Genomic DNA, 72,089 nt, shown 5'->3' with positions numbered 1-72,089 from the left:
CAAGACAAAACCAATGGAAAATGAAAAACTGATCAATGATGGCTAGAAGACCGGTGACGTCGACCGCCGAGCACCACCTGAGCAAGGAGGGGCATCGACTTCGGTAGAAGTCGTGACAATTAGCTAACACAACGTGCCATTGGAACACAGGAGTGATGGTTGCTGATAAATGGGGGCTCTGTACGCCTATGTAGATATTCAATTAAAAATCTGCCGTTTCCAGCTACAGTAGTCATTTACAACATTAACAATGTCTACACTATATTTCTGATCAATTTTATTTTATTTTAATTGACAAAAATTTGCTTTTCTTTCAAAAACAAGGATATTTCTCAGTGACCCCAAACTTTTGAATGGTAGTGTACCTATAACTAAAGGTACAATGGACGTACCTTACAGGCTCTCAGCCCCATTGGGCTCTGGTCAAAAGTAGTGCACTATAAAGGGAATAGGGTGCCATTTGGGAAAAATGTACAGGCCTGGCTGTCTGGGAGTAGTCTTCATATTGAACCCTATGGTCATTCTTGTGCTTACATTGGTAATCAGTCAGCAGCTGAGAGAATGCCTCTCTTGGTAATGCAATGATAACCTGTTGTGCTATGCTAGCTAACTCTCTCTCTTGTTGCATTGCAGATAGCGTCTGGGCTAATCCATCCACACTGGTGGTTATTATGACATTCCTTAGATCAGTGTTGAATGAAGAGCAAACACAAAAACATACTAGGTAAAGGGCAGTGTGGGTCATGAGAATGTACTAATCTTATCTGGTTGCTTTTCACTTTTTAAATTTTTTGCCAGAAAGTCTCCTCCCCCTCCATCTCTCCTTTACAACAGAACATTATATGCACACCTCTCTTTATTCCTTCTTTATCTCTCTCTCCCTTTCACACCGCTTCTCTTTTCTAACCATATTCTCTTATCTTCTCGCTTTCATAATATCTTTCATCACTCTCTCTCTCCCCCTCTCTCTCTCTCTCTCTCTCTCTCTCTCTCTCTCTCTCTCTCCCGCCTTGGTTTCGCCTCTCACTGATACCGAGTTCCTTTTCTGCTGCTCCATTCATTCCCAGGTTCCTCCAGTCTAAAGGATCTGTCTGCCTGGCACCCAAACCCTGACTTTGTCCCAAATGGCACCCTATTCATGGTATAGTGCACTACTTTTATCCAGAGCTCTATGGGAACTGTAAAGTAGTGCAGTACATAGGGAATAGGGTGCCATTTAGAACACAAACCCTGACTGAGCTCCGGAGGTGACATCACCACCCAACACCATGTGACCTGCTGTGGGCAAACCCTCCCATGCTGGTTCACACCAGGATTACAGTTCAGCACTCTCTCCATCCTTCTCTCTCTCTCCTTCTCTCTCTTCTTCAGTCTCTCTGTCTCTTTCCATCTCTACATTCTTAGAGAAAAAAGTTCCAAAAGGGTTGTTCGGCTGTCTCCATAGGAGAACACTTTTTGGTTCCAGGTAGGACCCTTTTTGGTTCCAGGCAGAATCCTCTGTGGACAGAAAAGGTTCTACCTGCAACCAAAAAAGGGTTCTTCAAAGGGTTCTCCTATGGGGACAGCCGAAGAACCCTTTAAGGCTCTAGATAGCACCTTTTGTCTCTTGCACCCAGCTCCAATTTAAACTAATTCCTTCTCTTAGGCCCTATTTCTGTTCATGTAAACACAGTACTATAATGTAGCTTTCTACTTCGTTCAGTTCAGTTCTCTGACTGCCATCTCTCTCTCTCTCTCTCTCTCTCTCTCTCTCTCTCTCTCTCTCTCCAACTCTCTCTCTCTCTCTCTCTCTCTCTCTGTGTTTTTGTGTGTGTGTGTGTGTGTGTGTGTGTGTGTGTGTGTGTGTGTGTGTGTGTGTGTGTGTGTGTGTGTGTGTGTGTGTGTGTGTGTGTGTGTGTGTGTGTGTGTGTGTGTGTGTGTGTGTGTGTGTGTGTGTGTGTGTGTGTGAGTCCTCGCTTGGTGTCAGGTAAACTTCTGAAGAGAAAGGTTTAAGGTCTCAATCCTCTTAGCAAGGGCTCTGCTTGAGTCCCAAAATGCACCCTATTCCCTATATAGCGCATTACTTTTGACCAGAGACTATAAGGCAAAGTAGTGCACTATATAGGAATAGGGTGCCATTTGGGATGCATTCTGTCTTTACAGAGCAGTGAGACAAGGCATCGTGTTCATTATCCAGTCTTTGGGCTAGCAGGGTTTTAGAAATCTTGGGGGTGAAGAGAGGAGAGGAGGCCTCTTTGCTCTGTGTGCTGTGCTGTTGGAGGATCAAGGTGCTGTGCTTGGTGGTAGAGCAGCGGTGTGTCGTGCACTGCGCCCTGCCCTGTAGAGGTGCGCTGTTCTTGTGGCCTGTGTGGTGCTTGGTTGGTTGGTGGTTCGGTCGGTATGTGTGTCAGGACAGGAAGGGGAAACTGATCCTCTTAGCAGGCTAGAATTGGCCTGCTCTTAGGAAAGTGTCACAGTCACAGCCCTGCCTGGGGTTCAAAACCCACACAGAGAAAAAGAGAGAGATCAAGCAAGAGAGAGAGAGAGAGAGCAAGAGAGAAAGAAAGAAATAAAGAAAGAGGGGGAGGGAAGGGTAGAGAAAGAAAAAGAAAGAGAGAGTGAGAGAGAGGACTAGAGAACAGGACTCTACTACTTAGCACTCCAGTAGGAGTATGTTGGTTGTTCAGCTGAGAATAGACAGACAGTCAGTGTCTCTGTCGTGATATTCTGCACACTCCAAACACATCTCCAGGCGGGAGCCACATCCAGGGCACTACCCATGCATGTTTGACCGATTAGAGCCACTTGTGGTCTGGACACGGATCTCCTGCTTGGTGCTGCTGATCAGCCCTGGTGGTGTCAACTGTCCAGGTTGTGTCCCAAATGGCACCCTATTGTCTTTATAGTGTATTACTTTTGACCAGGGCCCATCGGGAATAGGCTGCCATTTGGCACCCAGACAGCAAAAACAATGAACTCCAGCACAAACACATCACAACAAATATGGATCTTTCTCCCTCCTTCTCCCTTGTTCTTTCTCCTTCTCATCCCCCCTCCTCTCTTCCTCCCTAAACCTCTCTCAGCACACAACTCAACTGGTAGTCCTAATTGCAGTTGACACATTTATGTTTGAAGATTTTGTTGGACTTTGTGCCTCGCTTTCTCTTTCCATCCCCTTTCTCTCTCTGTCTCTCTCTCTCACTCTTTTTCTTTCTGTCTCTCTTTCTTGCTCTCTCGCCTCTTGCCTCCAAGCGTTTCTCTAACCATTTCTCTAACCATTTACAACACTCGGTGTCAAAGGTAGTCCAAGAAGATCATCAAGGACCTCTAGCCACCTGAGTCACAGTCTGTTCACTCTGCTACCATCTAGCAGACAGAGACAGTACAGGGGGATCAGAGCCGGGACCGAAAGACTGTTGAACAGCTTCTATCTTCAGGCCATCAGACTGTTGAACAGCTTCCATCTCCAGGCCATCAGCCTGTTGAACAGCTGCTATCTCCAGGCCATCAGCCCGTTGAACAGCCATCGCATCGCATCTCCTGTAGTAATAGATAAATATATAGTCCCTCACACAAAACACACACACACCTCATACACACGCTCTTGTACTCACATATACACTCACACACACCCATAAGCCCATACTCACAACCACATACACACACACACACACACAGCCAATGCTGCTGTCCCATGTACATAGAGACATTAAACACTGGACCGTTTCTTTTATACTGTATACTGTATTCTTCAGCTCACTGTAATATATCTACTGCTGTAAATATCATTCATAGTATATATTGGTGTATATACTGATAGATTGCATTTAGATTAATGATAGAGTGCTGTTTGGGTTGTTAACTGGATTCGTTCTGACATTTGTGATTTCTTGTTTCTTGTTTAGATTATTATTTGTGTACTTGTTTGTCATTTTACTCACTGCTAGTAACACAAGTACTTCGCTGCACCAGCTATAACAGCTGCCTGTGTACGCGACCAATAAATTGCTAAATTCCTAAAGAGCCATTATCCCAAACCAATCAATAATGAATGGCTAGTTTCAGGGGACATGTGCAATGTTTCATAAACTTAACTATAATGCCGGCCACTCCTGGGAAGGTTCACCACTGTTTCAAATTTTCTCCATTTGTGGATAATGGCTCTCACCGTGGTTCACTGGAGTCCCAAAGCTTTAGAAATGGCTTTGTAACCCTTTCCAGACTGATAGATGTCAATGACTTTGTTTCTCATCTGTTCCTGAATTTCTTTGGATCGTGGCATGATGTCTTGCTTTTTGAGATCTTTTGGCCTACTTCACTTTGTCAGACAGGTTGTATTTAAGTGATTTCTTGATTCAATAGGTTTGGCAGTAATCAGGCCTGGGTGTGGCTAGTGAAATTGAACTCAGCTTTCCAAAAAATGTGATTAACCACAGTAAATTCATGATTTAACAAGAGGGGCAATTACTTTGTCACATAGTGCCATGATGGTTCGGATAGCTTTTTTCCATTAATACATAAAATTATCACTTAAAAACTGCATTTTGTGTTTACTTGGGTTATATTTGTGTAATATTAACATTTGTTTGATGATCTGAAACATTTAAGTGCGACAAATGTGCAAAAAAATAAGAAATCAGGAAGGGGGCAAATACTTTTTCGCAGCACTGTATGTAGTAATATAAGCCCCAGCGGATATGGCAAGCAGCATGGTGGGTTTGATTCCCACTATACTGTGGCCATGATCTATCATCTGAGGTCTATACCTACTGTGCCACAGAGTACCACAGTTACTAGATCATCAGAGAGAGAGAGATGAACTCCTGCACGTTGGTCCCAGAAACCACGGCTAGGCCAAGGCCATGAGTGACTGTCTGTCTCTGCTGTGGCTAGGCCCAGGCCAGACCCCTGCTGTAATAATGGAACTGTGAATCGGGAAGCAGGTCCAGGTGAAACGTATAATATAACAACAAAACCAGGAACAAGACAATTTCATGTGGCTATAATCCGGTACAGAAGAACAATACCAACTAGTGAGTGAATATAAGAGAGTGACATGTAAAGGGAAGAAATTATGAAGGTAATGTCCAGGTGTGAATCATAATGATTAAAAGGTGAGCGTAATGATGAGTGACAGGTGTGCGTAATGATGAATCCCAGGACCGGTAGTTAGTATTTTGGCGACGTTGTACGCTGGAGAAGAAGAGCAGGAGAAGATGTGACAGTACCCCCACCCCTGACGCGCAGCTCCAGCCACAGGATGACGCCAACCAGAGGGACGACCCCGAGTTCGAGGAGCGGGTTGGTCCGGGCGGCGAAGGTGAAAATCACGGATGATGTTGGGGTCCAGAATGTCCTCCACCACAACCCAACACCACTCCTCTGGGCCATACCCCTCCCAGTCCACCAGATACTGGAGCCGACCCCTACAACGTTGGGAGTCCAGTTGGGATATGACGGCATACGCCAGACCCTCCGGGGGGGTGGAGGTGTGTTGTGGGGGACAGTATCAGCTAGGGGACCAGGAACCACCGGCATGAGAAGGGAGACATGAAAAGAGGGTGAGATACGATAGTGACTGGGTTTTAACCTGTACGTCACCTCGTTGACCCTCCGGAGAACCTTGAATGGCCCCACAAACCGGGGGCTCAGTTCTTTGCAGGGCAGGCAGAGTGGGAGGTTCCTGGTAGAGAGCCAGACACGATGCCCAGGCTGGAACACAGGGGTGTCACTGCAGTGGCGGTCTGCCTGTTCTTACATTTTTACATTTTACATTTACATCATTTAGCAGACGCTCTTATCCAGAGCGACTTAAAAATTGGTGCATTCACCTTATTGTAAAGTAGAACAACCACTTTACAATAGTACATCTATATATTTTTCTTTTTTTGGGGGGGGGGGGGGGGGGTTAGAAGGATTACTTTATCCTATCCCAGGTATTCCTTAAAGAGGTGGGTTTTCAGGTGTCTCCGGAAGGTGGTGATTGACTCCGCTGTCCTGGTGTCGTGAGGGAGCTTGTTCCACCATTGGGGTGCCAGAGCAGCAAACAGTTTTGACTGGGCTGAGCGGGAACTGTGCTTCCGCAGAGGTAGGGGGGCCAGCAGGCCAGAGGTGGATGAACGCAGTGCCCTTGTTTGGGTGTAGGGCCTGATCAGAGCCTGAAGGTACGGAGGTGCCGTTCCCCTCACAGATCCGTAGGCAAGCACCATGGTCTTGGACGGCGCACTGGAGTCCAACGTGTCGCATCGCTCCACACCTCCTCCGCATGCCTGAACTACTCATCTACCGCAGGAGCCGCGGTCTGGCCCGGGGTCCACAGGGCCAGGGCCGGCTGGAAACCCAAAACAGACTGGAAGCGGGTCAACCCAGTGGAGAAGTGACGTAGGGAGTTCTGAGCGTACTCTGCCCAGGGAAGGAATCGTGCCCACTCACCTTGCCGGTCCTGACAGTGACTCCTCAGGAACCTCCCCAGCTCCAGGTTCATCCTCTCCACCTGCCCGTTGGACTGAGGCCGATACCCGGAAGTGAGGCTAACCGTGACCCCTAGCTTCTCCAAAAAGGCCCTCCATACTCGGGATGTGAATTGGGGGCCACGGTCGGAGACGATGTCCTCCGGAAGGCCATAATGCCAGAAGACCTGCTGGAAGAGTGCCTCAGCGTCTTGGAGAGCAGGAAGAGGGATTAATCTACATGACTTGGAAAATCTATCCACTACCACCAGAATGGTGGTGAAACCATCAGAGGGTGGAAGATCAGTTACAAAGTCAATGGATAGATGTGACCAAGGTCGCTGAGACACGGGAAACGGCAAGAGCTTCCCTGCTGGAGCATTCCAGGGGGACTTGGTTTGAGCACATACGGAACAGGAGTTGACATACCGAGTGACATCCTGCACCAAGGTGGGCCACCAGTACTTCTCAGCGATGGAGTGGATGGTGTGAGAAATACATGGATGTCCAGCGATGACAGCTGTGTGAGCCCAGGTCAGCAGCCGATCCCTTATCCCTGTGGGAACGTAGATGCGCTCAGGAGGACAATTCTGGGGTGCGGGCTCCCTCTGAGTCTGGCGGATGTCCACATCTACATCCCAAACCACTGGACCTACGACTCGGGAGGATGGTATTATGGGTGCCCTCTGGACAGGAACCTCTCCCGATAGGTTAGCGTGAAGGCAAACCTGGTGAAGAAAAGTCCCCACCTGGCTTGGAGCGTATTCAGTCTCCTCGCTGTCCGTATGTACTCTAGCTTCCGATGGTTGGTGAGGATGACGAATGGTTCCTTGGTGCCCTCCAGCCAGTGTATCCAGTCTTCTAATGCCAACTTCACCGCCAGAAGCTCCTGATCGCCGACGTCGTAATTCCGCTCTGCGGAGGACAGTTTCTTGGAGTAAAAAAGCACAAGGATACAATTTCAATGGTTTACCCTGTCTTTGTGACAAAACTTCCCCCACACCCACCTCAGATGCGTCTACCTCAACGGCAATTGGTAGCATGGGATCTGGGTGTTTTGCAAGGGGGCGGAGGTGAAACGCCCCTTAAGGAGATGAAAGGCCTCATCGGCTGCTGGAGACCACACCAACCTGTGAGGCCCACCCTTGAGGGAGGTGAGAGGGGCAGCGACGGCGCTGAAGTTCCTGATGAAGCAACGGTAGAAGTTGGCAAACCCCAAAAACCGTTGTAACCCCTTGATGGTGGTTGGGACTGGCCATGACCTTACCGCATCTACCTTCTTGTCCTCCAGCTTCACTCCCTGTGGGCTGATTTGGTAACCCAAGAAGGATACAGCCCTCTGATGGAATTGGCACTTCTCTGCCTTGAGGAACAGGTGATTGGCCAAGAGGCGTTCCAGGACTGCTCGAATGTGGGTGATAGGGATAGGATAAAGTAATCCTTCTAACCCCCCCCCCTTAAAAGATTTAGATGCACTTTTGTAAAGTGGTTGTTCCACTGGATATTATAAGGTGAATGCACCAATTTGTAAGTCGCTCTGGATAAGAGCGTCTGCTAAATGACTTAAATGTAAATGTAATGTGATCTTCCAGGTTGGTCAAGAAGATCAGGATGTCATCAATGTATACAATCACCTGACGTCCGAGCATGTCCCTGAACACCTCGTTGACGAATGCCTGGAACACTGACAGAGCATTGGCTAAGCCAAAGGGCATAACCAAGTACTCGTAGTGACCAGACATTGTGCTGAACATAGTCTTCCACTCATCCCCCTCCCGGATGCAGATGAGATTTTAGGCGCTCCACATTTCCAGTTTGGTGAAGAACTGGGCCCCTCAGTAATCCTCAGTAATCGATACATGGGCGTAATCCTTCCTCCTTCTTGGCCACGAAGAAGAAACCAGCCGATGCAGGAGACGTGGATGTGCAGATGAAACCCTGTTGGAGCGCCTCTTGAATGTAATCCTCCATGGCCTGGGTCTCAGCCATAGACAGAGGGTATGGCATTGGCGCCAAGGGAGGCAGAGTATGATTTTGTGAACTGGTGCACTGGTGACGAAGAAGGGGATGTTCTCCTGGTGATTGGACTCCACAGTGAGGGTGAGTGGTTGAGTGATGTGTGATGGTTCCAGATCCTAATGGCCGACATTCAAAAACTTGAACCAGGAAAGGCGAGGAGAGCGGGTAGATGGTAATGTTGAGGGAGAAAGCAAGGGTCTGATCCATAAAGTTCCCCGCGGCGCAGGAATCCACTAAAGCTGTAGACACAGTACATGAGGGACCGTCAGCCAGAGTGATGGACACCAAAAAGAGTACAGCAGGAAGAGCTGAATCTAGAATACTCACTCCTGGTCCAGGGGATGGAACATCACGTGACCATCCCTCTGCTCTAGTGGATCCCGGATTCTGGACACCGCTGGAGTACCGGACACCGCTGTACCGGACACTGCTGTACCAGACACCGCTGGAGCTTGTGCCCTCCTTGCCGACAGTACAGACATAGCCCCAGCTGTATCCATCTGCGTCGTTCAGCCGCATAAATGCGTGTAATCCCTACCTCCATGGGTTAAGGCTCTGATTCCAAGTGTTCGCCGAAGGAGGGAGAGAAGCGATGAGAATGCCGACACTCCCGGAGAAGGTTATCCAGACGGATGGCCATCGCAATGAGTGCGTCCAGGGTAAGGTTGTCATCACGACAGGCCAGTTTTGTCTGGACCTCCTCGTGCAGACCTCTTCTAAATAGGGTGCGAAGCGCCAGCTCATTCCATCCACTGGAAGCTCCCACTGACCGGAAGATGAGCGCATACTCAGCAGCCATCTGATTCCCCTACTGTAGCTGAAGCAGGCGCTCACCTCTCTCTGCCCTCCGCGGGATGATAAAAAATACATTTAAACAGAGCCATGAACCACTCATAAGAATCTAGCTCCTCCTCTCTCCCAGATGGCTGTAGCCCATTCCGATGCATACCCGGTCAGCAGAGAAATAACCATGCCAACCTTAGACCTCTTGGTGGTGGGGGCTCCCAACTGGTGTGAAAAAATAGATGGAACACTTTAGGAGGAAGCCACGGCATTTGGATGGTGTGCCTTCGTATTTCTCCGAGAGGGACAGGCGGGCATCGGTAACCTGAGCAGGTTGCTGAATAGGCTGTTGTGCTGGCTCGTTGGGTAGACTGGCTATAGAGTATCCTCCACTGCTGGACTGCAATGTCTCTCGGGGTGTTCGAGACGTGGTAGACTGCCGAGAACCTCTTCCATGGCCGTCCCGAGTTGAACCAGCTGAACCAGGAGCAGGAGAAGATGTGACATCTGCAGTGCTACTAAAGGTGCTATCTAGGACTTAAAACGGTCCTTCGGCTCTTCCCATAGGAGAACCCTTTGAAGAACAATGTTTGGTTCCAGGTAGAACCCTTTTGGGTTCCATGAAGAACCCTGTCCACAGAGGGTTTTACATGGAACCAAAAAGAGCTCCTATGGGGACAGCCGAATAACATTTTTGAAACCTTTTTTTCTAACAGTGCCGTGATGAGGTTTCACTAAGTCATTGAGTCAAAGCAGACCCAGGCATCGTCCCTGACATGAATAACTGTGTCTGTCTGCACTGTCAGCACCCAGGCTGAGTTAAGGAGCTGCACGTGATTTCCTTTAAAACCAAAGAGCTGGCAGCAGATGAGTATGCCTGTCATGGGAGGATTTATTTACGCCAAAATCACATCTCAGACATTCCCCTGGTGGGATGGGGAACGCAGGCCAATAAGCTGACGAGTTGTGATAAACACGAAAGTAATTAAAATGAATGAATCATTTAAATGCATTTGTGTTGTTTCATGGGCCATATACAACAAACGAAGCAACAAATGCATTAAGACAATACAAACAGTCTGAAAGAATAGACAGTGTTTTGTTTTCATTCTGTCTTGCTTCATAAGGTTGGTTCAACAGGTTGCTTCAGCAGGTTGGTTCAGCGGCAACAAGCTTCAAAGTTGCTAGGAAATGGGGAGGGGGGTTTCTTTTTACGTGGCCACTTGTGCCCAGGTTAATGAGGCCACATTGTTGACAAAAAAGGCATCCAAAAAAGTTAATGAATCCATACAGCCAAATAATAAATAATAATTTATCAATAATTTATTTCCATACATATACATATGTACTGAACAAAAATATCAATGCAACATACAACAATTTCAAAGATTTTACTCAGTTACAGTTCACATAAGGAAATCAGTCAATTTATGTAAATTCAGTAGGTCCTAATCTGTTGATTTCTTATGAATGGGAATACAGATATGCATATGTTGGTCACAGATACCTTTTTTTTAAAGTAGGGCCGTGGATCAGAAAAGCAGTCAGTATCTGGTGTGACCACCATTTGCCTCATACAGCTCGACATATCTCCTTCTTATATAGTTGATCAGGCTGTTGATTGTGGCCTGTGGAATGTTGTCCCACTTCTCTTAATTGGGTGCAAAGTTGCTGGATATTGTCGAGAACTAGAACAAGCTGTCGCACACGTCGATGGGTGAGTATGCAGGCCATGGAAGAATTGGGGAATTTTCAGCTTCCAGGAATTGTGTACAGATCCTTGTGACATGTGTTGGAATATTTTTTGTTCGGTACAGGCTTCTTTCTTTTCATTCTGTCATTTAGGTTAGTATTGTAGAGTAACTACAATGTTGTTGATCCGTCCTCAGTTTTCTCCTATCACAGCCATTAAACTCTGTAACTGTTTTAAAGTCCCCATTGGCCTCATGGTGAAATCCCTGAGTGGTTTCCTTTCTCTCTGGCAACTGATTTAGGAAGGACGGCTGTATCTTTGTAGTGACTGGGTGTACTGATACACCATCCATAGTGTAATTAATTACTTCACTATCTTCAAATGGATATTGAATGTCTGCCATCTACCAATAGGTGCCCTTCTTTGCAAGGCATTGGAAAACCTCCCTCGTCTTTGTGATTGAATCTGTGTTTGAAATTCACTATTTGAAATTCACTATTCGACTGAGGGACCATACAGAAAATTGCACGTGTTGGGTGCAGAGATGAGGTAGTCATTAAAAAATCAGGTTAGTCCATTCAACTTATTATGTGACTTGTTAAGCAGATTTTTACTTCTGAACTTACGTATTTAGGCTTGCCATAACATAGGTGTTGAATACTTATTGACTTTTCAGCTTTTCATTTTTAATTAATTTGTAAAAAAAAAAAATTAAAACATTATTCCAATTTGACATTATGGGAAAGTGTAGGCCAGTGACACAAAATCTGATTTTAATACATTTTAAATTCAGGCTGTAACACAACATCATTTGGAAAAGGTCAAGTGTTGTGAATACATTCTGAAAGTATTGTACCTAGACCATCTAGTGAGATGTGCCTCTTGTTAAGTAAATCAGGTGTTAAATGAGTTGAAAAGGAGATTGGAGTGCCTCTTTAAGAAGATACATTTTATAAATATGCGGGGTTTAGACTTAACTATGACTTTATGGCTGTGTTAACTATTGACTACCCTAAAACTGGCAAGATGATCCCTCATCATCTGAGCCATGTTGTGCTTTCATTAGGAACCTATCTAATGTCATGGAACTAGGTGTAGCAGTACACTGAACTTATCTGACCATAGTTATGAAGAATAGGCCTGTCAAGATGATGTATGGTCTATAGCAGGGGTATTCAACTCTTACACCACAAGGTCCTGAGCCTGCTGGTTTTCTGTTCTAACTGATAATTAATTGCAGACACTTGATGGTCCAGGTCTAAATCAGTCCCTGATTAGAAGGGAACAATGAGAAAACGCAGTGGAACTGGCTTCAAGGTCCAGAGTTGAGTTTGAGGGGTCTATAGTGTGAGATTCAGACCATGTAACATGTATGTGGTGTTTGTATTGTATGCCACGGTTAACCACTGTAACACTTCTGCATATTGTGCATTATGTTTTGGGAAATAAAGCATGTGGTTGTGTTCCGTAAAGCTTGTGTGAGGAGTGTGTGGTTGTGTCCAAAATGGCACCCTATTCCATATATAGTGCACTAAGGTCAAAAGTAATGCACTATATTATAGGTGAAAGGGCGCCATTTCGCTTTTCCATATAATATAATGCATTACTTTTGACCGTCGTGCACTATATAGGGAAAAGGGTGCCATTTCTGTGTTTTGACAGCAGGAGGATGTGCTGAATGAAACACTCGGAGCTGAGAGGAAGAAGGAATTAAGATACATCTCCAATCTTCGCTCTCCACAAACCTCAAATGATGAAGTGTGTTATGCCTGTGTTATTGAGGACACTGTCACCATAGGAGCAACGGAACGGAGAGCAAGGGAGGGAAAAGAAACAACATGTCCCAAATGGTATCGTATTCCCTATACTGTATAGAAGTCATGCACTATAAAGGGAATAAGGTGCCATTTGAAAAGCATCCACAACGTTGTTTGGTTGTTTTATGTTTCCAATTATTGATTTATGATCAGAATCAGAAATAGAATATTGCTGCTTCGTGAGAATGGTCGACAGCGGAATGCTGAGAATTATTTATTTATATATTTATTTGACATTTTTATGACAGGATTAAACCCCTTGAGATGAGAGATAGAGATCTTGTTTCCGAGGAATTTATAGCGGTACGGCTGACACAGAGAGAAACTGAGACAGACAGAGATAGACTGAGAGAAGGTGAGACTGAGAAAGAATGAGAGGGAGAGGGAGAGAGACAGGGAGAGGGAGAGACTGAGAGAGGGAGAGACTGAGAGAGACAAAGAGAGTGAGAGACTGCCAGACTGAGACAGACAGAGAGACAGACAGAGAGACAGAGAGAGAACGAGAGAGACAGAGAGAGAGAGAGGGAGAGACAGAGAGATGGAGAGACTAAGAGAAGAGAGAGGGAGAGGGAGAAACTGAGAGAGACAGAGATTAGGGAGAGACTGAGATTGAGACAGATTGAGACAGTCTGAGACAGAATGAGTGAAACTCAAACAGACAGAGACAGACTGAGACAGACAGAACGATACAGTGACAGAAAGAAACTAAGACAGAGACAGAGACAGGGAGGGACATACAGACCAACAGAGATATATTGAGATAGAGGGATAGAGGGAGACAGAAACACTGACACAAAGTGAGAGAGACTGGGACATCTGGGCCCTGGTCAGAAGTAGTGCACTATATAGGGAATAGGGTGAGAAGAAGTGTACTATATAGGGAATAGGGTGGGAAGTAGTGCACTATATAGCGAATAGGGTGCCATTTGGGACGCAAACAGTCTTGGCCATGTGCTCCATAAACATCTCTGTATGAGCAGCCAGACCAGGCAGCATGTAATCTAGAGGCTGTATGTATTCACAGCTGGACTAACACAAATGGACAGGACAGCCACCCATACAGGCCTCAGGATAGCAACCTACATGACAATGGCACCCAATGGTACCTACATGACAATGAGCTGCACACGTATGCAAAGACAGGCAGACAGACAGACAGACAGGCAGGCAGGCAGGCAGGCAGGCAGGCAGGCAGGCAGGCAGGCAGACAGACAGAGACAGACAGACAGACAGACAGACAGACAGACAGACAGACAGACAGACAGACAGACAGACAGACAGACAGACAGACAGACAGACAGACAGACAGACAGACAGACAGACAGACAGACAGACAGAAAGCACACAAAAAAACTGACGAAAAGAAAACAAAAAAGGAATATGCCAAGTAACAAGAAAACTAATCTTAGCTGCATATGTTTTCTTGCTATTCTGGGGGTATTTTCTTACCCTGTGCTTGTTTTTCATAATGCAGTCTCAACACTTTTTCTGTTTCTCTGGTGGAAATCGGACAATGGTCAATACTGATTGCTTTATTTTTTCAGGGTTTTACGCCTCTCGCGTTTGTTATTGTAGGACAGGAGGGTATGCAGGACCAGGGAAGCTGCTGAGATGGCACAATCCCACCATTTCTGTCTAATAATTTGAAATCCTGTGAGGTGTGTGTGTGTGTGTGTGTGTGTGTGTGTGTGTGTGTGTGTGTGTGTGTGTGTGTGTGTGTGTGTGTGTGTGTGTGTGTGTGTGTGTGTGTGTGTGTGTGTGTGTGTGTGTGTGTGTGTGTGTGTGTGTGTATACTGTGCAGTCTGCCCTCCATGTGCTCAGGGAGGTGCACTCTCTCTGTGGTCTATCTGTGTACTGGTTTGTGCTTGACATGCTGAGAGGGATGGAGGCAGAGACATGGAACAGTGGAGATACGTTCTATGTTCCAGAACTCAGCAGGTTCCACAACCCAGAACAGTAAAACAATACCTCCCTCTGTGGCTGCACCCCCCACGGCTCACACACACACACACACACACACACACACACACACACACACACACACACACACACACACACACACACACACACACACACACACACACACACACACACACACACACACACACACACACACACACACACACACACACACACACACACACACACAAATGACTATGTTTAAGTGTGTTGAGGAATGAATCCACCTACACACCTGCCCAAAAGAATGTAGACATGGGCGGTGTCTTTAGTGTGTGGGGGGCACCTCCCATGGAGTGCTGTGCTGTGGACCATGGCGAAGTGGCTATCCCTGTGGTGGAGAAGTTAGGGTTGTGTCCCAAATTGCACCCTATTCCCTATAGTGCACTGCATCTGACCAAGGCCTCGTTTCCCAGAGCCTTCGTAGCGTTAAGATAATCGTTAAAACCATCTTTAGTAGCCGAGATGTTTCCCAGAGCCTTCGTAAGTAACGTGGCTCTTAAAAACCTTTGGACATCTACGAGTGATTCAGACCACTCGTAGAGCAGCCGTTAGGCTTCTTTTCAGCCTTACTTCACAATATATCATTATAAAACAATTTAGAAGTGTTTTGTTTGAATGGGTATAATTATATGATGATAAATATTTAATTTGGGTAATGTATAGGATCTAATGTAATATTTGGAATATGCATTTGTAAAACAAATCCAGGTTTTATCCCAAGCTGAAGCTTATCCATACAAATTGGAAACACCTGGAACACTATAAAAGTCAAACCATTGTCAGAGGTCAGCAGAACAACAATAATACAGCATGGCTGCTATTTAGTGAATTTTTGCTCTCTAACATAACCGGCGGCGCCTGCCGCGCAGTGAATATTGTTGGTGAATATTGGTGAAAATTGGTGAATATTATTAATGCATATTATTTGCAACAACCTGAGCCGAGTTACAGACTCACAATGACGGGGCTATCTTTCAAAACTACAGGCTCCCACGAGACGATACTCAGACTTCTCGACCCTTTGTCTCCCTTAATCAGCCGTCCAACCAGATGAAACTTTGAGCTGAGTGCTGAGGTGCAGCTTCTAACAGCCTTGCACTTTTACGCAGTAGGGAGTTCCTCGAGGTCCTTATGGATGGACACCGCCTCATAATGTTTTTTTAAATAAGAAAACTAAATTATGTGCTGTAAAGGGTTGGTTACTGTATATATATGTGGGCTATAATGAAACTATCTGAGGTAATTATATTGTGGTGCAGTGTGTTAGAGCACTGCGGAAGAAAGAAGACAGCTGGTGTTCAAATCTTGAAATCAATGAACATTACATGACGAAAATGGTTAGTTTGTAGATTATGGTGTTATTTATTTTCATTCATAAAAACTACTATGCGAAATGCATAGGTCATGAATGTGGGCTATTAGCGGAATCGATTTCAGCATCAGGGAACTGGACCGCTCCCACAACGGGATCATGTGAAAAAACGAACACTCCCCAACGACGCTGTTAGCTGTCGCACTTACAGGTTCACTCTACGTGCTTGTTTGGGAAACACACTTAACAAGTTGGCTCATAAATAACGATGCATCTGGAATGATCATCGTAATGCTTGAGTTACACTGCAACTGGTAAACGAGGCCCAGAGCCGTATGGGCCCGGGTCAAAAGTACTGCACAATATAGCAAATAGGGGTCAAAAGTAGTGCACAATATAGAACATAGCGTGCCATTTGGGACACATATTGGAAACTGTTTAAAATGGCCAGCAGGAAAACCACTGGTATAGCCAGCAGGAAAACCACTGGTATAGCCAGCAGGAAAACCACTGGTATAGCCAGCAGGAAAACCACTGGTATAGCCAGCAGGAAAATCACTGGTATAGCCAGCAGGAAAACCACTGGTACAGCCAAGGGAAACTGATTCAGACCATATCTAGTGTTCTGTTTATGTGAAAAACTCTAACCCTATGGGACCGGTGTCCCAACCTATATTAACTTTAGTCCTGGACTAAAAACACTTTCAATTATGAATGTAGCATACGTTTTGGCCCAGGATTAGGCATAATCTGTGTCAGGGAAACTAGTCCTATATGTTTCACATTTTACTTGGCTCCTAACTCTAAATTAAATAAGATTATTACCTGCTTTAATCAATTAAAATACAACAAAATAGTAGGCCTATATACTAAACATTGTGTACAAAGTGATAGTTACACAATAAATACTGTAAATTCATCGAATAGGCCTAATCCACCTGTGAATCGGTTCTAAACCGTTATTAATGTCATTCGCGAGCCTGTGTCGTCAACGTCTGCGGTTCCTCTGGATCGGGGCTCTCCGTTTACATTATTCATACGGAGGGTGTGACTTGTTGGCTCTTTTTCCCGCCTGTATAAAACGACAAGTTCGCTTAAAAGAAAATACAGATGGAGAAGTCTAGCCGGTTCGCTGTGACACAGAGAGTCCCCTTAAGCTTACGTGACAACTCGCATACTGTCCCTTTGTGACCAGTTTATCGGCAGAATGCCCGGTCTATGCGTGCTTTGTCTCACTGCGGTGCTCGCTGCATTCACCCGGTTCGCGGAGACCGTGGGACCGGTGGTCCGATGCGAGCCGTGTGACGCCGGGGCTCTTATGGAGTGCAAGCCGCTGCCAAAAGACTGCGCAGAGAGGGTGCGGGAGCCCGGCTGCGGGTGCTGTCTGTCGTGCGCCCTTGCTGAGGGTCAGGCGTGTGGAGTGTACACCGGGCGCTGTGGCTCCGGGCTGATTTGTCAGTTCCAACCCGGGGAGACCCGACCACTGCAAGCCTTGCTAGAGGGAAGGGGAGCGTGCTCCAGCGCCGCGTCCAAAAAACTCAACACCTTTCTGCTCCCCGCGCAGAAACAAGGTAAGCGCCTCACAGTTCTAAATGTCGCTCTTTCTATGAAGGTTCTGAGCTGGGTTGGTCTGTTTCTGTTAGAGAACCACTGTAGTCTTAGGGCTATAGGCTGCGGGTTGATGTTGGTGTGACTCATGCCACCATTTGCGCACGTCATGGGTTACTTAGGCTTACTCATTAAATATCGATGTGGGTTAATTTGTGGCAATCGGCAATAATAAGACACTCGGTGGACTGTGGCTGCCGTGGGGCCGGCTCTCCATGAGCGCCGGACGGTATGCCTCCCTCTAAGTGTCCGGTGCCCGCTACAAATAGCAACAGTGGCCCTGCGGCGGTTCAGAGAGGCTTGACGCTTAATACGATTATGTGCATTACAGTGCACATAAGGGGATAATAAAATGTTGGGTATTATACATTAATGCTATTAGTATCGAATCAATGTTTTTTTATTTGCAGTGTGAGGTTTAAGTATATAGCCAATATGTCAATACGTTTTGCGCATCGTAACCTATTGCCAACATATCCATGGCGCACAGTATATATGGGCCATATAGTAATTAAACAATAGAAAAACGCATTGAAATTCATAATGTTGTGAGCTTTCTTTAGTTGAACAATTTATATACTCTGTCATTGGGTGTGAAATGCACCGTTGGGTTTGAATGGAACCTGCGCAACTATTTTAGCCCGTGGCATTCACTCCATTCAGCCACTCGGCTCGCTAAGGCGCGCGCCACCATATGTCAGATACACACTGTAGTCGTTGTTCTTTTGAGGACGACATGCTGACTCTCAATACCATATACTGTGTGCTCTCTCGCGCTCTGCACACACACGCACGCACACACGCACACACACACACACACACACACACACACACACACACACACACACACACACACACACACCACACACACACACACACACACACACACACACACACACACACACACACACACACACACACACACATCTGGCTGCCCCAACCCAATCGTTAGTGAATGCCACATATGTGTATCTTTAGCTGAAGTAGATGAGCAAAGATTAGCGTTTTGTGAATGACGAATTTGTTATGTCCATAGGCCTACTCTCCTTTCCCAAACGCACAGCTTTGACATCTGGACATGCAAATACGCCTGACACACACACACACACACACACACACACACACACACACACACACACACACACACACACACACACACACACACACACACACACACACACACACACACACACACACACACACACACAAACTAATATGGACCTGGCACACATATCACATCCATGTGAAGCCATACTTCCTCCACCTTGGATTATTAGAGGAAAGAGGGGAAGGCACTGTTTCACTCTGCCCCCTGTGGTGTTGTTGTGTGTTTAGTGGAGGCTGTGACAGCCCACCAGGCGTTGGTGTGTGTTTTCTCCTCCTAGTAATTTGGCTTTGCCACAGTGGTGTGTGGTGAAGCAGTCCACTGTCACATTGTCACACACAAAGGCTATTGTTAGCAAGGTCTGTCACTTTTAAACAGCAGTCTGGCCTGCCAAAAATAGTGCACTCTATTCACTGTAAAACATTTCCTGTGCTTTTCTAAGGTAACTTAGAGGCAGCCAGTCTCCTGTAAGTTATCAAAAGGTACAATATGTTACCGTAACATATTTCACGGTATCCAATACTTTTCCTGTAATAATTTTACTATTGTTTTTATGGTAACTCACAAGAAACTGTCTGCATGTAAGTTGCCGTAAAATAACAGTACAGCGAGTTACTGTAATCCTTTTACGGTAATTGTAATGTATGAATGAATGGATGAATGAAGGAATGAAATTCATTGAGGGAGATGGGGATTGTATTTTACAGTATTTTACCGTATATTGCATGGGATTGGTGCAAGCAGGTTGGCTGCTAATGTGTTTACATATGACATCATATCAATGAATGCCAGTTTGGAAGCCTTTGTCAAGACCTCTAGAAGTACAAGTGATATAAAATTCCACATTTTGGTATTTTATATCACTTGGACTTCTAGAGGCCTTGACAGCAACTACAGGGCAAAACAGACCAAGGACATGGCAAATGCTCAACCATTAAAGGTCTGTGACTAGCTGCCACTCAAATCCGTCCTCTGTACACATTTAAATGATGTGGCACTACTACAACACATACTCACATACAAGGCATGACTCAAAATATGTTAATGAGTCAGAAACAAGAATACTGTGCACCCACTAGTGGTCAAAAGGTTTGTGGTGCCCGAAAAATACAACATTTTCCCACAATGCACCATAATTTACAGCATGCTGCAGTATAATGCATTACTGTATTTTATTGTTGATAAATGTACACATTTACGGTATAAATCACAGTTTTCCTATTACAATGTAATATACTTTACCATTCATTTTGTAAATCATATAAATATTGTACACACCTTGTTTGGTTGGTTCAGTTTAGACCTTGATGTCTCTCAATCCAATTAGTCAGAAGTGTTTGAAAACGTTGCTAGTTGCCAATCCCCCAGTGCTGTTCAGTGTTGACTGCTAGCTATAGGCCATTGTCCTTAACAATTCCAGACCAAACTGACCCCAAAACAGCCTCTAGGCAACCGTACCAGTCTTTATCACATTGTTGTGCACTGTGTTTAGAGTTACTGAGATGCCCTTTGGGCCCTGCTCAAAAGTAATGAACTATATTGTTAAAAGGTTGCCATTTGGGAGGAATTCCAAGAATTTATCAAGGCCTCTCCTCTCTCTTTCTCTCTCCCTCTCTGTCTGTCTCTCTGTCTTTCTCTCTCTCTCTTTCTTTCAATTCAATTACATTTCAATTTAAGGGCTTTATTGGCATGGGAAACATACGTTTACATTGACAAAGCAAGTGAAATAGATAATAAACAAAAGTGAAATAAACAATAAAATGTTTTTAGAGTAAACATTACACTCACAAAAGTTCCAAAAGAATGAAGACATTTCAAATGTCATATTATGTGCAAATAGTTAAAGTACAAAAGGGAAAATAAATAAACATAAATATTGGTTGTATTTACAATGGTGTATGTTCTTCACTGTTTGCCCTTTTCTTTTGGCAACAGGTCACAAATCTTGCTGCTGTGATGGCACACTGAGACATTTCGCCTAACAGTTATGGGAGTTTATCTATGTTTGATTTGTTTTCAAATTCTTTGTGGATCTGTGTGATCTGTGGGAAATATGTGTCTCTAATATGGCCATACATTTGCCATGAGGTTAGGAAGTGCTGCTCAGTTTCCACCTCATTTTGTGGGCAGTGTGCACATAGCCTGTCTTCGCTTGAGCATCAGGTTAGCCTTTCTCAATAGCAAGGCTATGCTCACTGAGTCTGTACATAGTCAAAGCTTTCCTTAAATTTGGGTCAGTCAGAGTGGTCATGTGTTCTGCCACTGTGTACTATCTGGTTAGGGACAAATAGCATTCTAGTTTCTTTGTTGATTCTTTCCAATGTGTCAAGTAATTATCTTTTTGTTGTCTCATGATTTGATTGGGTCTAATTGTGTTTCTGTCCTGGGGCTCTGTGGGGTCTCGCTCTCTCTCTCTATCACTCTCTCTCTCACTCTCTCTCTCGCACTCTCTCTCTCTCTCTCTCGCACTCTCGCACTCTCGCACTCTCGCCACTAAGTTGTTTACCCCGCTGCCATTAGACAAACAGATTTCATAAGATGTTTATCAGAAAAAAGTAATAGGAGAGGTTTTTGCATATAAACATTGATGTTTTTCAGGCATCCTTATGCAGTGCCTTTCGGAAAGTATTCAGACCACTTCCCTTTTTCCACATTTTGTTATGTTACAGCCTTAATCTAAAATGGATTAAATGAAACAAATCCTCATCAATCTACACACAATACCCCATAATGACAAAGCAAAAACAGTTTTTAGAAATATTGTAACTGTATTAAAAATAAAAAACATTAATACCTCATTCACATAAGTATTCAGACCCTTTGCTATTCATTTCAAAATTGAGCTCAGGTACGTCCTGTTTCCATTGATCATCCTTGAGATGTTTCTACAACTTGATTGGAGTCAACCTGTGGTAAATTCAATTGATTGGACTTGATTTGGAAAGGCACACACCTGTCTATATAAGGTCCAACAATTGACAGTGCATGTCAGAGCAAAAACCAAGCCATGAGGTCGAAGGCATTGTCCGTAGAGCTCCGAGACAGGATTGTGTCGAGGCACAGATCTGGGGAAGGGTACCAAAAATGTCTGCAGCATTGAAGGTCCCCAAGAACACAGTGGCCTCCATCCTTCTTAAATGGAAGAAGTTTGGAACCATCAAGACTCTTCCTAGAGCTGGCTGCCCGGTCAAACTGAGCAGTCGGGGGAGAAGAGCCTTGGTCAGAGAGGTGACATAGAACTCGATGGTCACTCTGACAGAGCTCGAGAGTTGTGGAGCTGTGGAGATGGGAGAACCTTCCAGAAGGACAACCAACTCTGCGGCATCCACCAATCAGGCCTTTATGGTAGAGTGGGCAGATGGAAGCCACTCCTCAGTAAAAGGCACATGACAGCCCGCTTGGAGTTTGCCAAAAGGCACCTAAAGACTCTCAGACCATGAGAAACAAGATTCTCTGGTCTGATGAAACCAAGATTGAACTCTTTGTCCTGAATACCAAGCATCACGTCTGGAGGAAACCTGGCAACCTCCCTATGGTGAAGCATGGTGGTGGCAGCATCATGCTGTGGGGATGTTTTTCAGTGGCAGGGATTGGGAGACTAGTCAGGATCAAGGGTAAGATGAACAGAGAAAAGTACAGAGAGATCATTGATGAAAACCTGCTACAGAGCACTCAGGACCTCAGACTGAGGCGAAGGTTCACCTTCCAACAGGACAACGACCCTAAGCACACAGCCAAGACAACACAGGAGTGGCTTCGGGACAAGTCTCTGAATGTCCTTGAGTGGCCTAGCCAGAGCCCAGATTTGATCCCGATCAAACATCTCTGGAGAGATCTAAAAATAGCTGTGCAGTGACGCTCCTCATCAAACCTGACAGAGCTTGAGAGGATCTGCAGAGAAGAATAGGAGAAGCTCTCCAAATACAGGTGTGCCAAGATTGTAGTTTCATACCCAAGAAGACTTTAGGCTGAAAATCACTGCCAGAGATGCTTCAACAAAGTACTCAGTAAAGGGTCAGAATACTTATGTAAATGTGATATTTCAGTTTTTTTATATACGCTTTCAAAATGTAAAAAGAAAAGTGTTTTAACTTTGTCATTATGGGGTATTGTGTGGAGATAAATGAGGAAAAAAATACATTTTAATCCATTTTAGAATAAGGCTCTAAAGTAACAAAGTATAGAAAAAGTCAAGGGGTCTGAATACTTTCCGAATGCAGTGTAAACTGGGCTCTCTCTCCCCTTGGATCCTTTCTACTTATTTCTGGTTTTTAGGAGTTGGTTGAAGTGATTTGTCTGGTTTCAAGGTGAAGGGTGACGATGGAGAAGCTGTATCTATTCTGCAGCCATTTTGTTGTTGTTTTTTATGTTCTTGTTTACGCCAATGATGACATTATTGATGTTTATGTTGTTGTGTGCATAATGTACCCCGTCCCTCCCTGCCCACCACTCCGCAAGACAATATCTGCTTCTACTTAATCCTTACAACGTGTGTGTGTGTGTGTGTGTGTGTGTGTGTAACTGCATGTGTGTGTTCATATAAGTGTATGTCTGTGTTTTTGTGTGTGTGTGTGTGTGTGTGTGTGTGTAACTGCATGTATGTGTTCATATAAGTGTATGTCTGTGTTTTTGTGTGTGTGTGTGTGTGTGTGTGTGTGTGTGTGTCTTTGCCAAGACCAGTTGGATGTGTTCAGCCCACTGCTGGCCTCACGATTCCAGGTTCAAACCCAGTGTTGACATTCTTTCCCTGAGTGCCTTCAGATGGTTATCTGCACAGGGCCTGTGTGCTAATGGCAGCCTATTCCTTATGGGCCCTGGTCAAAAGTTGTATAGGGAATAGGGTGCCATTCGGGATGCAACCATACTGTCCAGCATAGCACACGGCCTCATGTGGCTCTGGTCAATAATAGTGCAGTAGGCAATAGTAGTTCTGGCTGACCCTGATCATATGGTGGATAGTTCGTCCCTTTCCTATATTAGGGAGCGATGTTTAAATCCCCCTCCTCCCCCTCTTCTCCCATCGCCTATCTCCCCTTCTGACCCGGTCAGGTGGTCTGGGCTCTGCTATGTCTTTAACGATTTGTCAAGGAATCTTTGCCAACTACGTGGTCTATAAATATCAGGAGCGAGCGACTGACTTCCTCTCGCTTTCTCTCTCTTTGCTCCCCCCCTCGTCTGTCTGTCTCTCTCTCTTTCTCTCTCTCTCTGCTCCCCCCTCTCCCTGTCTCCCTGTCTGTCTGTCTGTCTGTCTGTCTGTCTGTCTGTCTGTCTGTCTGTCTGTCTGTCTGTCTGTCTGTCTGTCTGTCTGTCTGTCTGTCTGTCTGTCTGTCTGTGTCTGTCTGTCTGTCTGTCTGTCTGTCTGTCTGTCTGTCTGTCTGTCTGTCTGTCTGTCACTCACTCCCTCTGTCTCACTCTCTCTCTCTGCTCCCAAAGCAAGTTAAATGGATAAACAAAAGTGAAATATACAATGAAGAGTGAAGAGTAAACATTACACTCGCACAAGTTCCAAAATAATAGAGACATTTCAAATGTCTTATTATGTTGTATTTACAATGGTGTTTGTTCACCACTGGTCACCCTTTTCTTGTGGCAACAGGCCACAAATCTTGCTGCTGTGATTGCATACGGTGGTATTTCACCCAATAGATATGGGAGTTTATCAAATTTGGATTTTTGTTTTCGAATTCTTTGTGGATCTGTGTAATCTGAGGGAAATATGTGTCTCTAATATGGTCATATATTTGGCAGGAGGTTAGGAAGTGCAGCTCAGTTTCCACCTCATTTTGTGGGCAGTGTGCATATAGCCTGTCTTCTCTTGCGAGCCAGGTCTGCCAACGGCGGCCTCTCTCAATAGCAAGGCTATGCTCACTGAGTCTGTACATAGTCAAAACTTTCCTTAATTTTGGGTCAGTCACAGTGGTCAGGTATTCTGACACTGTGTACTCTCTGTTTAGGGCCAAATAGCATTCTAGGTTGCTCATTTTTTTTGTTAATTCTTTCCAATGTGTCAAGTAATTATCTTTTTGTTTTCTCATGATTTGGTTATGTCTAATTATGTTGCTGTCCTGGGGCTCTGTGGGGTCTGTTTGTGTTTGTGAACAGAGCCCTAGGACCAGCTTGCTTAGGGGACTCTTCTCCAGGTTCATCTCTCTGTAGGTGATGGCTTTGTTATGGAAGGTTTGGGAATCGCTTCCTTTTAGGTGGTAGTAGAGTTTAACAGCTCTTTTCTCTCTCTCTCTCTCTCGCTCTCGCTCTCTCTCTCTCTCTCTCTCTCTCTCTCTCTCTCGCTCTCTCTCTCTCTCTCTCTCTCTCTCTCTCTCTCTCTCTCTCTCTCTCTCTCTCTCTCTCTCTCTCTCTCTCTCTCTCTCTCTCTCTCTCTCTCTCTCACTCTCTCTCTCTCTCTCTCTCTCTCTCTCTCTCTCTCTCTGTCTCTGTCTCTGTCTCTGTCTCTGTCTCTCTGTCTCAGTCTCGGGACCTAGAACAGCTTGCGAGACACTGGTCTCAGTCTCATTCTCAGGTCATTATAGTGTTTAGACTATTTCAGACTCGCGAACTCTGGAATTCTGACAGTATCCAAACACACCATAATCTTGGTAAAGATGTTCCTGAAGCTAACTTAATGGTGTTCCATCTCCTTGCCAATGCATAAACCATCCTCTATGACAATCTAACAACACACACTCATCCTCAAGCTTTTTGGACTTGATTTGAAAACGTTTCTAAACCATGACATCACTTCCTGTTGTTTTGACAGAGAACACAAGCGGGGAGCAGGCCGGGGCAGGGGCTGAACGGCGTGCCAACGGCACCATGACGACGACCACAACGGTGGCGGTGGGCGCGGTAGGTGTGGAAGGCGGAGGTGGTGGACATCGGGGGGCGATAGAAGCCAAACCGCCACTGCACACCAAGCTAGACGTGATCAAGAAGGAGCAGAATAAGAAGAGCCAGAGCTACAAGGTGGAGTCAGTGTCTGGGGGAGTCATCTCCGACATGCACAACTTCTCCCTGGATAACAAAAGGGAGACCGAGTATGTAAGTAATGACTATTTCCAGCACCATGGATAAAGACACTTAACTAATACCTACCACCACCTATCTCTCACATACTGTACAAATGACCTTACCAAACACAGATACACACGCACACACACACGCACACAAGTTCCCACCCCTCCCATCATCTTTACTGAAACACACACTCACACTCACTATATGTCTATCTTGTGGTTTGTTGTATTTTCATCATGTGTTTGTTAACATACATTTATTTACATTTATAGTGTTATTACAGTGATATTGAGATGTAAATACATTTCTAATACATTTACACTGACCTATATATATATATATATATATACATTTACACTGACCTATATATATATATATATATATATATATATATATATATATATATATATATATATAGGTCAGTGTAAATGAATTAGAAATGTATTTACATCTCAATATCACTGTAATAACACACTATATATATATATATATATATATATATATATATATATATATATATATATATATATATATATTATATATATATATATATATAGTGTTAATGCAGGATTTTGCTGTGTTATTACAGTGTTATTACAGGGTTAGTACAGTGTTAGTAAAGTGTTATTACAGAATAATTACAGGGTTAGTACATTCTTAATACAGGGTTAGTATAGCATTATTACAGGGTTAGTACAGTGTTATTACAGTGTTATTAGAGGGTTATTACAGTGTTAGTACAGGGTTAGTATAGTGTTATTACAGTGTTATTACAGGGTTAGTACAGGGTTATTACATGGTTATTACAGGGTTAGTACAGTGTTTATTACAGGGTTATTACAGGGTTAGTACAGTTTTATTATAGGGTTAGTATAGTGTTAGTACAAGGTTAGTACAGTGTTAGTACAGTGTTAGTACAGGGTTATTACAGTGTTAGTACAGGGTTAGTACAGTGTTAGTACAGTTTTATTACAGGGTTATTACAGCGTTAGTACAGGGTTAGTACAGTGTTATTACAGTGTTATTTTAGGGTTAGTACAGTGTTATTACAGGGTTAGTACAGTGTTATTACAGGGTTAGTAGTTTTATTACAGGGTTAGTAGTTTTATTACAGGGTTAGTACAAGGTTATTACAGTGTTAGTACAGGGTTAGTATGGTGTTATTACAGTGTTAGTACAGTGGTATTACAGGGTTAGTACAGTTTTATTACAGGGTTAGTAGTTTTATTACATGGTTAGTAGTTTTGTTACAGGGTTAGTACAGGGTTATTACAGTGTTAGTACAGGGTTAGTATGGTGTTATTACAGTGTTAGTACAGTGTTATTACAGGGTTAGTACAGTGTTATTACAGTGTTAGTACAGTGTTATTACAGGGTTATTGTAAGGTTAATACAGTGTTATTACAGTTTTAGTACAGTGGTTTTACTGGGTTGGTACAGTTTTATTACAGGGTTATTATAGGGTTAGTACAGTGTTATTACAGTGTTATTACAGGGTTATTATAGGGTTATTACAGTGTTATTACAGTGTTAGCACAGGGTTAGTATGGTTTTATTACAATTGTTATTAGAGAGTTAGTACAGAGTTAGTATAGTGTTATTACAGTGTTGTTACAGGGTTGGTACAGTGTCATTACAACTTTATTAGTGTTATTACTGTGTTATTACAGGGTTAGTACAGGGTTAGTACATTTTTATTACAGGATTAGTACAGGGTTAGTACAGTGTTATTACAGGGTTAGTACAGTGGTTAGTACAGTGTCATTACAGTTTTATAAGTGTAATTACTGTGTTTCTACAGGGTTAGTACAGGGTTAGTACAGTGTTAGTACAGGGTTAGTACAGTGTTATTACAGGGTTAGTTCAGGGTTAGTACATGGTTAGTACAGTGTTATTACAGGGTTAGTACAGGGTTAGTACAGTGTTATTACATGTTAGTACAGGGTTAGTACAGTGTTATTTCAGGGTTAGTGCAGGGTTAGTACAGTGTTATTACATGGTTAGTACAGGGTTAGTACAGTGTTATTACAGGGTTAGTGCAGTGTTATTACATGGTTAGTACAGAGTTAGTACAGTGTTATTACATGGTTAGTACAGGGTTAGTACAGTGTTATTACAGGGTTAGTACAGGGTTAGTACAGTGTTATTACAGGGTTAGTACAGGGTTAGTACAGTCGTTAGTAATGTTTTACTGACGTGTTGTGTGCTGTCTGTGTAGGGCCCATGCAGGAGAGAGATGGAAAGCATCCTGAACAGTCTTAAAATCTCCAATGTGCTCAACCCCAGAGGCTTCCGCATCCCTAACTGTGACAAAAAGGGCTTCTACAAGAAAAAACAAGTGAGAACACGCGCACTTACGCACACCTAACAAACCCCATTTGTTGTTCGTAGTGAGTCAGCAGGGTGCATTTATCTGTAACGTTAGCTGTAATACCAGGTTATTATTGATGTTGATAATGTTGTTGATGTTGCTGTTGTCAAGGCAACGTCAAAGAAGGCTGTGGGGGGCCTGGGCGAGATTTCTTTCTGAAGCCTTTTTAGTGAGTGAGTGAGTGTGTGAGTGTGTGTGAGTGTGTGTGTGTGTTGGGGGGGGCTTGTATTACTGTCCTCGTGGGTACCGTAAATCCCCAAAAGTCCCCACAAGGATAGTGAAACAAGTAAAATGCTCCATTGTGGGGACATTTCCCAGGTCCCCACGATGACAAAGGCTTTTTTAGGCTTGAGTGTTAGATTAATAACCTCTTATGGATCCCTTAAGCACGAATCCCGCTCGAATCCCGTTAGCGGGATTGATTTGACAACATCCAATGAAATTGTAGCGCGCCAATATTATGAATATCAATATTCAACCTTCACGAAAATAGAAGTGTAATACATCAAAATAAAACGTAACTTCTTGTTAATTCAACCGCTGTGTCAGATTTCAAAAAGGCTTTACGGCGAAAGCAAACCATGCGATTATCTTAGGACAGCGCCCCGCATACAAACACATGAAAATCATTTTTCAACCAGGCAGGTGCGACACAAAAGTCAGAAATAGCCATATAATAAATGCCTTACCTTTGAAGATCTTTTGCTTTTTGCAATCTCAAATGTCTCAGTGACACAATGAATGGTTGTTTTCTTCGATAAATTCCTTCTTTATATCCCCAAAATGTCAATTTATTTGGCACGTTTGATTCAGAAATACACCGGTTCCAACATGACTACAAAGTATCTAATAAGTTACCTGTAAACTTGGTCCAAACATTTCAAACAACGTTCCTAATCCAACCTCAGGTATCCTAAAATGTAAATAATGGGTTAAAATTTAAGACGGAATAAACTGTTACTAATACGGATAAAAACAACGTGAGGCACGCTCCAGTTCACACGCAACAAAAGACTAAAGCCCTTCAGAGTGACGCCTACAAAGAACAGCCCAACTTCTTCATTTCTCAAAAGAAAAACATCGAACAATTTCTAAAGACTGTTGACATCTAGTGGAAGCCATAGGAACTGCACTCTGGGCCCTAATAAATCACATCTCCCATAGAAAACAATTGGAAAACACAGTGACCCGAAAAAATGTTTTCCCTGGATGGATTGTGCTCGGGGTGTCACCTGCCAAATCAGTTCTGTTATACTCACAGACATTATTCTAACAGTTTTAGAAACTTCAGTGTGTTTTCTATCCACATCTACAAATTATATGCATATCATAGCTTCTGGGCCTGAGTAGCAGGCAGTTTACTTTGGGCACACTTTTCATCCGGACGTGAAAATACTGCCCCCTATCCCAGAGAGGCTTGCAATTAGGGTTAGAGGTAGAATTAGGGTTAGGGGTTAGGTGTTAAGTTTAGGGTTAGGAGTTAGGGTTAGGGGTTAAGGTTTGGGTTATGGTTACATTTTGGGTTAGAGTTAGGGTAAGGGTTAGGTTTAGGATTAGGGGTGAGGGAAAATTGGATTTTCCATGGATATCAATTCTAGGTCCCCACAAGGATAGTAAAACATATTCTGTGTGTGTGTGTGCGTGCGTGCGTGCCTGTGTGTGCGCGTGGTGTGTGTGTGTGTGCTGAGTCAGGATGGTCTCTGAGTCATGGTGGTGTTAATTGACATTTTTTATTTCTCAGAATTGTATCTGTGAATATGCACTACATGACCAAATGTATGTGGACACCTTCTTGTCGAACGTCCCTTTCCAAAATCATGGGCATTAATATGGAGTTCGTCTCCCCTTTGCTGCTGTAACAGCCTCCACTCTTCTGGGAAGGCTTTCCATTATATGTTGGAACATTGCTGAGGGGACTTGCTTCCATTCAACCACAAGAGCGTTAGTGAGGTCAGCACTGATGTTGGGCGTTTAGGCCTGGCTTACAGTTGGCGTTCCAATTCAGTCCAAAGGTATTATATGGGGTTGAGGTCAGGGCTTTGTGCAGGCCAGTCAAGTTCTTCCACACCCATCTCAACAAACCTTTTCTGTATGGACCTCGCTTTGTGCAGGGGGCATTGTCATTATGAAACAGAAAACAACCTTCCCCAATCTGTTGCCACAAAGTTGGAAGCACATAATCGTTTAGAATGTCATTGTATGCTGTAGCGTTAAGATTTCCCTTCACTAAAATTAAGGGGCCTGAACCATGAAAAACATCCCCAGACCATTATTCCTCCTCCACCAAACTTTACAGTTGGCACTATACACTGGGGCAGGTAGTGTACTCCTGGCATCCGCCAAACACAGATTTGTACGTCGAACTGCCAGGTGATGAAGCGTGATTCATCACTCCAGAGAAAGTGTTTCCACTGCTCCAGAGTCTAATAGTGGCAAGCTTCACACCACTCCAGTTGACTCTTGACACCGCACATGGTGATTCTAGGCTTGTGCGGCTGCTTGGCTTTGGAAACCCATTTCATGAAGCGCCTCTGGAAGCAATGTCGGCACAAGAACTGTTAGAGTTCTTGTGCCGACATTGCTTCCAGAGGCAGTTTGGAACCCGGTAGTGAGTCTTGTTTGGAGAGAGTGTAGTTATGTTGGTGCTGTAGCCTACTAGCACTATGGCATGGTTTCTATTTGGTGACCTTTGGCCCACTAAGATGTTCTCTTAGAAACATGTGTCCCTCAGACGACTGGATGCGAGTTTATATAAACCTGTATGTGCTGTGCCAGCTCCTGCCCCACACAGTGTAGGGAGATAGAGTTAGAGGGGTGCAGGGGAGATAGAGTTAGAGGAGTGCAGGGGGGAGATAGAGTTAAAGGGGTGCAGGGGAGATAGAGTTAGAGGGGATCAGGTGGAGATAGAGTTAGAGGGGTGCAGGGGAGATAGAGTTAGAGGGGTGCAGGGAAGATAGAGTTAGAGGGGTGCAGGGGAGATAGAGTTAGAGGGGTGCAGGGGAGATAGAGTTAGAGGGGTGCAGGGGGAGATAGAGTTAGAGGGGTGCAGGGGGAGATAGAGTTAGAGGGGTGCAGGGGGAGATAGAGTTAGAGGGGTGCAGGGGGAGATAGAGTTAGAGGGGTGCAGGGGAGATAGAGTTAGAGGGGTGCAGGGGAGATAGAGTTAGAGGGGATCAGGGGAGATAGAGTTAGAGGGGTGCAGGGGGAGATAGAGTTAAAGGGGAGCAGGGAAGATAGAGTTAGAGGGGATCAGGGGAGATAGAGTTAGAGGGGATCAGGGGAGATAGAGTTAGAGGGGTGCAGGGGGAGATAGAGTTAAAGCGGTGCAGGTGGTAGGGAGATAGAGGTAGGGGTGCCAGGGGTGTTGAGGTAAACCCGTTGAGGTCAATGTTTGCGGTCACAGAAGACTTATGACCGGGAAACACAGTGAATAGGAGACCGTGTGAACCATCTAGGGTGACAATACTAAGCAGAAAGGAGGGTATGGAGAGGAAGAGAGGGGTTAGACAGAGGGGGAAGAGCGGAATTAAACGAGCACAGTCATGAAAGCAAGCTGTTCAAGTCAAGGGTCCCCTAGACTAAAATAATAATCCTGTCTGCAGAGGCTGTGTGTGTGTGTGTGTGTGTGTGTGTGTGTGTGTGTGTGTGTGTGTGTGTGTGTGTGTGTGTGTGTGTGTGTGTGTGTGTGTGTGTGTGTGTGTATAATGTGAGTAGCCCAGAAGATAGACGAGGGGGGAGCCATACCTGAGAAGGCTGCAGTGAAGTCTAAATTTAGTTGCAGTTATATGAATTGGCTCAGTGTACCAATGAAAGCCAAGCATGCCTTACCCTGTCCCACTCACTGACTCACCCCCCCCCCCTTCTCTCTTTCTCTCTACAAGTCATCTCCCCCACTCTCTCTAAACCTCCCTTTCTCTTCCACTCCCGTCTATTCATTCACCTGGTCTTTCCCACCATCTTCCTCCCTTCTCTCCTCCCTTCTCCCTCCTCCCTTCTCTCTTGCCCTTTCAGTCCATCCATCCTCCCACCTGGTCCAACTTTGTTGGGTGGATAAGGAATCTCCTTGTCACGGAGGGTAGGGACAGGCTTCAGTGGGTATGTGTGTTTGGACACACCCCCTATCCTCCCCACTCCGCCTCGCTCCCTCCCTCCCTCCCTCTCTTTCTCTTCCCCTGCATCCATCTATCTCCCCTCTGTGCCCCTCCTCCTGCAATCCCTCCCTCCCTCCCTCCCTTCCTCGCCAGCAGAACCAGGCTATAAGGTCTAACTCATTGAGCATGGCTCAGAATGCGTTCTGGAAGCGTACTCTGTCGCTGGCCACAATGGCTTTATAATAACTGACTACCCCCTCAGGGACAGAAACAGATATTTTCATTCTGTCTCTCCCTGTCCCTGTTTCTCCCTCCTTCTCTCTCTCCCTCCATTTCTCTCTCTCCCTCCATTTCTCTTTCTACCTCCATTTCTCTCTTCCTCAGTTTCTTTTGCTGGGTAATGAATTACAGTCTGTTTGGCCCGACTATCTCTCTCTTTTTTCTTCTCCTCAAATCCATCCTTTTTATTTCTCTCACATACTGCTATCTCTCAATATATAATGTTGCTATGCATCTCTCGCTCTACCACCACTCCAGTTGATTTTCTCTTATGGTCCTATCTTTTTACACTACCTGTTGAATGATTCCCTGTACAGCAGGATGCATGACCACAGTGCTACAGTCCATCTACGGGGCAGCAGAGCAGTCTCTATCACTGTTGAATGTATGCCTGTGCTTGTTTCAGAGTGGCTGCACTTAGCCCTGCTTTATGTAGAAAAGCAATATCCTGCAGCCATGTGTGGGCCAGGAAGGCCCCCCCCCCATACCCCTTGACTTAATCCACATTTTGTTGTGTTACAACCTGAATTCTAAATGGATAAAAACAATTATATTATTTCTTACCCATCTACACACAAAGTGAAAATATGTTGTTAGACATTTTTGCAAATGTATTGAAAATTAAATTTACATAAGTATTCACACCCTTGAGTCAGTACTTTGTAGAAGCACCTTTGGCAGCGAAGAGCTTTCCACACCTGAATTGTACAATATTTGCCCATTATTCCTGTTTAAATTCTTCAAACTCTGTCAAGTTGGTTGTTGATGATTGCTAGACAGCCATTTTCAAGACTTGCTGTAGATTTTCCAACAAATATCAGTCAGAACTGTAACTAGGCCGCTCAGAAACATTCAATGTCATCTTGGTAAGCAACTCCAGTGTAGATTTGCCCTTGTGTTTTAGATTATTGTCCTGCTGAAAGTTGAATTTGTCTCCCAGTGTCTGTTGAAAGCAGACTGAATCAGGCTTTCCTCTAGGATGTTGCCTGTGCTTAGCTCCATTCAGTTTATTTTTATCCTAAAAAACTCCCGATGACAAGCATACCCATAACATGATGCAGCCACCACCGTGCTTGAAAATACAAATACAGTGATGTGTTGTGTTGGATTTTCCCAAAACATAACGCTTTTTATTCAGGACAAAAAGTAAATGTATTTGACAAATTTTTACTTAATTGCCTTGTTACAAACAGGATGCATGTTTTGGAATATTAGTGTTTCCTTCTTTTCACTGTGTCATTTAGGTTAGCATGGTAGAGTAACTACAATGTTGTTTATCCATCCTCAGTTCTCTCATACCACAACCATTAAACTCTGTAACTGTTTTTAAAATCACCATTGGCTCATGGTGAAATCCCTGAGCAGTTTCCTTTCTCTCTGGCAACTGAGTAAGGAAGGACGCCTGTATCTTTGTAGTGACTGGATGTATTGATACACCATTCAAAGCTTAATTAATAACTTCACCATGCTCAAAGGGATATTCAGCTTCTAGCTTGTTTCTCTTCTACCAATCGGTGCCCGATTTTGCGAGGCATTGAAAAACCTCCTTGGTCTTTGTGGTTGAATCTCTGCTTGAAATGCAAAAATCTGATGAAATCTGATTGAGGGACCTTACAGATAGTTGTATGTGTGGGGTTCAGAGATGGGGTAGTCATTCAAAATCATCTAAGGATCGGTGTCCCGCTGGAGGGTGCGCAATTCAAATAAATAATCATAAATATGATGGATTTTAAACATTTAGGTACATATAAGTGTCTTATATTGGCTGAAAGCTTCAATTCTTGTTAATCTAACTGCACTGTTTAAAGTAGCTATTCCAGAAAAAACATGCCATGCGATTGTTTGAAGACGGCGCCCCACATCAAAATATTTTTCCACTGGCACAGGTTTCATACATTCACATATAACGATTAAATATTCACTTACTTTTTAAAAATCTTCCTCTGATTTGTCATCTAAAGGGTCCCAGCTATAACATGTAGTGTCTTTTTATTAGATAAAATCCTTCTTTATATCCCAAAAAGTCAGTTTAGTTGGCGCCATCGTTTTGGGAAATCCACTTGTTCAACTTGCAGAGAAAGGTATCCGAAAATCTACCGATAAACTTTGTTTCAACAAGTCAAAATACATTTCTATCTACTCCTCAGATACCCTAAAATTGTATGTTCAATAGGAAGCTGATTTTAGCAGGTGCATAATGTCTTCATGGCGCCCGCAAACACGAATTTCCAAGACTGTGTCCTTTAACTAAAACTTTTATTTCTTATTCGTTTTTGAAGTTACAAGCCTGAAACCTTGAACATAGACTGCTGACACCCTGTGGAAGCCATAGGAATAGCACCCAGGGAGCTAATTTTCAAAATGGCGTTTCTCTTGCTAAGAGGATGATCTCAAAAAAAATTCTGGTTGGTTTTTCTTTGGATTTTCTCATACCATATCTATTGTGTTATATTCGCTTACATTACTTTTAACACTTCTACAAACTTCAAAGTATATTCTTTCCAATGGTACCAATTATATGCATATCCTGGCTTCAGGGCCTGAGCTACAGGCAGTTTACTTCCCCTTCATTCAGGCAGGAAGTGGAGAAAAAAGGGGCCTAGCCCTAAGTTAAATTCAGGCTGTAACGCAACAAAATGTGGAAAAAGTAAAGTGGTGTGAATACTTTACATTCGGAGAGTATTCAGACCCCATGACTTTTTCCACATTTTGTTACGTTACAAACTTATTCTGAAATAGATTGAATAGTTTTTTCACCTCAAAAATCTACACACAATTACCCATAATGACAAAGCAAAATTAGGTTTACAGAATTGTTTAACCTGTTTGGAATAGGGGGCAGTATTTTCACGTCCGGATGAAAGCATGCCCAAAGTAAACTGCCTGCTACTCAGGCCCAGATTTGGATCGAAAACACTCAAAAGTTTCTAAAACTGTTAAAATAATGTTTGTGAGTATAACAGAACTTATTTGGCAGGCGAAACCCCGTGGACAAACCATCCAGGAATTTCTTTGTTGTTGAGGTGACTCTGTTTTCAATTTGTTTCCTATAGGAACCTAGATTTCTGTGGCACTTGGCTGCAGTTCCTATTGCTTCCACTAGATGTCAACAGTCTTTAGAAATTGGTTGATGTTTTTCTTTAGAGAAATGAAGAAGTATGGCTATTCAGAACGAGGGTCCAGCCGAGTGGATTAAACTGTTTTGATGCGCACTCCAGGTCACGCGCTTCACGTTGTTTTTATCCGGTATTGAACACAGTTTATCCCGTCTTAAATTTTATCAATTATTTACGTTTTAAAATACCCAAAGTTGGATTAGGAAAGTTGTTTGAAATGTTTGGACAGCGTTTACAGGTAACTTATTAGATATTTTGTAGTCATGCTGGGCGAGTTGGAACCGGTGTTTTTCTGAATCAAATGCGCCAAATAAATGGACATTTTGGAGATATAACGACGGAATTAATTGAACAAAAGGACCATTTGTGATGTTTATGGGACATATTGGAGTGCCAGAGAATAAAGGAAAGCCGCACACTCTAAGAGCTCAGATGCAAAAAATTTATAACCAACGTTTCGACAGCGAAGCTGTCTTCATCAGGGTATCATCACAAACACTGCGAGATGAGTAATTTATATAGTGTCAAGACACACAGGTGTTTGTAATCATGGCCCAGTATGGCCTAATATCATTGGTTAACTCAAATATATAAAAAAAATGGCATACAAAGAACATACAAAAAGACAAACAAATGGATAGCATACGATCATAGCATTTGTAGTCTAAAATGTATCTAACAAACAATTACAATGGCAAAATCACAATAATCACAAGAATGGCTTCAGATCAAAGTCTATGTTGAGACCGAAGGGAGCAAGGGTCTTTAAATTAAAGATCCAGGCAGCCTCTCGTTTTAACAATAAATTATCAAGGTCGCCCCCTCTCCTCGGGAGGGTGACATCTTCAATGCCAATATAACGCAGAGACGAAATCGAATGGTTTGCTTCCAAAAAGTGGGCCGCAACTGGGTAAGTCAAGTTTTTGCACCTAATGGTGCTACGGTGCTCTGAGATACATACTTTTAATTCACGCTTTGTTTTACCCACATAATTTTTACCACAGGTACAAGTTATAAGATAAATAACTGCCTTAGTGGAACACGTAATAACACCTTTAATTGGGATAGATTTCCCTGTTTGGGGGTGTTTGAAGGATCTACATTTATAAGTGCCATTGCATTGAGCACAGCCATAACACTATGTAATTTCCATCCAGTATGGGCGCAAATAGGCGTTGTTCAGGAATATCTTGGGGTGGTAAATCAGAGTGTACCAATTGGTCTCTGAGATTTCTGCCCCGCGAGAATACGACCAGGGGAAGATCAGAAAACACATTACCGAGACTATCATCATATTTCAGAATATGCCAATGTTTGTGAACGATTCCTTTAATTTGTTCAGAGCACTTTGAAAAGCGGGTAGTGAGAACGCAAGAATGCGTCTTTTTGCGAGACTGACCTTGAAAAAGGTCATGTCTCGTTTTGTTTTGAATTTTCTCAATGGCAATATTAATCTGATCATTGTTGTACCCCCTCTCCTTGAACTTATCCTGAGTCTCAGCCATATTTCTGTCGAAATCTGATTGTTTAATACAAATTCTTTTGATTCGACAGAATTGGCTGTAGGGCAAACTATTTTTCAAGGGAAGTGGGTGACAACTATCAGCCCTCAACAAACTGTTACGATCAGTAGGTTTCCTGTAAAGATCAGTGTATAAAACATTATCTTCACACAAGATCAGAAGATCAAGAAAACTGATTTGACGTGTATCAGATTGCATAGTAAATCTCAAATGTTCAGAACAGGAGTTAAGAAAAGCATAAAACGCCTGAAGCAGTTCTGCATCACCCCTCCATAGAACAAAAATATCGTCAATACATATTGGAGTGCCAACAGAAAAAGCTCTTCAATGGTAAGGCATTAATTATATCGTTATTTCTGAGTTTTTTGTCATGCCTGGCAGGTTGAAATGTGATTGTCATGTGTTTGTTTGATGGAGTGCTGTCCTCAGATAATTGAATGGTTTGCTTTTGCCGTAAAGCATTTTTGAAATCTGACACGGTGGCTGGATTAACAAGAAGTTAAGCTTGAATTTGGTGTATTGCACTTGTGAATGTATGAAAGTGAAATATTTCTAATAATTGTTTTTGAATTTCGCGCTCTGCAATTTCACTGGATGTTGTGGAAACGTTCCACTAGCGGAACCCCTAGCCATAACAGGTTTTAAAATACTGAAATATAACATTTACGTAAGTATTCAAACCCCTTACTCAGCAATTTGTTGAAGCAACTTTGGCAGCAATTACAGCCTCGAGTTTTGTTGGGTATGACGCTGCAAGCTTGGTACACCTGTATTTGGGGAGTTTCTCCCATTCTTCTCTGCAGATCCTGTCAAGCTCTGTCAGGTTGGATGTGGAGCATTGCTGCACAGCTATTTTCAGGTCTCTCCAGAGATGTTCAATTAGGTTCAAGTCTGGGCTCTGGCTGGGCCACTCAAGGACATTCAGAGACTTGTCCCGAAGCCACTCCTGTGTTTTCTTGGCTGTGTGCTTAGGGTCGTTGTCCTGTTGGAAGGTGAACCTTCGCCCCAGTCTGAGGTTCTGAGTGCTCTGGAGCAGGTTTTCATCAAGTATCTCTCTGTACTTTGTTTCGTTCATCTTTCCCTCGATCCTGAAGTCTCCCAGTCCCTGCCGCTTAAAAACATCCCCACAGCATGATGCTGCCACCACCATGCTTCACCGTAGGGAGGTTGCCAGGTTTCCTCCAGACGTGATGCTTGGCTTTCAGGCCAAAGAGTTCAATCTTGTTTTCATCAGACCAGAGAATCGTGTTTCTCATGGTCTCAGAGTCTTTAGGTTCCTTTTGGCAAACTCCAAGTCGGCTGTCATGTGCCTTTTACTGAGGAGTGGCTTCAGTCTGGCCGCTCTACCATAAAGGCCTGATTGGTGGAGTGCTGCAGAGATGGTTGTTCCTCTGGAAGGTTTTTTCATCTCCACAGAGGAACTCTGGAGCTCTGTCAGAGTGACCATCGGGTTCTTGGTCACCTCTCTGACCAAGGCCCTTCTCCCCCGACTGCTCAGTTTGGCCGGGCAGCCAGCTCTAGGAAGAGTCTTAGTGGTTCCAAACTTCTTCCATTTAAGAATGATGGAGGCCACTGTGTTCTTGGGGACCTTCAATGCTGCAGAAATTTTTTGGTACCCTTCCCCAGATCTGTGCCTCAACACAATCCTGTCTTGTAGCTCTGCAGACAATTCCTTCGACCTCATGGCTTGTTTTTTTCTCTAACATACAGTATCGTCTGTGGGACCTTATATAGACAGGTGTGTGCTTTTCCAAATCATGTCCAATCAATTGAATTTACCACAGGTTGACTCCAATCAAGTTATAGAAACATCTCAAGAATGATCTGTGGAAACATGATGCACCCGATCTCAATTTCGTGTCTCATAGCAAAGGGTCTGAATACTTATGTAAATAAGGTAATTCAGTTTTTTATTTTCTAATACATTTGCAAACATTTCTAAAAACCTGTTTTTGCTTTCTCATTATGTGGTATTGTATGTAGATTGATGAGGATTTTTTTATGGTAACAAAATGTGGAAAAAGTCAAGGGTACTCAAGAATACTTTCCGAAGGCACGGTGTATATATATATTCATTCCATGCATTACAATGAGCCCGTCCTCCTATAGCTCCTCCCACCAGCCTCCACTGATATATATATATATATATATATATATATATATATATATATATATATATATATATATATATATATACACTGCTCAAAAAAATAAAGGGAACACTAAAATAACACATCCTAGATCTGAATGAAAGAAATAATCTTATTAAATACTTTTTTCTTTACATAGTTGAATGTGCTGACAACAAAATCACACAAAAATAATCAATGGAAATCCAATTTATCAACCCATGGAGGTCTGGATTTGGAGTCACACTCAAAAGTAAAGTGGAAAATCACACTACAGGCTGATCCAACTTTGATGTAATGTCCTTAAAACAAGTCAAAATGAGGCTCAGTAGTGTGTGTGGCCTCCACGTGCCTGTATGACCTCCCTACAACGCCTGGGCATGCTCCTGATGAGGTGGCGGATGGTCTCCTGAGGGATCTCCTCCCAGACCTGGACTAAAGCATCCGCCAAATCCTGGACAGTCTGTGGTGCAACGTGGCGTTGGTGGATGGAGCGAGACATGATGTCCCAGATGTGATCAATTGGATTCAGGTCTGGGGAATGGGCAGGCCAGTCCATAGCATCAATGCCTTCCTCTTGCAGGAACTGCTGACACACTCCAGCCACATGAGGTCTAGCATTGTCTTGCATTAGGAGGAACCCAGGGCCAACCGCACCAGCATATGGTCTCACAAGGGATCTGAGGATCTCATCTCGGTACCTAATGGCAGTCAGGCTACCTCTGGCGAGCACATGGAGGGCTGTGCGGCCCGCCAAAGAAATGCCAACCCACACCATGACTGACTCACCACCAAACCGGTCATGCTGGAGGATGTTGCAGGCAGCAGAATGTTCTCCACGGCGTCTCCAGACTCTGTCACGTCTGTCACGTGCTCAGTGTGAACCTGCTTTCATCTGTGAAGAGCACAGGGCGCCAGTGGCGAATTTGCCAATCTTGGTGTTACATTTACATTACATTTAAGTCATTTAGCAGACGCTCTTATCCAGAGCGACTTACAAAATGGTGCATTCACCTTATGATATCCAGTGGAACAACCACTTTACAATAGTGCATCTAAATCTTGTGTTCTCTGGCAAATGCCAAACGTCCTGCACGGTGTTGGGCTGTAAGCACAACCCCCACCTGTGGACGTCGGGCCCTCATACCACCCTCATGGAGTCTGTTTCTGACCGTTTGAGCAGACACATGCACATTTGTGGCCTGCTGGAGGTCATTTTGCAGGGCTCTGGCAGTGCTCCTCCTGCTCCTCCTTGCACAAAGGCGGAGGTAGCGGTCCTGCTGCTGGGTTGTTGCCCTCCTATGGCCTCCTCCACGTCTCCTGATGTACTGGCCTGTCTCCTGGTAGCGCCTCCATGCTTTGGACACTACGCTGACAGACACAGCAAACCTTCATGCCACAGCTCGCATTGATGTGCCATCCTGGATGAGCTGCACTACCTGAGCCACTTGTGTGGGTTGTAGACTCCGTCTCATGCTACCACTAGAGTGAAAGCACCGCCAGCATTCAAAAGTGACCAAAACATCAGCCAGGAAGCATAGGAACTGAGAAGTGGTCTGTGGTCACCACCTGCTGAACCACTCCTTTATTGGGGGTGTCTTGCTTATTGCCTATAATTTCCACCTGTTGTCTATTCCATTTGCACAACAGCATGTGAAATGTATTGTCAATCAGTGTTGCTTCCTAAGTGGGCAGTTTGATTTCACAGAAGTGTGATTGACTTGGAGTTACATTGTGTTGTTTAAGTGTTCCCTTTATTTTTTTGAGCAGTATATATATATAAATAAGAGCACACACTCTCAAATACGCACACAACACACTCACACCTATAAAGGCAGCATTATGAATGTGTGGGGTGAATGAAGTGTGCACTGTTAGCATCAGCCATGTGGACACCTCGTGTCTAATACTAGGATCAGAGCTATGGCTCAGGGGCTAGGGCTAAGAGGCTAAAGGCTAATGTTTAGGGTTTAGTGGTTTAGGGGCTAGGGCTCAGGGGCTAGAGGTCAGGGGCTAGGGCTAAGTGCAAGGGCTCAGGGCCTAGGGTTTAGGAGCTAGGGTTTAGGGGCTTTCGTTTAGGGTTTAGTGGTTAAGGTTCAGGGGCTTGAGGTCAGGGGCTAGGGTTCAGTGGCTAGGGCTCAGGGAGTATGGGCTAGGGTTTTGCATTTAGGGGCTAGGGCTTAAAGGCTACGTTTTAGCATTCAGGGCTTATGTGCTAGGGTTTAGGGTCTATGAGTTAGGCTGCAATGTACTGAAAATGAAGTGATTCCTTTTTTTGGTATCTTTATTATTACCATGTCCTGCAGGCAAATTACCTAGTGGCCTCATGGGTGGAATGTTCTAATTTATTTTTCATCATTTCATAATGAACAAACTTTTAATTTTTTTTAAAGGCCAAAATCTGGATTTCCTATGTCAAACTCAAAATTGTATAAATATCAACTCTTTATCAGACATGGACAGGTGTCTTCATTTTTTAAAGCCCATAATCATGTGTGTGAGGTGTATAGTTTTGGCTCAAAGTAGATTTGTTTAAGACTACCAAGAAATCCACAAATCCAAATTGGCTATACTTAAACTACTTAACATTATCCTTAGCTCTGGCCTCTTCCCCAATATTTGGAATCAAAGTCTGATCTCCCCATTACACAAAAGGAGACAAATTTGACCCCAATAATTGCCTTAGAATCTGCGTTCACAGCAACCTCTTGAAAAAACCTCTGCAGTATCATCAACAGCAGACTCCACATTTCCTCAGTGGAAACAATGTACAGAGCAAATGTCAAATTGGCTTCTTACCAAGATAAGGTATGACAGACCACATATACACCCTGCAAACCCTTATCGACAAAGAAACAAAAACAAAAGCAAAGTCTTCTCATGCTTTGTTGATTTCCAAAAAGCTTTTGACTCAATTTGGCATGAGGGTCTGATCTACAAATTGAGGGAAAACGGTGTTGGTCGCGAAACATATGAAATTATAAAATTAACGTACACAAACAACAAATGTGCATTAAATGAAAATTTGCACACAGATTTCTTTCCTCAGGGCTGTGGAGTGAGACAGGGATGTAGCTTGAGCCCCACCTTCTTCAACATGTCTTCAGAAAGTATTCACATCTCTTGACTTTTTCCACATTAAGTTGTGCTACAGCCTGGCTTTAAAATGTATTATTAAAATTAAAATGTAAATTTAGATTTTGTGTAACATGATTTTTTTAATGACTACCTCATCTACAGTATGTACCCCACACATACAATTATATGTAAGGTCCCTCAGTCGAGCAGTGAATTTCAAACACAGATTCAACCACAGAGACCAGGGAGGTGTTCCTATGCCTCGCAAAGAAGGGCACCTACAGTATTGGTAGATGGGTAAAAAAAGCAGACATTAAATATCCCTTTGATTATGGTGAAGTTATTAATTACACTTTGGATGGTGTATCAATACACCCAGTCACTACAAAGATACAGCCGTCCTTCCTAACTCAGTTGCAGGAGAGGAAGGAAACCGCTCGTGGATTTCACAATGAGGTCAATGGTAACTTTAACAGTTGCAGAGTTTAATGGCAGTGATTGGAGAAAATGGATGGATCAACAACATTGTAGTTACTCCACAATACTAACCTAAATGACAGTGAAAAGAAGGAAGCCTGTAAAGAATAAAATAATCCCAAACTTGCACCCTGTTTGCAACAAGGCACTAAAGTAAAACTGCAAAAAAATTGGCTAATAAATTATCTTTATGTCCTGAATACAAAGCATTATGTTTGGGGTAAATCCAACATAACACATCACTGAGTACCACCCTCCATATTTTCAAGCATCGTGGTGGCTGCATCATGTTATGGGTATGCTTGTCATCGGCAAGGATTAGGGAGTTTTTTTAGGACAAAAATACATGAAATAGAGCTAAGCACAGGGAAATTCCTAGAGGAAAACCTGGTTCAGTCTGCTTTCTAACAGACACTGGGAGACAAATTCCCTTTTCAGCAGGACAATAACCTAAAATCTACACTGGAGTTGCTTACCAAGATGACATTGAAAGTTCCTGAGTGGCCTACTTACAGTTTGGGCTGAAATCGTCTTGAAAATCTATGGCAAGACTGTCTAGCAATGATCAACAACCAACTTCACAGAGCTTGAAGTATTTTAAAAATAATAATGTGCAAATACTGTACAATCCACATGTGCAAAGCTCTTAGAGACTTACCCAGAAAGACTCATCGCTGTAATCACTACCTAAGGTGATTCTAACATGTAGTTACTCACGTGTGTGAATACCGATGTAAATGAGATATTTCTGTATTTACTTTTTTTTTTAATAAAAAAAATCTAAAAACATGTTTTCACTTTGTCGTTATAGAGTATGGTGTATAGATGAGTGACCAACATTTCATTCATTTTGAATTCAGGCTGTAACACAACAGAATGTGGAATAGGTCAAGGGCTATGAATACTTTCTGAAGGCACTGTATCAATGAATTGGCAAGAGCTCTACATCATTCTGATGCACCCGGCCTCACACTACTGGACTCAGAAATCAAATGGCTACTGTTTGCAGATGATATGGTCCTTCTGTCCCCAACCAAGGAGGGCCACAGGTTATTTCAGACTTAGGCCTTGACAGTGAATCTCAGAAAGACAGAAATAATGGTGTTACAAAAAAGGTCCAGATGTCAGGACCACAAATACAAATTCTATCTAGACACCATTGCCCTAGAGCACACATATAATTATACCTACCTCGGCCTTAACATCAGCACCACAGGTAAGTCTGTGAACGATCTGAAGACAAGGCAAGAGAAACATAAAACTCAACATCCCAATTAGAATCCGGCTAAAAATACTTAAATCGTTTGGAGAACCCATTGCCCTCTATGATTCACGTCTGGGGTCCACTCACCAACTAAGAAATCCCAAATTGGACAAACAATATCCTTCGCATACAACGTAAAACTTCAAATAATGCATGCAGAGCAGAATTAGGACTATATATGCTAATTATCAAAACTCAGGAAAGAGTTGTTAAATTCTACAACCACCTAAAACGGACCGATGCCCAAACATTCCATCACAAAGCCATAACCTTCATAGAGATGAGGCAAAAGAAGAGTCCTCTCTGCCAGCTGGTTCTGGCTCTCTTCACAAACACAAACCGACGCCATAGGGCCCCTAGGGCCCCTAGAAAACAACAAGATAACTATTTCACACACTGGAAAGAATTAACCAAAAACAGAGCAAACTGGAATCAGAATCTGGCCCTAAACAGAGAGTAAACAGTGGCAGAGTACCTGACCAATGTTACTGACCGGCTATGTGTCCACTGTCCACAAAATGAGGTGGAAACTGAGCTGCACTTCCTAACCTCATGCCAAATGTATGGCCATATTAGAGACACATATTTCCCACAGATCACACAAACCCACAAAGAATTTGAAAACAAATAAAACATAGATAAACTCCCATAACTGTTAGGCGAAATGTCTCAGTGTGCAATCACAGCAGCAAGATTTGTGACCCATTCAAATCAAATCTTATTGGTCACATACACATGGTTAGCAGATGTTAATGTGAGTGTAGCGAAATGCTTGTGCTTCTAGTTCTGACCGTGCAGTATCTAACAAGTAATCTAACAATTTTCACAACAACTACCTTAAACACACAAGTGTAAAGGAATGAATAAGAATATGTACCTAAAAATATATGGATGAGCGATGGCCAAACGGCATAGGCAAGATGCAGTAGATGGTATAGAGTACAGTATATACATATGAGATGAGTAATGTAGGGTATGTAAACATTATATAAAGTGGTATTGTTTAAAGTCACTAGTGATACATTTATTACATAAAAATTTGTATTATTAAAGTGGCTAGAGATTTGAGTCAGTATGTTGTTAGTGATGACTGTTTAACAGTCTGATGGCCTTGAGATTTAACAGTCTGATGGCCTTGTTTTTCAGTCTCTCGGTCCCAGCTTTGATGCACCTGTACTGACCTCACCTTCTGGATGATAGCAGGGTGAACAGGCAGTGGCTCGGGTGGTTGTTGGCCTTGATGATCTTTTTGGCCTTCCTGTAACATAGGGTGGTGTAGGTGTCCTGGAGGGCAGGTAGTTTGCCCCCGATGATGCGTTGTGCAGACCTCACTACCCTCTGGAGACCCTTACAGATGTGGGCGGAGCAGTTGCCGTACCAGGCGGTGAAACAGCCTGACAGGATGCTCTCGATTGTGCATCTGTAAAAGTTTGTGAGTGTTTTCGGTGACAAGCCAAATTTCTCCAGCCTCCTGAGGTTGAAGAGGTGCTGTTGCGCCTTCTTCACCATGCTGTCTGTGTGGGTGGACCATTTCAGTTTGTCCGTGATGTGTACGCTGAGGAACTTAAAACTTTCCACCTTCTCCACTACTGTCCTGTCGATGTGGATAGGGGGGTGCTCCCTCTGCTGTTTCCTGAAGTCCACGATCATCTCCTTTGTTTTGTTGACTTTGAGTGTGAGGTTATTTTCCTGACACCACACTCCGAGGGCCCTCACATCTTCCCTGTAGGCCGTCTCGTTGTTGTTGGTAATCAAGCCTAGCACTGTTGTGTCGTCTGCAACTTGATTATTGAGTTGGAGGTGTGCATGGCCACACAGTCATGGGTGAACAGGGAGTACAGGAGAGGGCTGAGAACGCACCCTTGTGGGGCTCCAGTGTTGAGGATTAGCGGGCTGGAGGTGTTGTTTCCTACCCTCACCACCTGGGGGCAGCCCGTAAGAAAGTCCAGGACCCAGTTGCACAGGGTGGGGTCGAGACCCAGAGTCTCGAGCTTAATGTCGAGTTTGGAGGGTACTATGGTGTTAAATGCTGAGCTGTAATCGATGAACAGCATTCTTACGTAGGTATTCCTCTTGTCCAGATGGGTTAGGACATTGTGATTGCGATTGCGTCGTCTGTGGACCTATTGAGGCAGTAAGCAAATTGGAGTGGGTCTAGGGTGTCAGGTAGGGTGGAGGTGATATGATCCTTGACTAGTCTCTCAAAGCACTTCATGATGACGGATAGTCATTTAGCTCAGTTACCTGAGCTTTCTTGGGAACAGGAATATTGGTGGCCCTCTTGAAGCATGTGGGAACAGCAGACTGGGATAGGGATTGATTGAATATGTCCGTAAACACACCAGCCAGCTGGTCTGCGCATGCTCTGAGGACGCGGCTAGGGATGCGAGGGTTAACACGTTTAAATGTTTTACTCACATTGGCTGTGGTGAAGGAGAGCCCGCAGGTTTTGGTAGCGTGCCGTGTCAGTGGTACTGTATTGTCCTCAAAGCGAGCAAAGAAGTTGTTTAGTTTGTCTGGGAGCAAGACGTCGGTGTCCACGATGGGTCTGGTTGTCTTTTTGTAATCTGTAATTCACTGTAGACCCTGCCACATACGTCTCCTGTCTGAGCTGTTGAATTGCGACTCTACTTTGTCTCTATACTGACGCTTAGCTTGTTTGATTGCCTTGAGGAGGGAATAGCTACATTGTTTGTATTCGGTCATGTTTCTGGTCGCCTTGCCATGATAAATAGCAGTGGTTCTCGCTTTCAGTTTTGCGCGAATGCTGCCATCAATCCACATTTTCTGGTTGGGGAAGGTTTTAATAGTCACCGTGGGTACAACATCACAGATGCACTTACTAATAAACTCGCTCGTTACCATAAGAAAAGGGCAACCAGCCAAACAACATTGTAAATATAACCAATATTTGTATTTTTACAGTATTCATCTTCCCCTACCATTTGTACTTCAAATACTGTTACGACACCGTACACAGCTGATAACATAACATTTGTAATGCCTTTATCTTTTTGAAACCTTTGTGAGTCTAATGAGTTACTGTTAGTTAGTTTCTAATTTCTTATTGTTTAAACTCAGCAAAAAAAGAAACGTCAATTTTTCAGGAACCTGTCTTTCAAAGATAATTCATAAAAATCCAAATTAACAGTTTAAACACTGTTTCCCATGCTTGTTCAATGAACCATAAACATGAACATCCACCTGTGGAACGGTCGTTAAGACACTAACAGCTTTCCTCCGGTAGGCAATTAAGGTCACAGTTATGAAAACTTAGGACACTAAAGAGGCCTTTCTACTGACTCTGAAAAACACCAAAAGAAAGATGCCCAGGTCCCTGCTCATCTGCTTGAACGTGCCTTAGGCATGTTGCAAGGAGGCATGAGGACTGCAGATGTGGCCAATGGAATAAATTGCAATGTCCTTACTGTGACACGCCTAAGACAGCGCTACAGGGAGACAGGACGGATAGCTGATCATCCTCTCAGTGGCAGAACACGTGTAACAACACCTGCACAGCATCGGTACATCCGAACATCACACCTGCGGGACAGGTACAGGATGGCAACAACAACTGCCCGAGTTACACCGGGAATGCACAATCCCTCCATCAGGGCTCAGACTGTCCGCAATAGGCTGCCTAGAAGGCCAGCATCCCGGAGTCGCCTCTTCACTGTTGACTTTGAGACTGGTGTTTTGCGGGTACTATTTAATGAAGCTGCCAGTTGAGGACTTGTGAGGCGTCTGTTTCTCAAATTAGACACTCTAATGTATTTGTCTTCTTGCTCAGTTGTGCACCGGTGCCTCCCACTACTCTTTCTATTGTGGTTAGAGCCAGTTTGCACTGTTCTGTGAAGGGAGTAGTACACAGCGTTGTACTAGATCTTCAGTTTCTTGGCAATTTCTCGCATGGAATAGCCTTCATTTCTCAGAACAAGAATAGACGGACGAGTTTCAGAAGAGAGATCTTTGTTTCTAGCCATTTTGAGCCTGTAATCGAACCCAGAAATACTGAATCTCCAGATACTCAACTAGTCTAAAGAAGGCCAGTTTTCAACTGTGCTAACATAATTGCAAAAGGGTTTTCTAATGATCAATTAGCCTTTTAAAATGATAAAGTTGTATTAGCTAACACAACGTGCCATTGGAACACAGGAGTGATGGTTGCTGATAATGGGCCTCTGTACGCCTTTGTAGATATTCCATAAAAAAATCTGCTGTTTCCAGCTACAATAGTTATTTACAACATTAACAATGTCTACACTGTATTTCTGATCAATTTGATCTTATTTTAACGGACAAAAAAAAATGTCAGCAGACTAGAACAGCAGCGCTGGTTTCCCAGTGTTACGAGATGTGCCAAGCCAATAGATGGCGCTGCTGTTATGTATATCTGAGTGTGATATTATATAGTACTAGTGAGCCAAGTTAGGCATTACTTACTATGCACTGAATGGAGCTGTATGCATGCTAAAGAGTGATGCTGAAGTAAAGACTTTCTAATCATCATTACCTTGCTCTTGTATAGAATGAACACCATACAAAACATGGTGTCAGAAGTCAGAACCAAATAGGTATATCCTTGACGAATCAAAATATCAAAATGACACACGGATAAATGCACAGTAGGAAGGGACGTGCCAACTTGCTAACCAGCTACAAAATATTAGAATAACGACAACGACAACAATGGCTTACCCAGTAATTCCACTACCAGAGCCTATGGACATGAAGGGCGATACGTACAACAACTGGACATTTTATCCAGCACAATGGAAAAACTATGAGATAGCTACCGGTGTGGACAAAAAGAATGCAAAAGTCCACATAGCAACTCTGCTAACCGTGATTGGAAATTAATGTTATCTCTTACAGCGGCATCTTCATATGGCTGAAGCAGAGAGAACTGACCCGGTAAAAATGATAGAAGCGCTAGTGAAACACTTTGAGCCATCCAGGAACGTGATCTATGAGAGGTAAATGTTTAATGCTTGTCAACAAAGTCATTGTGAAACATCAGAGCAGTACATTTCAAATTTGAGGAAGCTTGCAGACACGTGAATTTGGTGCATTACGAGAGGACTAGTCCGTGACAGGCTTGTCATAGGCACTAAAGATATAGCTGCGCAAGCACGCATGCTCAGAGAACCGAACCTCACTCTGAATAAAGCCATTGACGTATGGTTCAAGTGAACAACACAAATGCAAATCAGGAAAAATGGTAGAGGTGAACCAGAGACTGTAAATTATACCTCCCGTGAGCGATGTTCAGAATCAAAATGCCAAACATATGGTCGTAAACAGACAGAGTTTACAGGGGATAATAACAAACATTGAATGCCAAACGAATTACCCTGTCATTACTGTGGTTCAGTGCATGCCAAAGCTAAATGCCCAGCACATGGTGTCACCTCTAAAGCATGTGGCAAACGAAACCACTTTGCCAGAGTTTGTAAACAAGCACAACACAAACCTCAATCTATTAGAGGAAGTTAATGAGTCAGATGACCAAACATCAGATGCAATGTGGTACATCTCACAGGTTAATTCTGTGGAAGACAAGGCAAAAAAAAGTGTTAATTAACCTTAAGCTAGCTCCACTCTGTGATGAGCCATTGACATATGACCCCAGCCATACAATTAAATGTCAACTAGACACAGGATCAACAGTGAATGTCATAAGCTATGGGGACTTACAGTGAGTCATGCAAGATGGCAATCCAGTTGTCCTACCCAGCAAAGCTATACTATATGACGGCACACTGATAAAGCCAATAGGAGAATGCAATCTCAAAGCAGATCATGATGGAAAAATGTTTTATATCAAATTTCAGGTCATGGAGACATCCTAACTTCCTCTGCTGTCAGCTGACACGTGTGAAAGACTCAGCCTACTACATGTGCACCATAGCCATGTGTTACATCACGTCGACACCCCAAGCACCACATCAACTGAGGTTATCAAGACAACTGAGGAGATCATCTCCAAGTACAAGGACGTATTGGATGGGCTTGGCTGCCTTCCTGGAGAGCTACACCTAGAAGTAGACAATGCAGCTCGGCATTTGCAGCAGCTACCAAGACCTATTCCACTGAAGGAAAGGGTCACAAAGGACATACATTCAATGGACAATGCAGACATCATCATGAAAGTCACAGAGCCAACACTGTGGATCAGCAACATGGTTGTCATTGAAAGACCTTACTGAGATCACACTTCCAGATGCCCTCAATAGAAGAGATTCTACCAGAGATATCCAACGCAAAGGTATTCTCAGTTCTCAATACCAAAGATGGATATTGGAAAGTCAAACTTGATGAAGTGAGCAGCTATCTAACAACTTTCTGGACACCTGTAGGTAGGTATAGATGGCTGAGAATGCCATTTGGAATCAAGCCAGCAGCGGAAGAATACCAACGCAGACAGTGTGAAGCACTACAGGGACTAAAAGGAGTGCGTGTGATTGCAGATCACTACTCTATGGATGTGGTGACACACAGGAAGAGGTGATGGCAGATCATGACAGAAACCTCACAGCTCACCTGCAGAGAGCAAGAGATGTCAACCTGAAGCTGAACAAAAATAAACTCAGGTTAAAGCTACCTAGTGTGACATACATGGGTCATCTTCTCACCACAGAGGGCCTTCGCCCTGACCCAGAGAAAATAACAGCCATTCAGAACATGGGTACACCAACCAACGTCAAGTCACTACAGCGGCTGTTGGGGTTTGTGAACTATCTTGCAAAATTCATGCCTCGCCTATCTGATGTGTGTGACCCGCTCAGAAGACTGACTAACAAGGACATTGAATGGACATGGCAACCACAGCATGACGCAGCAGTTGAGACTATCAAACAGTTAGTCACACAACACCCAGTGCTCAAATACTACGACCTGAATGATGAAGTCACACTGCAGTGTGATGTCAGTGGGACAGACAAGTTTGGGCGCAGCCCTTCTACAGAAAGGACAACCTGTTGCATTTGCCTCCAGAACATTGACTCAGAGAGAACAAAGATATGCACAGATTGAGAAAGAATGCATCTCCATTGTTTTTGCATGTGACAAGTTTGAACGGCATTTGCATGGCAGAGAGATCATTACAATACACAGCGACCACAGACCGCTTAAGACGATCTTCAAGAAATCCCTACTCACAGCACACAAGCAACTGCAGAGAATGTTGCTAAGGCTACAAAGATACCAACTCCATGTGCAATACAAACAAGGCAAATAACTACATGTAGCTGACTTCCTGTCCAGAACAGCTCAATCAACCACAGAGCACAGACAAATTCAAACACCAGCCACGGTCTACACCAGGGGTCACCAACACGGTGCCCGCGGGCACCAGGTCGCCCCCAGGGACCACATGAGTCGCCCACAGGCCTGGTCTAAAAATGGCACAACTCACTAGTGAGCTGCGTCTGAAATGTAATTGTATTCTGTTGTTATTCTTTTAATCACACTTGCATTTATATATATATTTAAAAATGACAATATCTTAAAAATATTTTCATTATACATGAGTTTAGATAAGTTTAGGTGAACTCTGACCTACTCTAGTTCAAAGGTCAGTATTGTGCACGTGAAAAAAACAGTGCTTGTGGAGAGTAAGCTAGCGGGCGCTGCGAAGAAAACAAAAGTGATCGGCGTTGAGCACGTGATGACTCCCGTTGTAAAAATCATAAACAACATCCGCTCCAAAGCAAAACAGCACAGGATTTTCAAGGTGCTATTGGAGGAGATGTCAGCTGAATATGGTGACCTGCTGCTACACACAGAAATCCGATGGCTCAGCAGAGGGTGAGTTTTACTTCGTTTTTTGTCACTTTTGGGTGAAGTCAAAGAGTTCAAGCAGTCCAAAGGCAAAGACGTCTCACTGCTAGAGGACACAGAGTGGACACTTGACCTTGCATTTTTGACAGACATTACTGGGAAACTAAATGACTTGAACTGCAAGCTGCAAGGCAAAGGTAAGACTGTTGTTGATCTGATAAGTGCTTTAAATGCATTTAAAGCCAAGATGAACATTTTCTCTGTGGATTTACAGAAAAGAAAGGTGCTGCACTTTCCCTCTGTGCAGTCGGTGCTGAAAGACAATGCTTCTGCATCTGAGACGTTTGACAAAGTTGCAGAAAAGTACTGTGAAGTCATAAACAGACTTGGGCAAGAATTTGAGAATAGGTTTTGTGACCTTCATCAACTTGAGCCATGTGTGTCGTTCATTTCCAATCCTTTCATGAATGTGGACACAAGATTCTTTGCTGAGCAACTAAGTGCAACGTTCAACTTGGATGCTGGACAGGTGGAGATTGAAATCATAACATTGCAAAATGACCTCCACCTCAAAGCCTACCAGGCTGCACCAAACTTTTGGTGCCTTGTTGACACAGAGAAGCACAGTGGAGTATGCACAGCAGCTATGAAGGTTGGTAGCCTGTTTGGTTCAACCTATCTCTGTGAATCAGCATGAACTTCATCAAGAACAAACACAGAACACGCCTCACTGATGCACATCTGAAAGACTCACTCACAATTGCAGTGTCAAGTTACACACCAGATTACAATACACTGGTGAACAGCATGCAATGCCAGTCTTCCCACTAACAAAGAAACAGATACCAGATGTTGTCAGTGGCAACATGGCAGTGCCATGGCGAAGTTGAATTAAAATATTGAAGAATTGTGTTCAATTTAAAAGTGTGTTAAAAAATGCAGCAGATTTGGTCATTAGTTCAGAATGTGACAAGATTTATTTAAAAATAAGTAGATTTTTCTAACATTACATAATTGATAACTTTTTGAGACATAGTGCAACATAGTTCATGATTTGTTAAAAGGGTTTGTCAGTGGCTAGTGAAAATGGGACATTTTTCCTATGAAATGTAGTGATATAAGTGATCATCTGAAAATGTAACAATTACTGAGATTAAAGTGCTGAATATTGATATCTGTTTCGCACCTTATTGTCATTGTTGATAATTATTGTGAGAAATTATTAACGTGATCAGTGTCTTCACATAGATGAGTATCATTAATCATTATTAATAATGTATAACTAAAGGCAAACTGAGCAAATTTGTTATTTCAGAAGAGCGTATCAAACTGGTAGCCCTTTGTATGACTCAGTACCCATGAAGTAGCTCTCAGTTTCAAAAAGGTTGGTGACCCCTGGTCTACACTATGGGTCTAGTCACAACTGACCTGGAACAGGTGGATCACACCAGTGATGTCAACCTCTCAACTAAGACAATGGAGTCAATCAAAGCACACTGTTCCAAAGACCTACTGTTTCAGGCTCTGTACGCACAAATCACCAACAGCTGGCCTGGAACCAAACAGTCTGTGAGTTACACACTGAAGGATTTCTGGATGTACAAAGAGGAGCTCACCACAGAAACTGATAATCAAAGGAAACAGGGTCTTCATCCCTGACATGTTACACACTGACTTTCTACACAAAATACACTCTGGCCACTCAGGCACAGAGGCCAGTCTCAGAAAGGCACGTGATGCTGTTTTCTGGCCAAGGATTCCAGAGGACGTTAAGATCTTTATCAGCAAATGTGCCATGGACCCATGGAAAGCAATATTGGCATGGCGGAATACTCCAACAGCGACTCATGTCCAGACACACACACACGATCCTACCAACCATGAAAAAACTGCTCAAACCCCAAAAATGTAATTCCAAGAAAACAAGCCAAAGGGCTGACCGCAAAACATCACTATGACAAACATGCCTGTGACATGCCCAACATCATCCAAGGACAAACAGTAAGGGTTCTTCTCCACCCCAACAACTCAGTCAGCACTTGAACAACTCAGTGACCGGTTGTATAAAGTACTAGTGAATGGTAAAAAAATACTGCACAAACAGAAAAGACATTCGTCTAGTGACAACAACTCAGGATCCCCCCGAACAATCGGCAAACAAACACGGATGAGGATGACTGGGGACCGTGGAACGAACCCGCCATCCTGTGAAAAACAGGCTGCTGATATGGAAGCAGCCCCACTGCCTGAAAATATCACTTTGAGACACACCAGAACCAGGGCAAATATCAGGCCACCTGTGAGATACTCCAGAGACTATGTTGTTTAATCTGAAAGGTTATACATTTTTGGTATTTTTTTTCGTAAGAGGGAAGAGGGTAGCCTGCTTATTGACTTTGAAGTTGATGCTTATTGAAGGTACTTGAATAAGAACACAGTTAGATGTTTTTGTTTTCACTGGCAAGGGTCTAACCCCAGGTCTTCTGTCTATGAGTCGAGGAGGAGTTATCTTCATTTGTTCGGTAAAGAAAGATGTTACGAGATGTCGCCAAGCCAATAGATAGCGCTGCTGTTATGTATATCTGAGTGTGATATTATATAGAACTAGTGAGCCAAGTTAGGCATTACTTACTATGCACTGAATGGAGCTGTATGCATGCTACAGAGTCATGATGAAGTAAAGACTTTCTAATCAACATTACCTTGCTCTTGTATAGAAAAAACACCATACAAAACACCCTGCGGCCCTCCAACTGGCCTTGGTAAATACTATAGCAACTCCATGTTCACCTTCTCACGCCTTCTCTCACTTTAGATCTTTCTCTTTCTCCTCTTTCTCTCTTTAGATCCCTCCCTCCCTCCCTCTCTGTCTCTTGCTCTCTATCAACAACAAGGTGCTTTTTTCTCAGCATAACCCCACAGATTTAAAAACTTACTGTAGCATCCCGCAAGCCTGATACACAGAACCCTTCAGAGAGAGATTGAAAACACACATACATACATGCATGCACTCACACACTCACTCACACACCCACACCCACACCCACTCACACACACAAATGTTTGTTTTACTATCCTTGTGATGACCAAACAATTGTTTTCCATTCAAAATCCTATTTTCCCTAACCCCTAACACTAACCACTAAGCCTAAAAAAGCAATTTTCCTTGGACCAGTGAAATGTCCCCACTTGTCCGAATGTTCCTTGTTTTGGTCATCCACAGGGATAGTAAAACCAAACCACACACACATTCTTGCCCGGGGATGTGATGTTTGAGTTCTGCTGAGGCATGACCTGCACACGATTTTGATAATCATCCAAGTTGAGAAAGGAGAGCGAGAGAGAGAGCGAGAGAGAGAGCGAGAGAGAGAGCGAAAGAGAGAGCGAGAGAGAGCGAGAGAGAGAGAGAGAACAGTCTGGCAGGTGGCTGTGGAGGACAGGTGTTATTATTACATTAGAAAAGTAAATCAGTGTAATTTTAAATCCTTTCCGTGGAAACACTAATCTGTTTACATTCTGTGGTCGTGTCCAAATACCCATATTTGCGTCCTAAATAGTAGGCCTTTTAAATATGTGAAAAAATTAAGTTTAATAGTATGCAACATTTCTAAAATCTAGTATACTTTAAATGCCCGGATGTCACACTCATTTGGGCTTTGACAGCAGCAGATCCATCCTCTCTCTGTCAAAGTTGACAAGAGTTTTATTTGATACACTGTAGGTTGTTAATATATTGCATTAAATCAATCTCTCTCTCTCTTTCTCCCCCTCTCTCTCTCTCTGCAGTGCCGTCCTTCCAAAGGGAGGAAGAGGGGTTACTGCTGGTGTGTGGATAAGTACGGTCAGCCTCTCCCTGGCTATGATGGAAAGGAGAGAGGAGAAGCCCAGTGTTACAACCTGGAGAGCAAATGAGAGGCAGAGAGAGGATGGGGTGATGGAGAGAAAGAATGAGGCAAGAAGGAGAGAGGAATGGGAGAGAGAGATACTTTTTTTTTACTCCTGCCTTGCACGTAACCATCGAAAGAGTGCCGGACCGTTGACCTCAGGTCACATGACTGCCGGATGGGGGAGGGAGAGGGAGGGAGGAGGAGGGAGGGGAAGAGAGGGGGAGGGAGGTGAAGGGAGGGGCAGACTGGGACAGCACAGCCTAATAGGCCAAGCCTTCTGTCCATCATCTGCAGCTATCTGCTCTGTGCTATGGGAACCTCTAGCTACCCCTCGTATGAAAACAAGAGAGAGAGAAACTAAACATCTGCACTATTATTTTAGAGAGAGAGGAAGGAGGGACTTTTCCACTCACTTTAAAGAGGACTTGTCTGTGACTGTGACCCAACGCAACATGCTTGGGTATGTTTGTGTGTGTATGCATGCATGTGTGTGTGCGTGCATGTGTGTATGCCTGCGTGTGAGCATGAGTGTGAGCATGTATGAGTGTTTGTGTGTGTGTGTGTATGTGTGTGTAAATGCTGTCTTTCAATAAGCTCAGTTTAGAGGTGTAAGAAAACCTCTTGACATCCAAACCCTGCCCCCTTCTATCCTGTCGTGCAGAGACTCCCCTTTCTCAGGGTCCATCATTATGAAGGCTTATGGGTAGGCCGGCCTCTGACCTCTTCCCTGCCATGTTGGACACTACTGGCCTTCCCCACTGTCTCCATAGCAACCAGCTTGTCCCGCCGATGTGCTGCGTCACATTTACAGGTTTAGGGGGAAGGAATGGAATGGAGACGGTGCCGAATAACGGTGCCTTAAACCCACACTGCCCCTCTCCCCCTCTTCCCCCATCCCTGACCCCTACCCCTCCCTTTCTCATATTCCTTGGTTAGCCCTCTGCAGTCCTCATAGGACCCCAGGAAGAGTAGCTGCTGCTTTTGCAAAAGTTAATGGGGATTCAAAAAAATAAATAAACAGGTTTAATGTTACCACCCTGCAGCCTTGGTCTGGTTAGCTAGCTGGCGGGTTGGGTTAGCATAGTTAGCCAAACTACCACTTCTTCATTCAGGAAATTGGGCCAGTGGTGTTGTCATGTCAACATGGTCCCTCTATCTGCAGTACTCTTCCTGTCTATGGTGCATATGGCCTGGTGTGGGGTCCTTTAGACTGGGCCTGCACAGTGAGACCGGGCTGCTTTCTCTGCCATAGGTGCCAGCTTCGAGGCCAAGCACAACCACTTAAAGCACTTTAGCTGCACCCAACCAACTTCCCTACAGCGCTCCTCGCAGTTAAAGACAATTTGTACCCATTGTAGCGTAGTAGTCATACCTTTTCATTGGTGGCAACATTTAACAAGGTTTATAGCACTGTAGAACAAAACATCAACAACAAAAAAACAAAACAATGTTACACAAGCACTTCTGACTGTGACTTTACTCAGCCTAGAGAACAAATGCCCCTCCTCAGAATTTCCATTCTATGCAAAGTGTGTTTTATTTTTGTTGATATTGTTCTTGGAGATGCTTGTATGATCTTATGCCAACATAACTCCACCAGGTGGATGCAGCACCAAATATGCATTCAAGAAGCAGACAGGGGGTCTGAGGGAGGGGGCGTGGTCTTCCTAGAAGTGCTCCCTGCTTCCTGTATGACGCTTTCACATATCCTGTGTCTGAAATGGCACCATATTTCATATATAATGCCCTATGGGCCCTGGTCAAAAGTGATGCACTATATAGGGAATAGGATGCCATTTCAGATGCAGACTTGAACAGTGGAGTGTGCAGGACAAGGAATGCTAGCCCAGTAGCTCGGTAGCATGGAATTGGATGCACACACACTTTAAAACAAACAACAACAACGACATCTTAAAACCAACCAACCTGCTGAGGCTACAAACCATTCTATTTGAAGACTTGATTTCGGGGGAGGATAATTAAATTATGTTTAAGCTATTGCCCCGCCCCTTCCCAGTTCTTTGTTAGTCTTTTTCTATATTCAAAATGTTTTCCTGGCTATGTGGCTGACACATGTACGGTACTTCAAATTAAATAAATAAAGAAGTTATTTATCTAAGAAAGAACTATAAACTGATCCAAAGTACGTTTTTTTATTACCAACAATTCAGTGACTCACTGATTGTACAACAAACTCGAAGTTGATTCAGCGTATTTTGGGGAATGTAATCACTAATGAATGTTACATTTTTTTATTAACATTTTCTTCTATAATTATTTTTGTAAACTTTATACATCTCTGGTTTGTTGGCCACGGTAACTGTCAGTCGGTCAGGCACTCAGGTCACTGGTCTGTAGTCTAATCGGTTTGTAACACAGTTGGGGTCAGTTTTATTTCTATTCAGTCAATACAATAATCTGAAATTCTTCATGAGGAAATGTTGAATTTGAATTTCAACTGACTTTTCTGATTTAACTGAATGGAATGGAGCCCAATCCTGTTGTGTAATCCAATGGGTCTGTAGTCAAGTGAAACTCTCAGTCAGTCCATCAGTCACTGCTCCAGCACTTCTCTCTGTACACACCAATGTTCACACCAACGTTCACACAAACGTGCACAGCAATGTGCACGCGATGCCATCCCGTCTCAGTCTCGGTCCACTGTGCAAATCCAGGGGCACCTCTGTCTCTGTAACATTTTCTCACTTTTCTGGTGGTCATGTAAGAATCTCTCTTTTGTTCACGGGTAATTGTACTTTATTTTTTCATTTTGTTTCAAGTTTTATTGTTTAAAGAGTTTGATTCTTTAAAGAAAAAAAGCTTTTCATGTTACTAAACTAGAAAATCACACAGCTATTATTTTCTTTGAGAAAGGAACATTATTTTGTTAAAATATAATTTGTATTTAATGTCTTTTTAAAATAAAAAATAAACACTATTTTCATTTACTGTTGAACGGCTCGAGGGTGTTTTTCGAGTTAGTCTGTGTTACCTCAGAGAGCTGAGAAGTACATTCAGTACTCAATACTGTCCTACTTCAGAGTTATAGTAAGTAGGCCTACATTCAATAAACTGTTTACATCAAATGTTCTAGCAGACAGGGAGGCAGTTGGCAACCAAAAAGATGACCAGAGGAATCTATTTTGATCGTTGATGAAAAGGTTCAGAGGTACTGTTTTTCTCATCACAAATCCTTTCTATCCCAGCTCCCTCTCTCCCTCCCTACCAAATCCCTCCCTCTCTCTCTATTTCCCTCTCTCTTTCTCTCGCTCTCTCTATTTCTCTCTCTTCTTCAGCCTTGGAATATGGCAAAAATAATAAAGCTGTGGTGCCAGGCAGGCTGGCAGTGGGCACGTTGGGGTGGTTGAGGGAAACACACACACACACATAAAGAGAGAGAGAGAAGGCGAGAGAGAGAGAAAGAAAGAAAGCGAGAGGTGAGAGAGATAGCGAGAGAGAGAGAACACAGCACACTGTAGACACACAACCTAGAGCCTCAGGCACTGCTACAGCGCAACAAGACAGAACACCATGAAGTTTGAGCAAGGTGTATGTGTGTTTATATGGTTGGGTTGGTTGTTTGGTTGGAGTGCCACAATATATTGAGGAAACAGTTTTATTAGCAACGCATTCCTCTGTGTTACAGATAATGGCTGTGTCTGAAATGGCACCCTAATCCCCATAGGGCTTTGATAAAAAGTACTGCTCTATATAGGGAATAGGGTGCAATTTCAGACGCAGTCGAAGTTTGTAGCTTTATGCTAGGGCTGTTTATGCACATACTCCTATATGGCTGAGGCATTCACCACATGACTACGCAGTCACACACACTGCCCAGGGCATCAAGATTTATCTTATCGTCAGGAATTATTTGATCATTAAAAAGAGTAGGCTGCTCCAGCCGGATTACATACAGTTGAAGTAGGAAGTTTACATAGACCTTAGCCAAATACATTTAAACTCAGTTTTTCACAATTCCTGACTTTTAATCCTAGTAAAAATTCCCTGTCTTAGGTCACTTAGGATCACCACTTTATTTTAAGAATGTGAAATGTCAGAACAATATTTCAGCTTTTATTTCCTTCATCCCATTCCCAGTGGGTCAGAAGTTTACATACAGTCAATTAGTACTTGGTAGCATTGCCTTTAAATTGTTAATCTTGGGTCAAACATTTCAGGTAGCCTTCCACAAGCTTCCCACAATAAGTTGGGTGAATTTTGGCCCATTCCTCCTGACAGAGCTGGTGTAACTGAGTCAGGTTTTTAGGCCTCCTTGCTCGCACACGCTTTTTCAGTTCTGCCCACAAATTTTCTATGGAATTGAGGTCAGGGCTTTGTGATGGCCACTCCAATTCCTTGACTTTGTTGTCCTTAAGCCATTTTGCCACAACTTTGGAAGTATGCTTGGGGTCATTATCCATTTGGAAGACCCATTTGCGACCAAGCTTTAACTTCCTGACTGATGTCTTGAGATGTTGCTTCAATATATCCACATAATTTTCCTCCCTCATGATGCCATCTATTTTGAAGTGCACCAGTCCCTCCTGCAGCAAAGCACCCCCACAACATGATGCTGCCACCCCTATGCTTCACGGTTGGGATGGTGTTCTTTGGCTTGCAAACACCTTTTTCCTCCAAACATAACGATGGTCATTATGGCCGAACAGTTTTATTTTTGTTTCATCAAACACGAGGACAATTCTCCAAAAAGTACGATCTTTGTCCCCATGTGCAGTTGCAAACCGTAGTCTGGCTATTTTATGGCGGTTTTGGAGCAGTGGCTTCTTCCTTGCTGAGCGGCCTTTCAGGTTATGTCGATATAGGACACGTTTTACTGTAGATATAGATACTTTGTACCTGTTTACTTCAGCATCTTCACAAGGTCCTTTGCTGTTGTCCTGGGATTGATTTGCACTTTTCACACCAAAGTACGTTCATCTCTAGGAGACAGAACGCGTCTCCTTCCTGAGCGGTATGACGGCTGCGTGGTCCCATGGTGTTTATACTTGCGTATTATTGTTTGTACAGATGAACGTGGTACCTTCAGGCATTTGGAAACTGCTCCAAAGGATGAACCAGACTTCTAAAGCTTCTAAAGCCATGACATCATTTTCTGGAATTTTCCAAGCTGTTGAAAGGCACAGTCAACTTAGTGTATGTAAACTTCTGACCCACTGGAATTGTGATACAGTGAATTATAAGTGAAATAATCTGTCTGTAAACAATTGTTGGAATAATTACTTGTGTCATGGACAAAGTAGATGTCCTAACCGACTTGCCAAAACAAGACATTTGTGGAGTGGTTGAAAAATGAGTTTTAACGACTCCAACCTTAGTGTATGTAGACTTCCGACTTCAACTGTACATAAGAAATTATTAATAAAACAAATGCAGTAAAGCCCAAAGGCTATTTCCAAGATGAACAAGATAATATATTTGAGGTTAAATGTTTTTATTAAATATATCACTTTTAATTTTTAATTTTAATTTTTTACAATACAACTCAATTACAAAAGTGTCCATACACATGAGTGAGCAGTCAGTCACTTTGGAATAAAAATGACATCTCTCTCTCTCTCTCTCTCTCTCTCTCTCTCTCTCTCTCTCTTTCCTTCTAGCTCTCTCTCACACTTTCTCTCTTTTCCTTCTTGCTCTTTCTTTCTCTCTCTTTCTTTCTCTCTCTCTTTCTCTATCTCTCTTTCTCTCTCCAACAGCAGCATGTAGACAGAGCACGCACATCACAAATCAAACACGGTCAAACCACACAGTCAAACGACAACAATTTGTTCTTTGTGGTCATAATGCGTTCATGGTCAGAAAAAGAACGGTGATGCCAGTCAGTAAAGTAAAATGAAAGTCCTCTTTGTAAAGTGAAAGTCCTCTTTGACAGGAGGATGTATCAAAATAATAAAGACAGACAGTCAGCAGAGACAAACAAGCACCAGGAGGTAGGTCAAGGTAGATACCCGTCAGAACAGGGGCAATACAGGAGCATTACCCATCATGCAATTCTGCAAACCCCACAGGACCATAGGATATTGAGTTTCTTAGAAGGTAAGTATGCCCAAATTAGTTGTTTTCTGCATTCACTGATGTAGTTGAGTGTCAGCATTTATGAATCGTATCAGAAAAAAAACACAACAAATAAACCATGGCAATGAACATGAAAAACAATGAAAAGTAACATAATAACAATTAGAAATCCTTCTAAAAGACATTTTGGTCACACAGTGCTTTTGTTCTTGTTTGGTTCGTTTTAAAAAGTAAACCAGCAGACAAACTCCTAAAGACCAGAGCGAGATCAACTCGGCAATATGGAGTAACTTAGGGCATAGATACATATGTGCACATCATACACTGATAAAAATACACATATAATAATAATAATGATAACAATGCTAATAACAATAAGTCAAAATTATATAAATATTCTTAACATAAAAATAACAAAATGAAGAGATACATAGTGTGAAATAAATAAAGCTGTAGAGTTAAAGTAAATGCATGAAAATATTAACAATGACAGTGTGTACCTGAATATCAAACACCACCATTTACAATTAATAAATAACAGGTATCGAAAGAAAATAAGTGGTTTAGAGTGTGTGTGTGTGTGTGTGTGTGTGTGTGTGTGTGTGTGTGTGTGTGTGTGTGTGTGTGTGTGTGTGTGTGTGTGTGTGTGTGTGTGTGTGTGTGTGTGTGTGTGTGTGTGTGTGCACGTGCATACGTGCGTGTTCTGCATCAGTGGTTGATCTCATAAGCGCACTCAGCATCTCCCTCCAGATCAGTGGATCCCAGAATCTTCTTTCCGTTCCAGAAGGACACACACCAACACCTGCCTTTCTGTCCATCAAGAGATGACTCACACTGTGAGAGAGATGGTGAGAGAGAGATAAAGACAAATTAGAATGCCTGGGTTTTTTTTACACGCCGTAACACACCTCCACCTAACACACCTGTTCAGATATGCTATGACCTTCATCTGTGTGCAGCCGCACCTCATGGGGCAAACATACACCCATTCCAAGACAAACGTGTGTACAGGCACACACACGGAAAGGCACACACGCGTGTATAGTCATGCCGCGCCAAGGGGATGACACTAGAGTGAAACTAGCTGAATGTGCTCCAAGGTGTAAGCAGTGCTGTACACATCTCTGCACACACATTACTCTTTCTGGAGCTGTGGTTGGCACACACACACACACACACACACACACACACACACACACACACACACACACACACACACACACACACACACACACACACACACACACAGTGTGTCTACCTGTTTGGCTTTGTAGAGTCCGTGTTTGTCACAGTTTGGCAGATAAAACCTGATCAGTTTGTCTCCTAGCTTCTGTTGTGACTTAGCAATCTTCTCCAGAGCTCTCTGTAACTCCACATGACAGGGACCCTGGGAGGAGAGGGAAAGAGAGAGATAAGGAGTTTTAAGTGTATTTCTTTGTACTGTGTAGGCATATTTTAAGTGTTTTATTCATCTTCACTTGCTTCTAAATCCGTCTCTGAAGGGGCTACATGGGAGACCTGACCCTACCTGTATAGAATTATCTAAGGGCATGCTATCAAAGTAGTGCTGCTAGATAGAGTAGAGTACTGCCTTCTCACTAGTCATCAAAGGTAGCTGTTCTATCCAATCAACCCACACAGTCAAGGCCTGTTGTGACAAAACACTGGTATTTTGTAAAATTGTTTCATGATAGGTCATAAGGTAGGCTAATGCACACACACACCCGCACCCACACGCACGTGCACACACACTTCAAAGTCACTCGAGCGCCCCCTTGCGGTATGATGCTAACTACCCACAACCCAACCATCCTTTGACTCTCCAAAAGTTTTAAGAACGTTAAATTATAATTGCAAAACGGTTAGTACATTTTCCGTGAGCGCTCACCTGCTCCACCAATTTCTTTCGGATTGCGTTAACTTTGGCTTTCATGCTCTCCAGCGCGTCCGCGGCGGCCCGGGGATCGAAGGGCTTGCTGTGGCCGTGGAGATAGAGGCTGGAGCCGGGGTCTGATACCATGGCAGCGTTCTCTGTCTCGGCATAGTCCGCCGCTCCTTGGTCTGGAGAAAAGAGGGAATGAGTTTCAAGAAGGGGAAAAGCCAGTAGAAATCACAATCTTGATTGCACTTATGCACTAGTACATTTGCAAATGATGAATAATGTGCAGTCTAATTACTATTGGGATATAGTTATCCATATTATTAGGCTAATAGGCTTTTTAAAATATATGTTATTATTAGCTTATGTCAACTATAGACATTATATTATGTATATATCCCAATATATATTGCATATATGCTATTTATAATCTAGCTATAGCCAAAACATTCTGCAATTAGGGGTTACATACCGGGGTTTTGGGGCACAGGGCTCCTCTCGGGCTCGGGGATCTCCGTGCATACAGCCTGGCCTCGAGTGAGGGAGTGCAGCGGCCGGAGGTCGCCGGGTCTCGGGGTGCACCTCAGTCCGGACCCGCATGGCGCCGTGTAGATTCCGCACAGATCCCCCGTCTTCAGGGCGCAAGCGAGGCAGCATCCACAACCAGGCTCACGCAGAACCTCCGCACAGCCGGGCGCCACCGCTGGACACTCGCTCAGCTTCTCCGGAGAGCACGGAGCGCATCGGATCGGCTCTTGCGCTAACACCGGGGACCCCAGGACAGACCGGACCAGAACAGAGCAGCATACCGCTGCTGCCACCAATACATTTCTGTGAAATAATCCACTCATGGTATAAGGAGAGTCTGGAATAAGGAAGAATAGTAGTTTATCAAAGGTAAGGAGAGTTAGAAAAAACACTATTCGTTCCTGTTCCTTAGTTTCTTTCCTTTGATTTTGGAAAAATGACTACTACTTGCGCGCAGCCTTATTTATACCCTGGTCATTGTAAAATGTTTGACGCATCTGCATTATGAATGACTTCTAAAAAGAAGGTGTAATGATCCGACGGCTTCTGATTGGCCCTCATATGTCCAGTCAGAGACCTCATTTGAATACAACACGCAAAACACAATATCGTATTTATTTTGGAACAGGCTGTGCTCGCACGTCGCGCTCTCTGTAGACAGAACATCAACCAGTGACAGTGTGACGACATAACCGTTTGGTGTTGCAAGTGAGGAAAAGGAATTCTGTATTCTCACACTATTGCCAGAATAACATTCTGTCATCCCTGTCAGTCTATATAGCCCATCATGAATTGATCTGATTTAGTAGGCTGATGCTGAACGGAAGCAGTTTAGTTCAGCAAACAAGTGAAGACCTATTTCACCGCCACAGTGTGGTACAATGCCTGCTATTCATGATTTTTTTAAATTTAAATATCCTTTCAAACTTCTTACACAACTTCCAGCAAAAACGAATAATGACTGCTGATTACGCCGGTTAGCTGGTTAGCCTGCCGGGGCTGCACCTAGTAGGCTACTGTAAATGTCCAGCACTAATTGAATTTGAGAAGGCATCCATGCACCGCGCAGATAATCCGGCGCAAATGGGGGTCACGGTGTACAGTGCTTTCTGAGTCACCCCAATAGGCACAGACTTCAATTCAACCTCTATTCCACGTTATTCAACGTCATTTCGTTGATTCAACCAGTGGGATGCACGGCAGCGGGTCACCGACAGTGGAATGCGACCTCCACTCCCGGGTACTGACGGAAGCCCCATTTTGGTCTCCACAGCGCCGGAGCTGACCGGAGGAGTACAATTGTAGTTACCCGTTTCCTTTCCGGTGTTAATAATAGACCGTGCGGAACGAGGCTGCACTGACATGGCCAGAGACACGTCCCGGGTCCCGCGCGCACGTGTGTGTGTGTGTGTGAGAGAGAGAGAGAGAGAGAGAGAGAGAGGAGAGAGAGAGAGAGAGAGAGAGAGAGAGAGAGAGAGAGAGAGAGAGAGAGAGAGAGAGAGAGAGAGTGCTCTTGGCACACCACAGGGGTACTGGGGACAGTGCTGAAATAGATTACCATGTTACACTCACACCCTATGTCACAGGGCAACAGACCTGGCAATGGTGGATGACTGTGTTATTCATTTAGGAGGCTGAAAGTGGAGAGGCCAATATTACAGCTAGGAATTGGTCACGCTAGGGAATGTTCTCAGGGGTGACCGCCAGGGGCCAGAGATGGTGAGCAATGCATAGAGGGGTGAACTGAGGATACCAACCATGACTGTAATGGTGGACGAAGGGGGGTCCCAAATGGCACCCTATTCCCTTTATAGCGCACTACTTTTAAACAAGGGTCTGTATCCCAAATGAGTTCCTATTAGCCTTACAGTGCACTAGCTCTACTTTTGACCAGGGCTCTCCTTGTGTCACCACTAAGCAATATGTCATCATGCTACATGCAATGACTTGTAAGAGTGCATCATCTTCCTACCAAGTGGTTAAGATTAGACCCACTTCTCATGTAACCGACTGAGTTACTGTTTGTACTCCTTCTATAGCCCCAAGCTGAATAAATACTGTATATAATGAGACGTTTAACATCTGAAACCAGTTGAAGTCTGAGGTGATCTAGTCAACGATCTTCTGGAATGATGCAATACTAGTAATAGCCCACTGGGCACAGACGTCTTTTCAACGTTTATTCCACATTAGTTCAACGTAATTTCATTGAAATGACGTGGGAACAGCATTGATTCAACCAGTGTATGCCCAGTGGGAGGCAACTCAAGTCTTATTGAAGGAAAGGATGCTCTACAGCAGGGGTTCCACATTTTTTTCACTCAGGGCCCCCTTTCCAGCATTGGGGAACGTCCCGTGTCCCCCGCACACACACACGCCACGTCTATTTATATGGGCACAAGAACTGTTCATGATACTACCCAATTCCGAAATTACACATTGTGCATTGTATTATTACAACATTCAAGAGTAAGTTTAAAGCCGGACTGAGTTCCGCCCCACGTGCAGACCCACAGTTTGGGAACCATTGATCTATAGCTACGGCACATCTTGAAGACCATTGATGCAAATGCAGAGGGAGAAAAAGAAATAGATTTTGCATTCCTTTTTATGTTGTTAAAAATTTTTTATAATGAGAATTCATTTAGGATCTGATTGAATTCCAGCCAATAATTTTATTTCATATGTCAAACTATGCAGTGAGTTGACTAGTTCATGTTACAATTCAAAATCAAAGAGCCTCTTTGTGTCTAATCATTGGCATTCTATCTGCCCATTATATTTCCTTTTACTCCATTAATTAAAAGGCCAATCTGGGATTGATACATACATTATTTTACTTTAAAATGAATTATATATAGCCATTGACAGGGGTGGAAAGAGAACTGAAATATCCTACTCATGTAGAAGCAGTGCTAATGTAATGACATTTTACTCAAGAAGAAGTAAAATTACTGATGTAAAAAAACTACTCAAGTAAAAGTAAAAAGTAGCTCCTTTAAAATATACTCAGAGTAAAAGAGTTGATTGTAATTTAGTTATATTTAAAATAAAAACATTGACCTGACTCCCTCTTTCTCTCACTCACTCACTCACTCACTCACTCACTCACTCACTCACTCACTCACTCACTCACTCACTCACTCACTCACTCACTCACTCACTCACTCACTCACTCACTCACTCACTCACTCACTCACTCACTCACTCACTCACTCACTCACTCACTCACTCACTCACTCACTCACTCACTCACTCACTCACTCACTCACTTTCGTTCACTGACCAAGAGTAGAAAGAGTACTGATATATCCTACTCAAGTAGAAGTACTATTACTTTAATGAAATTTTAGATGTAAAATTATTAACTTTGAAAAATACTTTTAAAAGCTACTTAATTACAGTAAAGAGTTGCTGTAATTAGTTACTTTACACCTCTGTTCATTGATCTCTGGTCATTAGCTTAGTACAAAAAAAACAGTGGTGGTGTGAACGCTTTGTTGTTGTTTGAATCCCAGATTGCCCCCTTATGGTATGGGCTGGCTGGCAGTCAATAGGTAAACTGCCCTGTAATGCACTGGAGAATGTGGACCAAAGGCTGTGTTTATACAGACAGCCCAATTCTGATATTTTTACTTTTGACTAATCACATTAGATCTTTTCACATCAGCTCTTTTTCAGAGCTGATCTGATTGGTCAAAAGACCAATTAGTGAAAAAAATATAAGTTTTGGGCTGCCCGTGTAAACACAGCCATAGTGACCTAGGGTTCCCTGAACCATTAAACACACATGTTCTATTGCACCAGTCATGCTCTAACGTCTATCCCACCTTATTAAATTATTGTAGTTTAGGGCTTTATGATCAGTTTAAATCAGTGTTGCATGTGCTGCTATAGTCTCTCGTGACAGCACGTGAGATTTGGTTCTGGGTTCCGAACCTCAGATTAGGTGTGCTTAAGTGCTGACATTGATGTGGAATGGCCAAAGGAATGGTCATTGGAGCCTATCGTCCCAAATGGCACACTACTGCCTATGTGCTCTGCTCAAAAGTAGTGCACTATATAGGGAATAGGGGGCCGTTGGGGATACAGACCAGGTTGGCAAGGTTGCCCAGGTTGCCAAGAGGTGACCCAATGTTCTAGAGCAGGGATGGGCAACTGGCAGCCCCCCTTTGAAGCCCCACGGATCAATTTCCAAAAATGAAAACATTTTAAATAACAATAACAATTTTTAGGAACTCATTCGGGATCTCTACTTACTGTTGAGAGTCAGAATAGTAAAATACACAAGTTGCAAATTTGTTTGTGCATCAGCAGTTTTTCTCTTGTTATGTCAGTCGCTGGCAATCAATCAATTGGCCCATGTCAGCTAACATGTTTTAGATTTGTAAGTTAGTCTAGCCAGCTACTGTATCTAAATTTGTTGCAGTAATGGTCGGATTACGGACCTGGAGGCCCCCTTTGATTTTGGAAGTCACTCTCACTCAGATATCATATTAACATTTGTATTAGTTTTACCTTAATTTAACTAGGCAAGTCAGTTAAGATCAAATTCTTATTTACAATGACGGCCTACACCGGTCAAACCCGGACTACGCTGGACCAATAGTGCGCTGCCCTATGGGACTCCCAATCACGGATGGTTGTGATACAGCCTGGATTCGAACCAGGGTGTCTGTAGTGACGCCTCTAGCACTGAGATGCAGTGCGTTAGACCTTGCTCCACTCGGGGCAAAATGTGTAGAACTGAATGAAATTGGCTTAAAAACGGCAAATATTTCTCTGAACCCTTTGGCAAAATGTGTAGAATTGCAGGAAATGAACTGTAAAACTGAAATATTTTCTCTCCGCCACATTGCAAAATGAGTAGAATTGCATGAAATGAGTTATGAAACTGCAAAATCTTCTCTCCGCCCTATGACAAAATGTTTAGAATTGCATCAAACTTGGTTTACTGGGTGACTGCACTTCCTGATTGGGCCTAGTTTTAGATTTGGTTAATTAAGAAATGCTTGTGGCCATGACTGAATTCAGACGTCAGTTGGTTTCGGGTTGATGTGACACCCTTGTGTGTGTTTACAGTTGGGAAGAGTTACGCAAAATTATTTCACCAATTAGCTTCAGCCGGCTGGTGTGTGACAGTGGCAAAGTTGGTTTGACTTAAGATAGCCTATCTCCGGGGCTAGTTAGGGACCGTCAATAAATTGCACAATGTAAATGAGACAATGTTTTCATGTTGGACAACTTTTAATTTTCTAATTAAATGCTTTCTATATGTGTATATGACTTTCTACAATTTGTAGTTGATTTGAGTTTTTCAAGAGATTGAAATTAGGAGCTATTGGAATATTCACATATAAGCTATACGTCCATTAGTTCCGTCTTGGCACCGTCCTGGCCAATATGTCATCATCTGTCACCAGAGACCATATCTGTGGCCCAAATGGTACCTTATTCCCTACAGTGCCATCAGAAAGTATTCGTACTACTTGACTTATTCAACATTTTGTTGTGTTACAGCCTGAATTCAAAATTGATGGAAAATGTCATTCTCATCCATCTAAACACAATATCCCATAATGGCATAATGAAAACATTGATTTTGCCTATGCTTAGCTCCATTCCCAAATTGTTTTAATCTTGAAAAACTCCCCAGTCCTTAACGATTGCAAGCATACGCATAACATGATGCTGCCACCACTTTGCTTGAGCTTGAAAATATGGAAAGTGGTACTCAGTAATGTTTTGTATTAGATTGGCCCCAATTGTTTGCAGTTTTACTTTAGTGCCTTGTTGCAAACAGGATGCATGTTTGGGAATATTTCTATTCTTTACAGGCTTCCGTCTTTTCACTTTGCCAATTAGGTTACTATTGTGGAGTAACTACAATGTTGTTGATCCATCCTCAGTTTTCTCCTATCACAGCCATTAAACTCTGTAACTGTTTTAAAGTCCCCATTGGCCTCATGGTGAAATCCCTGAGCGTTTTACTTCCTGTCCGGCAACTGAGTTAGGAAGTACGCCTGTATCTTTGTAGTGACTGGGTGTATTGATACAACATCCAAAGTGTAATTAATTAGTTGATCATGAGCAAAAGGATTTTCAATGTCTGCTTTTTTTTACCCATCTACCAATAGGTGCCCTTCTTTGCAAGGCATTGGAAAACCTATCTTGTCTTTGTGGTTGAATCTGTTTGAAATTCACTGCTCGACTGAGGGGCCTTACAGGTAATTGTATGTGTGGGGTACAGAGATGAGGTAATCATTCAAAAATAATGTTAAACTCTATTATTGCACACAGAGTCCATGCCACTTATTATGTGACTTGTTATGCAGATTTTTACTCCTGAACTTATTTAGGCTTGCTATAACAAAGGGGTTGAATACTTATTGACTCAAGATATTTAACTTTTTATATTTCATTAATTTGTCAGAAATTCCCAAAACATAATTCCACTTTGACATTATAGGATAGTGTGTAGGCCAGTGAAAAAACCCCAATATTTAATCAATTTTAAATTTGGGCTGTAACACAATAAAATGCGGAAAAAGTCAAGGGGTGTGAATACTTTCTGAAAGCACAGTACAGTACATAGTGCACTACTTTTGACCAGAGCCCTTGGACGGCAACATAAAGAGAATAGTGTGCCAATTAGGACACACACCATAGCTCCATAGTGTAATATCCCGGCTAAGGTCCTGAAACCCCTGTCACCGCCAAATTACAACTAGCACCATTCGAACCGTGTGTTGCCCCCCTCAGAACATCCTCGCTGCCTTGCGTGGACTTGTACCAAATGACACCCTATTCCTTATAAAGTGCACCACTTTTGACCAGTATTCATAGGACTGGTCAAAAGTAGTCCACTATAAAGGGATTAGGGTGCTATTTGGGATGAAGCCTGAAATCAGCAGAGGGAAAGGTCCGGATGATGGAGCGAGAAGGAGACAAAACTATGGGATTAATATACAGCAAGCACAGCATGTGAACAACACACTCCACTGCGCCTCCATGACAGGCCTTATCTATGTCCCAAATGTCACCATATTCCTTACAAAGGTAGTGCACTGTATAGAGAATATGGTGCCATTTGGAGCACAGGCTGTGGAAAGATCTTACCTCTTACCGCTGTCAGATCAGAAGAGAAGAACAACCTAACAAAACCAAGTCATCCCAGGTCAGGGGCAGACAGACCCAGTTCCCTCAAAAACAGCACGACATTTCAAATACAAGCATGACTAGTCACAGTCCCCCCTCACCTCTTCAGTTTGTGTTTTTGGGTAACAGGCCTGCTACGTAACTTTTGAAACCTGGACATAAAATGACGCTCTGGTTATTTTTCAAGAATTGAATGTGTGTCTGACACGTGGCTGGCGAGTGACTGAGAACACTAGATGAAAGGGCTCGTGCTCGGCTCACGTTGGCAAGAAGTTACACCTAAAAAAAGTCTACAGAAAACCTACTGTTTTGCTAAAACCCTAGTGTAGCTCCCCTGTAAAGAGGGTATTTGAGGGTCTTTCTCTCTGTAGTCACATAATCACAATCAAAGGTTAAGGTGGCATTGAACATTATCCAACTGGATTGTGTTTACTACAGAGAAGAGGCCTGATGTCACACGCATACACAGCCACACACACAAATACGCACCTGTAAGTAAAGGACATGTCCATTTATGGTAAGCTAAACTTTGCCTTGTGTGTGACGTAGTAGCAAGGATAACTGAGGACAACCAGAAAGAGAAAACAGAGGTGATCTAACACATAAACACAAGACTGTACAAACAGATCTGGGATCAGGCTATGATCCGAATCTGCATCCCAAATACTAGAATAAAGACCTATGAGCCCTGGTCAACAGTAGTGCACCACATAGGGAATAGGCTGGCATTTGAGATGGAACCATCACCCTCCTCCT

General features: G+C 43.3%; 2 protein-coding genes across 2 annotated transcripts; one reads left to right on the top strand and one right to left on the bottom strand.

Annotated features, from left to right (window-relative positions):
- The first annotated feature begins 17,221 nt into the window (after positions 1 to 17,221).
- Positions 17,222 to 55,760, top strand: igfbp3 (insulin-like growth factor binding protein 3). The gene is given in 4 exon segments (NM_001279147.1): positions 17,222 to 17,585; positions 25,482 to 25,762; positions 27,957 to 28,076; positions 55,635 to 55,760. Coding segments are annotated over 4 exon segments (891 nt in total).
- A 6,716-nt stretch (positions 55,761 to 62,476) lies between these two features.
- igfbp1a (insulin-like growth factor binding protein 1a) lies at positions 62,477 to 64,498 on the bottom strand. Its single transcript, NM_001279140.1, is given in 4 exon segments — positions 62,477 to 62,602; positions 63,027 to 63,155; positions 63,657 to 63,829; positions 64,120 to 64,498. Coding segments are annotated over 4 exon segments (807 nt in total).
- Positions 64,499 to 72,089: the final 7,591 nt, after the last annotated feature.

The sequence above is a fragment of the Salmo salar genome, chromosome 10, assembly GCF_965601325.2.
Source record: "Salmo salar chromosome 10, fSalSal1, whole genome shotgun sequence".
NCBI classification, from domain to species: Eukaryota; Metazoa; Chordata; class Actinopteri; order Salmoniformes; family Salmonidae; genus Salmo; species Salmo salar.
This window is presented reverse-complemented; position numbering and strand designations above follow the sequence as displayed.